The sequence below is a fragment of the Humulus lupulus genome, chromosome 7, assembly GCF_963169125.1.
Source record: "Humulus lupulus chromosome 7, drHumLupu1.1, whole genome shotgun sequence".
NCBI lineage: Eukaryota > Viridiplantae > Streptophyta > Magnoliopsida > Rosales > Cannabaceae > Humulus > Humulus lupulus.
The window spans coordinates 198,503,429-198,575,517 of record NC_084799.1 but is presented as its reverse complement, the minus strand read 5'-3'; the positions used below and the strand labels follow the sequence as shown (position 1 = coordinate 198,575,517).

The 72,089-nt window shown below is 41.9% G+C and overlaps 1 long non-coding RNA gene across 1 annotated transcript; it reads left to right on the top strand.

Annotated features, from left to right (window-relative positions):
- Window positions 1-38,545: 38,545 nt before the first annotated feature.
- LOC133790108 (uncharacterized) lies at window positions 38,546-38,942 on the top strand. Its single transcript, XR_009873899.1, has 3 exons — window positions 38,546-38,614; window positions 38,716-38,764; window positions 38,885-38,942. It is a non-coding gene; the product is annotated as an uncharacterized LOC133790108 (long non-coding RNA).
- The last annotated feature ends 33,147 nt before the right edge of the window (window positions 38,943-72,089 follow it).

Genomic DNA, 72,089 nt, shown 5'->3' with positions numbered 1-72,089 from the left:
GGGACGTACATGTTCCTCCCCGGAGGCCCCGCGAGCGTCCGCGAAAGGATGCTGCCACAAGGAGGCCGACTCAACCTCCGGCACCAGCAGAGCCATCCGCTCCACCTAGGCCCCAGAGGAGTACTCGAACTCGGGCCCCGGCTAACCCGCCTGTAGAAGTGCCTGCAGGAGCTGAAAATAACCGAACCCCTGTAGAGGCTCGGACTCAGGTACCTGGGAGCGCACCGAATGCGACTGACCCGTCTCGGGCAAATTCTGGACCCTCCAGGCCGCGACAAGGGTGGCAGCCACCGTCGCCTATACGGTTCCCTCCGTCACCCATAAGATATCCTTCGCCCCCACACAAAAACGCTCAACCTGTTCGAGATCAGGATCAAGGGCGTGCGGGGGAAAGACAAGGAAATAGAGAGACTTTCCAGGAGCGGAGAGGCGCTCCATCTGAGAGAAGTCAGACGTCTCGGTCTCGCACTGCGGAGACGAGGCGACATGGAAAGAATCCATCGTGAAATAACCGAGCAATGAGTTTCACCGGTGATGAGTCCGAAGAGACCAGGTCCATCAGTAAACACGACCGAGGTCGTAAGAATACTGGAAGTCGCAAGAATCGTCCCGACCTGCGAAATCATCTGAATAAGAGTCGGGGGAATGGAGATTAAACAAATCCAGATCTGAGGGATCGCTTGAATAAACGTAGAGATCCCTTGCGGAGACGCGAGCCTGGAATCACTATCAATGACAGTCAATTCCAGACAGCACTTCCTACTGACCCAGTCCAAGAAAGAATCGATCAGCTCGAAAGAGCCTTTAGGCTTTTAAAGAATGAACGAGGAAATGGTCGATATGAGGACTCTGATGAGGAGCTCGAGCCGTTTGCTCCCCATATTTCTGACACTCAATTTCCTCAAGGGTTTCGAATTCCTCATGTCCCTATGTTTGAAGGAAAGACTGACCCGTGTAGTCACCTGAGCACGTTCAACACTATCATGAGAGCCAGTAACGTGGGTTACAAGCTCAGGTGCATGTTGTTTCCAACATCATTGGCAGGACCTGCCAAAAGTTGGTTCGAAAAGTATAAGAGACACTCAATAACCTCATGGGAGCAGTTGTCTAAAGACTTTAAGAAGTAGTTCAGAGCAATGGTAAGGGTCAGACCAGAAGCGTCCACCTTAACTAACGTCCGGCAGCAACCAGGCGAAACATTGAAGAGTTACTTAACAAGATTTAATCTGGAAGTAGCTCGAGCTCGGGATGTGGATGACAGTGGACACCTCATGGCTATCCGAGCTGGCGTATTACCGGGAAGTGCCCTTTGGGACGACATGCAAGGGAAACCGGTAAGGTCAATAACCGAGTTTAACAGACGAGCGCAGAGGTTTGTCAATGTAGAGGAAGCGAGGTCGACGCTCAAAGCGACCTCCCAGTCCGAAACTACAACGATAAACATCAACTCTGCCTCAACCTCGGCGGACCCAGTGGCACCAAAGCCTGCCTTGGAGAACCCATCCAAGAGGAAAAAGAATGAAAGAAGTAACCCCGAAGCTGAGGGAGGAAAGAAAAAGAAAGGGGAGAGGTATTTCTCCGTGTATAAGGTATACATCGAGCTCAATGAGTCTCGGGAGAACATATATCTGGCTAATGAAAACCAGGTCCCCTTTAGGCGTCCGGACCCGATGAGAAATCAAAAATCCAAGAGGGATTCCAGTAAATATTGTCGGTTCCACAGAGACACCGGACATACAACCGATGAATGTCGACAACTGAAGGACGAGATCGAAGGGTTGATCTCGAGAGGTTACTTCCGGCATTATGTCAAAAACCAGAATACTGGTCAGGCGGCCGTGAGCCAGAGAGTAGCCGCGCCTCCGACCACACAAAACAATAACTCCCGATCTCGGGAAGAAGATAGGCCCCCGCCGATAGATGGAGAGGATGTAATAACCATTTCGGGAGGGCCTCATCTCGCAGGAGGGGGCAGGAATGCCCAAAAGAGGTATGTTAACAAGTTGAAGACAGGGGACGGGTCTCCTTATGAACCCGAACCCAGGGCACCAAAAAGCCAGAGGATTGAAACGCAACCAATAACCTTCACCGAGGAAGACGCCTCCCATGTTCAGTTCCCTCATCATGATCCGCTGGTTATTACTCTTCAGTTGGCCAATAAAAGGGTTCACCGAGTTCTCATAGATAATGGGAGCTCAGTCAACATCCTCTATAAAGCAACCCTCAAGAAGATGGGACTCTCCCTTCGCGACCTGAAAGCATGTGCAACTACTTTGTACGGCTTTTCGGGAGAAGGAACCGCCTGTATGGGATCCATTGAGCTCCCCATAACCTTGGGAGACTATCCAGTCTCGGTGACCAAGATAATGGAGTTTGTAGTAGTAGATTTACAATCTGCCTACAATGTGCTGCTCGGGAGACCCACCCTGGTCGGGCTGGGGGCAGTTTCATCAGTAAGGTATCTGGCCCTTAAGTTCCCGACCCCTAGCGGAGTCGGGACGTTGAAAGGAGACCAATTGGCAGGGAGGGAATGCTATAGCATCTCCGTGAGAGGAAAGAAACAAACGAACGCTCAAGCACTCGTCATCATACAAAACAAAGACAGAATGGTCTTAGAGGTTGACGAAGAGATCGATCTGAGGATTGAGGAGAAGGTTGACCTCAAACCTTTAGAGGAGCTCAAAGAGGTTCAGCTCGAGGAAGCTGATCCCTCGAAGAAGGTGAAGGTCGGAAAACACCTCCAAGACGAGGCCAAATAGCAATTATTCTGTTTTTTGAAGAAAAACCAGGATGTCTTCGCATGGTCGCACTCAGACATGGTGGGGATAAGCCCGAATGTAGCAAGCCACGCACTAAACATAGACAAAAGCTTTCCCCCGAAGCAACAAAAGCGAAGACAACTGGATGAAGACAGAAAGAAGGCGTTAAAAGAAGAGGTTGACAAGTTAAAGGCAAACCAATTCATTAGGGATGCCTTTTACCCTGACTGGGTAGCCAATCCGGTGTTGGTCCCAAAGCCCAATGGGACGTGGAGAACCTGTATTCTACTCAGATCTCAACAAAGCTTGCCCAAAAGACTGTTTTCCGTTACCAAGGATTGACCAGCTCGTAGATGCCACGGCGGGGCATGGCCTGATGTCGTTCATGGATGCCTATTCTGGATATAACCAGATTCCCATGCATGCCCCCGACCAAGAACACATGAGCTTCATCACGGATAAAAGGCTATATTGCTATAATGTCATGCCATTCGGGCTCAAGAATGCTGGAGCCACATACCAGCGACTCGTAACACATGATGTTTTTAGAGCAAATAGGGAACAACATGGAGGTTTATGTTGATGACATGCTTGTAAAGTCTTAACTCAACAAGAACCATGTTGATGACCTCGAAGAGTGTTCGGCGTGCTCAGGAAGTATAACATGAAGCTAAATCCTCAGAAGTGCACTTTTGGGGTATCTTCAGGAAAATTCCTGGGCTTTATTGTGAACTCTCGAGGAATCGAGGCTAACCCCGATAAGATCAAGGCTCTGATTGACATGCCCTCACCTCGAAGGCACAAAGATGTCCAAAGCCTGACTGGTAGGATGGCAGCCCTAAGCAGATTCATCTCGAAATCTACAGATCGTGGTCTTCCATTTTTCAACTTACTGAGAGTAGGTAAGAAATTTGAATGGATAGAGGAATGCGAGCTGGCCTTTCAGGAGCTCAAAAAGAACCTTGCGGAACCACCCATCCTGTCAAAACCTGAAACGGGAGAAATACTGTACCTATACCTTTCAACTACCGAACACGCGATAAGTGCGGTGCTCGTCCGAGAAGAAGAGAGGGTGCAAAGACCCATTTATTACATCAGTAAAAGATTACTGGGGGCAGAGTCAAGGTACCCATTGATGGAGAAACTTGCGCTCAGTCTAATTCATTCATCCCGTAAGCTCCGCCCCTACTTTCAGGCACATCCCATCCATGTACTGACTGATCAACCACTTAGGCAAGTCCTGTCTAAACCAGAAGCTTCAGGTCGACTTCTTAAATGGGCTGTTGAACTCGGACAGTTCGAGATCACCTACCACCCGAGAACGACCATTAAGGCACAGGCATTGGCGGACTTTATAGTGGAATGTACTGGTATAGTCGACGACGAGGTAATAACCACGGCCCATGAGCTGTGGAAACTTTACGTCGACGGCTCGTCAAATGAAAATGGAGCGGGGGCAGGGGTCATTTTAGTTACCCCCGCGGGAAGCAGATTTCATTCTGCCCTAAGATTTGACTTCAAAGCGTCGAATAATGAGGCCGAATACGAGGCTTTACTCGCGGGACTTCGTATAGCTAAGGAGCTCAAAGCTAAAGCTATACATTGCTACAGTGACTCCCAGCTAGTGGTTAATCAAATCTTGGGTGAATACCAGGCTCGCGGCACGAGAATGGCAGCTTATTTGGAGAAGGCAAAGTCAGCATTAGAGTGTTTCGAATTCTATACAATCGAACAGGTTCCCCGCGAGCAGAATTCAAATTCAGATGCCTTAGCTCGACTCGCTACGTTTGCCGAAAATGAAGAGCTGAAAGTCGTACCCATAGAACACCTATCAACGCCTAGCATTAACAAGCCAGAAGAGGAAGATGTGTGTATGATCGAAACAGAGCCGACCTGGATGACCCCGATAGTTGATTATCTCGAAAATGGAGTTCTTCCAAAAGATCAGAACCAAGCTCGAAAGTTGATGTATCAACTTCCCCGTTACACAATCATGAATGGAAGGCTGTACCGAAGGGGATATTCCATGCCATTACTCAGGTGCGTAACCCCTCCCGAAGCTAAGAAAGTCATTGAAGAAATTCATGAAGGGTTCTACGGAGATCACACTGGGGGGCACAGCCTGTCCAAGAAGATCATACGCCAGGGATATTTCTGGCCAACCATTAAAGCGGATTCTTTCGAATATGTGAAGAAATGCGACAAATTCCAGAGATTCGCCACGATACCTCGAGCCCCACCATCAGAGCTGACCATGTTGACATCCCCATGGCCTTTCGCGGTATGGTGCATCGACCTCATAGGCTCTCTCCCGATTGGCAAAGGCGGAGTGAAATATGCTGTAGTCGCCGTGGATTACTTCACAAAATGGACGGAGGCTGAACCGTTGGCAACTATAACCTCAAAGAAGATCCTTGATTTCGTTGTAAAGAGCATCGTGTGCAGATACGGAGTGCCGAGGAAGATCGTATCCGACAACGGAACCCAGTTCGATTGCGACCTATTCACCAATTTTTGTGAAAAGAACGGTATAATAGAGAGTTTTTCATCAGTGGCTCACCCTCAAGCGAATGGCTAGGTCGAAGCTGTGAACAAAACTCTCAAGAGTTCTCTAAAGAAAAAGTTGGAGGAAGCAAAGGGACGGTGGCCCGAAGAATTGCCCCAAGTCCTTTGGGGATACAGGACAACGGCTCGAACCTCGACAGGACATACCCCGTTCTCTCTAGCATACGGCTTCGAGGCAATCTTGCCCATAGAAGTCGAAATCCCAACGATCCGAACTCAGATTTACGACCAAAGTTCAAACCATACTCAGCTCGAGGAAACCTTAGACTTGATTGAAGAAAAAAGAGAAGAGGCCCAGCTGAGAAACGCTGCCTACCAGCAACGAACTACCAGATATTTCAACAAGAGGGTTCGAGATCGAAAATTCGGAATGGGAGATTTGGTATTGAGACGCGTATTCTTAGCAACCCGAGATCCAGCAGCTGGAGTGCTCAGGCCGAACTGGGAAGGACCTTACCAGATAGAGTCAGTCATCCGACCTGGTGTGTACAAACTTGCGAGATTGGACGGGAGCCTAGTACCGCGAGCATGGAATGGCGAACACCTTAGACCTTACTATCAGTAGTGTAGGAAAATTGTTGCCTATAACCATGAGTTTCTATTTGTATTAGCTTTTTTTTTTTTAATGTCATCAAATAAAAGATCCATTTCGTTCAAATATGTTATTTCTTTTTATTTTTGCAATCTCTCTTAATTTAATAACCTATGGTCACACTCATAGGATATTAAGGGGGCATCATTGGTACATATACCATCAGCTTAAAAAATAAAATAACATATACAAAAAAAAATATAAAGTATTTGGATGTAACCAAATACGCGAGCCTAGATAGTTCAGACATAACCGAATTATCAAAAACATATAAAGTATTTGGATGTAACCAAATACGCGAGCCTAGATAGTTCGGATATAACCGAATTATCAAAAACATATGAAGTATTTGGATGTAACCAAATACGCGAGCTTAGATAGTTCGGACATAACCGAATTATCAAAAATATATAAAGTACTTGGATATAACCAAATACGCGAGCTGAGATAGTTCGGACATAACCGAATTATCAAAAACCGAAAACGTTTGGAGTTAACCAGATGTGCAAACTTAACAGGTTTGGAACAAACCAGCCAAAAGAAAAAAACTAATCGATGGTAAGAAGGAACCTAAACCTATTTCTAAATCGAGGCTGGAATATCTTAAAGAAAATAGTTTCGAACTCTTAACCTTGGAGCAAAAACCGAGGGTGAGAAAAAGTGACTAAGCAAAAAAGATATAACCAAATCATCCACATTACATACCATATAAGTACTTTTGGGTTCATGGTTGAAGTAATATCCGACTTTGAAGAATAACGAGGTCGGAAGCAGATAATTTGAACAAACTGTGCATAAATGCATTGAGCTTTGAACCTAAATCCACAATATGTTTGTATGACTAAATAAACATAACTGATTCATCAATATAAAATGTGCCAAATATTTCGAGCTAAGAAATGTAAAGAATATATAAGTAATATTTAAAGAAATTGTATCAGCCCCGAGGGCATAAATTAAAATAATTACAGAAATAAGGGGACGCAGCCCCAATAAATGGTTTCCCCAAGATCAGAGTCAAGGAAGAGGAGTCTCCTTGGCCTTCTCAGCATCTGCAGCACCGGATTCCTCAGGACGAATAGCATGGCTATCATCCTAGGCACCCACTGAAATGGCGTCCCGAGCAGCCTTTTCCTTCTCGAGCTGATCAGCCTTCTCCTTCTCGAGCTGCTCAGCCTCTTCCTTCTCGAGCCGAGCATTCCACCTTTCAAGAAGCAGAGCCTCGTGAGGACCTAAGAAGCTGGTGTCCAGATCTTCATTGTAGGCCCACATTCGGTACATAGCAGAGTCAACCGCTTGATCCTTCTTCTCTTTGTACTCAGCAAGGAGGCGAGCTTTTTCATCCTCTATGATGTTGAAGGTAGCAGCCTTTTCCTCTTCAAGCTTCTTGTTGGTCTCCTGAAGCTGGGTGATCTCCTTCTTATGCTCCTCGAGCTCAGATTTCAGCTTCCCGAGCTCGGTGGCCATGTCCTCACGTTCCTTGGCTCCTGCCTCAAGCTTCGCATTCGCTGCCTTCAGATCATCGCATGCTTTGAGCTGGAGATCCTTTGCCTCCTGAGCATGAGACTTGCTCGAGTGGTTCTCATTGTTCAGCTTATAGTTGAGCTGGGCAGTGAAGGCAAGAGCCTGAAAAAGGAAGAAACCACCATTAGCTCCAGGTCAGTGTGATTATAAGCAGAAAAGGAAGGACTATAGAAGGATACTCACCGCGGTAGAATGCTCGATACTCTTCTCGTAGAGAACAGTGCAGTCTCGGGTGTCATTTAGGCACTGCCATTGGGGAGCTTCGAGACTGCCATAGCTCTGGCCGATCCGGGACATAACATCCGAGACCAGGAAGATCCGTGGGACCCAGCGGCATTATCGACCACATATGCATCCATGTGGGTGGAAACTGATAGCTTCTGAGCTCGAGAAGCAGAAGGCCTTCTAGAAGGCGGACCTAAGGATGACTGACCTACCACAGGAGGTTGGGACTCAGCCATAATGGAGGGACCAACCAGCGAAGTCGGCGCCACAGCAGAGGCGACGACCTGCGAGGACGGTGCCGTTGTGGAAGCGTCGGCCTAGGAAGTCGCCGCAGTGATGGAGCTCGAAACCGGCGGAGCAAGGGGAGGTGTTTTCTTGGACCTCTTGGGGCCCTTGCCCAGCTGGTCAGTCTTAAATGACCCCGCTCTGGGACGCTTGCTCCTCTTGGCGCCAGCACCATCGATGATGTTGTTGAGGTCGGAGTCCATCTTGCCTGCACAAGTCACAACACAGAGTGAGCCAGTAAAAGAGAAGCATACAAGTTGTTTCAGTATCACAGACATATAAAGTGATGATAGAAGAAACCTAACTGGAACTCTCCCCCGAGCTCGAGCTTGGGGACCATGAAATTCCCCCGTCTTCAGAGGAGGCGGGGGGAGTGCCTTCCCTATATGTGGGCGATAACCTCGAAAGGTCCCTATAATCGTTGGTCCCATACTAAACAACTATCCCGTTCCACACCTCGTCCGTAGTATACATGGTGTCGTATTTCCCGAGCCCACTATCAAACCTATGGGCACAGTCATCTACCCAACTCCATATGTAGAAGTGGTATCTATCCTGTGGGCACGAGACTAACCTATTGGGCCTGTGTTTTAGTAAGGTGGGGGACCACATTCTCGAAGTAGGGAGGACTTTACCTTCATCCGAATCCGAGCTCGAGGCTTCATCATTAGCCTCATTCCCAGACGGCGGACTCCTCTGGCAAACTGGAAGTGGTGGCCTCGTTTCTCTCCTCGGAGGGAGGGCGCCTGTGGGCAGGGGCACCTGCTCCCAGTGTTCATATTTTATATTGGACCAGTCAAAGGTGGACTGGCCCTCCTCCAAAAGTCCACACTTTCGGAGCTTATCCTCGTGTAAAAGGTATAGGAGAGACATCCTGCCATGGGGGAGTTGGAGCAAGGTCTCTCTATGCTTCTTCATTGTATCATCAGGAGTGGGACGCTGAAAATTGGCTGAAAGATAACATATTTCTACTAAGTACGGATCTAAGAGCTAAAATCTCGAGCACAGAAATAAAGATAACAAGAATACTTACGAATCCGCCTGAACGAGTAGTGTCGAGACGGGGACAGACCGTCTGTCCAGAAGAAGGCCCTCTTGAAATCAGGCGGATGATTAGGAAGATCTCCAAAGACCTTCTTCTCCTTAGGATAGCTCAAGAGGTAATAAATGCCATCCCCTCCCCGAGCTCGGGAGGGGTTACTTTTCAGACAAAAGAGATACAAGAACTCTTGAGGCGAAGGTCCTTTCCACCCCATCTCGTGGTATAAGGACCTCAGGGCAGATAGTACCCTGTAAGAGTTGGTGTTGAGTTGGAACGGGGCAAACCCAATGAAATCCGTGAAGTCCTTGAAAAAAGACTTCAAGGGCAACAGAGCTCCTGCCCTCATATGTTCCTGGCTCCAGGCCGCGTATTTCACACTGGCGTCGCGGCCCCCAGTGGCGAAGCAGCTTCGTTCATGGTCGACTGGAGGTCGACACTTCAAGGAGCCTGACAGGCTAAGGCCGTGGAAAGCCAGGATGTCAGTTATCTGACTAGTTGTGGTAACCGAGCTCCAGTAGTGCTCGGCCTCGAACATTTCTCTCCTCGGTTGCGAGGAAGAAGGTTCCCCCATTAGTGAAAATTTGAGCTCTCCTGGATGGTACGCGACAGTAACCTTTAATGCAGGATCGAGAGGAATCGGCCTAGGTCCTGAATAGGATTCCAGATAGAGGGCCTCCCGAAGAACTCTCCTCTTCCCCTCTATGACCTCGTCTATCTGGCGGCGGTAGTGAGCTCGAATGTCCTTTTGCTCGCGCGCAAGCTCTATTCTCTTATCCGACGTTGATTCCGGGCGAACAGCGATTCTGGGCTCGGAGATTTTGGCTCATAAGGGATTGCCAGCAACGATCCCCACCGTCTTTCCAGATTCTGTGACATCTAGCGAGAAAGAAAAAATGGTGAGGGCCATGCATGCAAGAGTTCCGAGCTCGTACTTACGAGCTCAGGGTTAAGGAGCAAAACAAGCTATATATTAAGACCCTTATTAAAGAGTCAGGACGTGCGTTCCACGGGAAAGGAAGGAGAGTGGAAATTTTTTTGAAAATCCCGAAAATCAAGGGAAAAGAGAGTGGCGGTTAACCAGGAAAGGCAGCCTTGGGTTTCGTGCATTTGTCAAGGCCCATGTTTTTTACCCGAAAACTTAGTGTACAAGAAACGTTGCCTAAAAAATTTCAAAACCCAGAAAATAGGAACCTCACTCAAATATGAAAACTGGGTATAAGCCAGTGATGTAAATCCAGTATGGAAGTCTAAAAAGCATAAGAGCCTATCGGATCAAAACCTCCTATCATATTATGCTAAGGATGTAAACTAGTATATACACATACACAACATGAATAAAAACTGACAAAATGGAAAACAAAGATTGCATACTTACACAATAATGGCGATTGCAGAGAGATTGTCGATTGAAGAAGAGGTTGCAAATAAGAACTCATGGACTCGAATAGACCAGGGTTTCTTTGTTTCTTTGGCCGATAAAACATGCACAGAATAGAAACTTTATAAAGAGGTCTCTGGTTTCGTTTTTCTTCTTTTCTTGCTTTTGGTGAACGAAGGTAAAAATGAAGATGAAGAGTGGGGTCTCGTATATATAGATGGAAAAAGGGGGATTAATCCGGGGCGTTGAATGAAATCCTTGCTAGATCGGACGGATGGGAATCAATGACAAGATGGCGCCGAAAAGGTGGCAGACGGATGATCGTGGGCATGTTTCCAAGGTACTCAAGTACCAAAAAATGAGCAATACCCAGCTGACGCGTGTCCATTTTCAAAAGTGTGACAGTACAGTTCTCAAAGAAAGTAGTTCAAAAGTTTCCTTCTCATAGGATTCGAGCAAATACTTTTGAGGGGGCAAGATGTTACACCCAGATTTTGAGCTATGTTAAATATGACCTCGAAATTTGGATTCGCAAACAAGTGGACTCATAAGGTTGGAAATATGCTCCAGGATTAAATATCGAGCCTGCAGGACATAGACGACCTCGAATATGGTGACCTCGGAGTGTTCATGATCTCGAAAAGGTAGCTCCGGAGACGCATCCATCTTCAGGGATGACCCCGGATCAGAGGTCCCGAGCTCGACGCACATACGATCTCGAAAGATGACGGGAAACCTGGGAAGCTAAAGCCTTGGAGATACCTGATAACCACCTTGAATATATATAAGTGATGTCTATACGAAATGTAATCCTCATTTATTATTGTAAATCCCCTAGAATCGTGGGATTTTATTTTGTCAGTTATACATCCCCTGGTCTTCAGGGGACGTTTCCTTTTATATCTGATTATAGGCATTTAAAGCCATTTATTTGATTTACACAAAAAGAGTAACTACCCAAAATATGTGGGATAGTATTCTTCGATCTTCTCTATAAATAGAGAGGCCATGCACCATTGTAAAGGACCGAAATTTTGAACCTTGAGAGGATATTCTGGAGAATTCATTCCTGAAGAATTTCCAAAGATAATCTTGAGCTTAACAACAGAGACTCGTGGACTAGGCAGATTTAACTGCTGAACCACGTAAAAATCGTGTGTTTGTATTGTCTTATTTCAATTGGCCATTATCAGTTATTGTTTATGTGCTCTTCTTTCACTGTTTGACGGAAAACGGCGTCAACAAAGGCAAACTGACCAAGCGTCCATTCTCTGCAAAGGGTGATAGGGCCAAAGAACCACTTGGTCTTGTGCATTCAGATGTTTGTGGACCTTTGAATGTACAAGCCAGGGGTGGTTTTGAGTATTTCGTCACTTTCATTGACGATTACTCTAGATACTCATGTCTTTACCTAATGCATAGGAAATTAGAAACATTTTCAAAGTTTCAGGAATTCCTAGCAATGACTCAAAACCAATTAGGTAAAGCGTTAAATATCTTGCGATTTGATAGGGGTGGAGAATATTTGGATATGCAGTTCCAAGATCATTTAACTGAACTTGGGATTTTATCACAACTTACTACCCCAAGTACTCCGCAACAAAATGGTGTAGCAGAATGCCGAAACAGAACTTTATTGGAAATGGTTAGATGCGTGCTTAGTTACTCAACTCTACCAACTTCGTTCTGGGGACATGCAATTGAAACCGCAAATCACATTCTCAATGTCATGCCATCAAAATCAATCCCCAAAACACCTTTAGAACGCTGGAATGGTCGTGAACCTAGTTTACGCCATTATAGAATCTGGGAGTGTCCCGCTCACGTCCTGAGGAAAAAGGAGAGAAAGCTAGAACCGCAAACTGAAGTTTGCATGTTTGTTGGCTATCCTAAAGGTACTTGGGGTGGACTTTTCTACAGTCATTCAGAAAAGAAAGTGTTTACTTTTACAAATGCTACTTTTCTGGAAAATGACTATGTCCAGAACTTTAAACCTCGCAGCAAAGTAGTTTTAGAGGAGATGGTTAAAGAATTGACTCCAACCAATGTTCCATCGTCATCAACGCGTGTTGATGATGAAATTCCCACTCTTCATGTACAACCGACGCAAATCGATTTAAATGAAGAAAGTACCACTGTTCCTGAGCAAACAGTCATGGAGCCTCGTCGTAGTGGGAGGGTTTCTAGAAACCCAGTTCGCTATGGTTTGGATGGTGAAACCAACATGGTTGTTGGTGACACTAGTGATGATGATCCGTTGTCTTTCAAACTGGCAATGACTAGCCCTGAAAAGGAACTATGGCTCGAAGCCATGAAACAGGAAATCGAGTCCATGTACTCAAATTCTGTTTGGGATCTTGTGGAAGCACCTAGTGACTTTAGGGCCATTGGGTGCAAGTGGATCTACAAGAAGAAACGAGGTGTTGATGGAAATATCGAGACTTATAAAGCTCGATTAGTGGCAAAGGGTTATACCCAAAGAGAAGGCGTGGACTATGAGGAAACTTTTAGTCCGGTAGCCATGCTCAAATCCATTCTCATCCTCCTATCCATAGCAGCCGCTCTCGACTATGAGATATGGAAAATGGACGTCAAGACAGCTTTTCTTAATGGAAAGCTTGATGAGGTCATGCATATGGATCAGCCAGAAGGATTTAAAGTATCTGGACATGAAGGAAAAGTTTGTAAGTTAAATAGGTCCATCTATGGACTTAAGCAAGCTTCTCGTTCCTGGAATCTTAGGTTTGATGAAATAATCAAAACCTATGGCTTTGAACAAAATATTGATGAGCCTTGTGTTTACCAAATGAAGGCAAATCAAATAGTGGTATTCCTGGTTCTTTATGTAGATGATATCTTACTCATTGGAAACAATGTTAAGAAATTATCAGATGTGAAGAATTGGCTGAGCACTCAATTCCAGATGAAGGATTTGAGTGAAGCAAGTTATGTTCTAGGTATCCAAATCATCAGGGATAGAAAGAACAAACTTTTAGCTCTATCTCAAGCAGCTTACATTGATAAAGTGCTTGAACGTTTCTCAATGACAAATTCCAAGAAAGGGCGTCTACCGTCCCGCCATGGAATTCATCTTTCAAAGAAGCAGTCTCCCCAGACTCCTGAAGAGGAAGATGCAATGAGAAAAGTTCCTTACGCATCTGTAGTTGGAAGTCTGATGTATGCCATGTTGTGTACTAGACCAGATATTTTCTATGCAGTGGGAGTAGTGAGCAGGTATCAGTCAAACCCAGGACCGGAACATTGGATAGCAGTTAAGCATATCCTGAAGTATTTGAGACGAACTAGGGATTATATGTTAGTCTACAAGGGTGGTGTTCTGAACCCTGTAGGCTACACCGATTCAGATTTTCAGACTGATGTCGATGACAGAAAGTCTACTTCTGGAATGGTGTTTACTCTTGGGGGTGGAGCTGTGATTTGGAGAAGCGTAAAGCAGTCTGCAATCTCAGATTCCACCATGGAGGCTGAGTACATAGCCGCGTCAGAAGCAGCTAAGGAAATAGTCTGGCTAAAGAAGTTCTATTCCAATACCTGGATCGTCCTCTCAGACTGTCCATCAGTTTGAGAATGAAAGGCCGTGCTGAACTTCAACTGAGTTCCCACAGCCTTCTGCAAGCTACCCCAAAATTTGGAGATAAAGATAGGATCCCGATTTGACACAATAGACTTAGGAACCCCATGGAGACGAACAATCTCCCTCACATACAACTCAGCATATTGATCCACAGTATATGTCGATCTCACTGGAAGAAAATGGGCCGATTTGGTGTATCTATCCACTATTACCCACACCGAGTCATGAAGCCCCACCGTCCTGGGTAAACCTCCCACAAAGTTCATAGTAATGTCCTCTCACTTCCACTCTCGAATACCCAAAGGCTAAAGCAACCCTGCTGGTCACTGATGCTCAGCTTTCAACAGTTGACAGGTTAAGCATCTGGTCACGTACTCAACTACATCCTTCTTCATCCCGGGCCACCAATATAAAGTCCGTAGATCCTGATACATCTTCGTGGTACCCGGATGAAGTGAGTACAGCGTAGTGTGAGACTTATCTAGTATCTCCTGTCTGATTCCCCCATCAGCTGGAACACATATCCGTCCCTGATACCGAAGCAAACCAACCTCAGAAATAGAATAGTCCTTAGCTACTCCCGCTAAGACATTCTCCCTGACTTCCTGTAACTGAGCGTTTGCCAACTATCCTTCTCTGATCCGCTCTAGCAAGGTCGACTGCAGAGTAATATTGGCCAATCGGCCTACCACCAACTCTATCCCAGCTGTGACTATCTCATCAGCTAACTCCCTTGAGATCTAAATAGAACTATATAACTGACTTGGACCTCTCCGGCTCAATGCATCTGCCACCACATTGGCTGTCCCCGGATGGTAAAGAATATCACAATCATAATCCTTTACCAACTCAAGCCAACGCCTCTGCCTCATGTTCCGGTCCTTCTGTGTAAAGCAATACTTCAAACTCTTCTGGTCAATAAATACCTCGCACTTCTTTCCATACTGATAATGTCGCCAAATCTTCAGTGCAAACACCACTGCTGCCAGCTCCAAATCATGAGTAGGATACCGCTGCTCATACTCCTTCAGCTGCCATGATGTGTAAGCTATGACTTTCTCATTCTACATCAACACACAGCCTAAACCCAACCTCGATGCGTCACAGTAAACAACAAACTTCCCTTCCCCCGAAGGAAGACTCAACACAGGCGCCGTAATAAGTCGTCGCTTCAATTCTTGAAAACTGTCTTCACACTCATCTGACCAGATAAACTTCATATTCTTCCGTTTCAATTCTGTCATCGGTGCTGCTATCTTTGAAAAGCCCTCTACAAACCGTCTGTAGTAACCTGCCAAACCAAGGAAACTCCGCACCTCCGAGGCGTTCCTTGGCCTCGGCCAATCCCTAACCGCCTCTACCTTAGATGGATCCACCTTAATTCCATCTGCACCCTCGATATGTCCAAGGAATGTCACTTCAAGTAACCAAAATTCACATTTCTTAAACTTGGCCTACAACTGATGCTCCCTTAACCTCTGAAGAACCTTTCGAAGATGAAGCTCGTGCTCTGTCTATGAACTAGAATACACCAATATGTCGTCGATGAAGACAATAACGAACTGATCCAGAAAATCCTTGAACACCCTGTTCATTAGATCCATAAAGGTTACCGGGGCATTGGTCAAACCAAAAGACATAACCCAGAACTCATAGTGCCCATACCGCGTTTGGAAAGCCATCTTAGGTATGTCCTCATCCTTGATCCTCAGCTGGTGATAACTAGATCGAAGATCAATCTTTGAGAACACTGTCTTACCCTGCAACTGATCAAACAAGTCATCAATCCTTGGCAGGGGATACTTATTCTTGATGGTTAGCTTGTTCAATTCTCGGTAGTCTATACACATCCTCAATGTTCCGTCCTTCTTCTTCACAAATAAGACCGGAGCACCCCATGGCGAGTAACTAGGCCTGATGAACCCCAAATCCAGAAGCTCCTGTAGCTGTATTTTCAATTCTTTCAGTTCCGCTGGTGCCATCCTATACGGTGCCCTAGACACTGGCTCTATCCCTGGCGCCAACTCAATAACAAACTGAATCTCTCTATGCGGCGGAAACCCTAGCAAGTCCTCAGGAAACACATCTAAGAACTCGCAAACCAATCTGGTCTCCTCTGGTCCTACTGGAGATACCCTGGTGGTATCCACCACACTAGCAAGAAAGCCTACACATCCACCCTGTAACAAGTCTCTGGCTCTCAATGCAAATATCCTGGGTACGCGAGGTCCATGCACCGCTCCCACAAAAACAAAGGGATCCTCGCTCTTTGGCTCAAAAGTGACCATCTTCTTCCTGCAGTCAATGGTAGCTCCATATCTAACCAACCAATCCATACCTATGATCATATCAAAATCCTCCATACCCAACTCAATCAAATCTACTGACAACTCCCTACCATCAACAATCACTGGCAGTGCTCTAATCCACCTCCTAGATACTACCAGTTCCCTTGTAGGCAAAATATTTCCAAACCCTGAGGTACTATACTCACTAGGTCTACACAATCTATCAATCACCTTATCAGGCACCAGAGTCTATCAAAACAGTAAAAGAAGTGCTAGCGCTAGAGAGCTGACTTGTCACTACCGAGGGACTAGCCTCGGCCTCCGCCTGCGTCAAAGTAAATACTCGAGCTGGAGTCAAGCTATCCACTTTTCTTGCTTCACCCCTCTTCACTGTCGGGCAGTCTTTCCTGAGGTGTCCCACCACCCCACACACATAACAGGCCTTAGCCCGACACTCGCACGGATGGCATCTCCTACACCTCGTGCACTCAGGATAGGTCCTCCTTGAATCACTTCCTCCCTGACGGCTACCCTGAGTACCCCGACCTCTCCTATCAGGACCAGGAGCGATCGGAGCATCAGGGGTCTTTCTCTATAAATCACTGGGGCCTCTGCCTATACCAGAACCAAAATATGGAGGCACCGCCTTGCGGCCCTCCCTCCTCACTGTACTCTCTCTCCATATCTTATTCTCCGCTTCCTCAGCGGTAAGAGCCTTCTCCACAGCCTGGGCATAAGTTGTTCCTCCAGGAACTATGATAATTCTCACATCTCAGGCAATCATAGCATTCAGCCCTCTAATAAATCTGTCCTGCCTAGCTGCATCAGTAGGCACAAGGTCATGTCCTTCTACCCTCATAAAATCAAGAATGGTAGTAATCATGGTCATCCACTATTCAGGTTTCAGTGGATCAGGTCCTCCCTCAAAGATCGGGGCTGTTGCTTCCGGAACCGCTCATACAACGGTTCCCATTTGTTCCCAACCTCAACTAGCTGCTCAACTGGTACCACTACAGGTGACACAACGGGGGCAACATTCCCAGATGGAGCCTACTACCGCAGAATTCGAATCTACTCAGCTTAGCTCTATAGTCGAGTCTGCATATCTGCCATAAGCTGTTGCCAGTTCTCAGGGACTGGCGGAGGGGTCTGACCCTGGTCATCATCTTGGACACATAATTATCCAAGACTACTACAAAAATTACATGATAAGTCGGTTAAAAACTGACATCTGAATGTTCAAAATTCGGTTGGGAACTGACTTCCCATGCAGTGACTTATGATGTAAAAATGTGGTAGGTCAGTTGGCGCCAAACCGACATCTGGTGTAAGACATGGTACGTCGGTGGAAAACCGACATCTGGTGTAAGACATGGTACGTTGGTTGCAAACCGACCTCTAGTGTAAGACATGGTAGGTCAGTTGTACACCGACCTCTGGTGTAAAACATGATATGTCGGTTCACAGCCGACTTATGGTGTAGACATCTATTGTCAGTTTTAGTAGAACCGACTTATGGTGTTTTTTTCTCTTAAAAAGTATATTATGCCCAAAACAAATCATGTTTTTTTATACAAACAAACTGAACAAAACAAAACATATATCACAATAATATAAAATACTATAATTTGAACTAAGTATCTAAAATAACGAGTCATAAGTTAATTACAAAATGACTCACATAAGCATTGTAAACTATAGTTAGGCAACAAAAGTGTGTATATCTTCAAGAAAGTCTAAGTTAACATTGTAAGTATATCTCATTAAAAGTCTAAGTTAACAAAAGTGAGTGGACCTATGTAGTACTCATCAAATCCATGACTCATTGTGCCTATTCTTCACGTACTTCATTGATCTCATCCTTTGTGTAATAGTTCTTCCCACCACACTAAAACAAATTTCATTGCATGAGTTGAATTAATATATTTAATCTTAAGGTAAAGCTAGAACTTTAATAATGAATATTTTCACTTACATTACTAGTTAGCCATCGCATTGAAAACTCATTTGTAACGCCCTACTTCCTTAGAGCCGTTACTAAGTGAGTTTTTAAAAGAAAATTTGTGCAGTGAACTCGCTAACCGAGGATTTTAAAACAAAAGTGTGACTAAGCAAAAGTTAAGGTTGTAATCTTTGAAAATGCGTTGCTTCATTGAAAACTTCTAGTATCAAACATTTGGGATCCCAAAATAAGGTTTGAAAACTGTTTACAACCTAAAATAAGTTTACAATTGCTTAATTAGTAAAATCTCGGATTATTACAGCCATTTCTCAAATAAACCCCCAACCAAAGCAGTCGGGCAGGCAAAACATGTACGCGTCGCTTCACACTCTCCGTACTCATGGCTGGTTGACTCAATCTATGCCCTTACCTGCAACACAGAGCACCCGTGAGCCGAAGCCCAACAAGAAAACTCAAGCAGTTCATAACATATGCAAATTATACAGTTAATCATATCAAATAGTCCGCAGATAAACAGGTCAACCATTTGACTTAAGCAACCCGGCCATGCCGCCCCAGAAGCCTTACCAAAGCCTGGGGTCTCGGTCCTCACCGTAAGGATATCACATGTATCCATGGGGTCCCACCCTGACTACAAGCACTCCATGTGCTATGTGTTACTTCCGGCCCCACTGCCGTTCTTGGCCTTTCGCCGTTCTCGGCTCCTCGCCGTATCATTCAACTATAATCACGGATAGTCTAACTCAAATAACATTTGAACATATATCAATTCAATCAAGTCTGCACCCTAACATGTAATGCAATATGGGGCCGTGCCCTGCAATCATTTCAACATGCAATATAGGGTCGAGCCCTGCAATCACATCATCGGCCCATGCCCTGTCTTACGGGTGATATAGTTTTCTTACCTGTCAATTTGGTAGCTTTCAACGCTTGACTCCTTGAGCACGATCCCACTCGAGCCTTAGCGTACACCTAAACACAGCCATTGGTCAAAGTCAACACCGAACCCCAAGTCCGAAAACCTAGCCTCGGGACCAATCCCGAGCCCCCCCGGGAAGTCCTAGATCCACAAAACAAGGTGGCGGAGTCGAACCCCGAACCCTAGGTCAAAATCCCTCACAAATAGCCCAAAAACCCCATTTTTGGCGCAGGGTAGTGCTACAGTGCTCAAAAGAGAGCGCTATAGCGCTACAAGCAGAATCAGCCCCACCCCAGAAAGAAGGCCTAGCGCTACAGTGCCCAAAGACTAGCGCTGTAGCGCTAGTTGCAGGCAGGCAAACCCCAACTTCTTTTTCTGCGATTTCTTTGAGCCAATCTCAACCCAAACTTCCCCAAATCTTTACCAAACTCAAAATCAAGCTTATAAACACTCTCCACTCATCCCAAGCATCCCCAAATCTCAAAACCCAAGCTCATGCATCCCAAATCTCAAGATTCACCATAGATGAACCCTAAACCCAGAAATTCAGTCAAACCACAATGTTAAAGGCTTAGAATTCATACCGTTGATGCAATTTCGACCTTGATTCATTCCCTAGACCTCCATAGCTTGCTCTTCCTCAAAGCTTGCCCAGAAATTCCCTAAAATTCCCATAAACTCAGCTCAAAACACAGCTCAAACCAGCCAAACCCTTAAAACTGAAAACTCTAAAACTTACCTCAAAAGTTGATGTGTTCTTGCTAATCCTTGCCAAATCTTCAAGTATAACCTTAAGATCCTTGATGCTCAGCCTATCCTAGCTCTCCTCTGAGCTTTGCTCCAAGAAAAATGGAGAGAAATGGTGCAAAAATGCACAAATCGCCCCTTTGGAAAACCCCTCTGTTTTCTCTCTTTTCTTTCTTTCCTTTTTCTTTCTTTTCTTTCTTTTTCTCCACAGCCATCACACTTTCTCTATAAATCCCACTAAGTGTATAAAGCCTCAATAATAAATCTCTAAAAAGCCAATTGACCAAAATGCCCTCCCTATTAATTCTAAACTCTTTTGTCCAAGTAGGGCCATTTTAGTCATTTTACCCAATTCCCGCTAATCCTCAAGTGTCTCTAATATTTTCCCGTTGCTTTCCAATACCTGATAAATCACCAAATATGTAGTCCTTACTATCAAAATTAACCTCAATATATTCTCTAAATTCCTACTTATACCCCCAGGCTTAACCCAAGCCGGGTATAAATTCTTCCTTGACTTTCCGCTAATCCGCTCACTGGGATCGTCTCGAGTCACAAGTCACAGATACATCCACATACCAATGTGGTCTCAACCATTATCACATAATAATACAGTTATGCCCCAAAATGGCCAAAATTATAATTATGCCCTTCTAACACAATCAGGGCCTACATGCATACTAATACACATAGTCAAGGATCTCAAATATTCAAATAGTCATATAACACGCTTTAAATCATAATCATGCATAAAACTCATTAAAATCAAACATAAAGTCCATCATGCCCTCCAGGCACACTAATCAAGGCCCTTAAGCCTTAATAGTAATTTTGGGTCGTTACAACTATCCCCTCCTCATAAAAATTTCGTCCTTGAAATTTACCCAAACACATCAGTCAGTAAACCCGCAACTCTAACCATGAATTTCCAAGGTCCACCGCCTTTACTTAACTTTTCAACAAGAGTAACAATCTTGCCCCACAAGATCTTGTTTACACCGCAACCCTGCTGAAACTTCAGCGTCTGTTTAAATTACAATGATTACCTCGCTGCCTCAATCCCATTTCCAGAGATACTCCTAAGTCATCACCCCTACCAGGTGGGATCAACTTGTAGGCCCCGCTGCCTAACCCTTGGTACAACTTCAGAATCTATGCTGAAACACGAGTCAGAACTCTCCCTTCTTTCTCTGAACACCATACAAATCCTCATCTGTTAATACGTAGGGATACAAATCTTTCCTTCCGGAACACTATTTTCCCAAAATTTAGCAATTTACCAGCTCTTCATTCCTTTAAATAGGCAGACACTCGTGCCTTAAGAGTTTCAACAACCTCTTTTGACTTTCATTCTGAATCAATGCCAAACCGTAGTGTTCACTACCTTTCACCCCTCACCATGACCTGTGTCGTGTTACATTAACAAGACGCCAGCATTTTCCACCACGACTAACTTATCAGGGATTACACTTCCCTTAATACCTCAAGTATTCGCATACTCAGCGCTTAATTCTTTAAGATATCTGATAAGCTTTCCGACTGCCATTTCCTTTGCAATCAACTGGTAATTCCAGATTTCCACTCTGTTCCTTTCGTTCTCTAGATCCATTCCAAAATTTAAAATACTATAGGGTCTCAATTCAGTATCATCGACGTTCTACCCTGAAACCAGTTCTCTTGACCCAACTACATTAACTCCATCAACTGAGTCAAAACCTGTTATGCCCAAACACCTTACTTAAGGTCTAACGTGGCCTAATCCCATGACACACCACCACATCACTCAACCCCTCGGGGTCCAAAGGAAAACTCTAGATTCTGCCACCCGCTCCACCCTCCCGGTACTACGTACCCTAGGAGGTGGAATGATATCCATTCAGAATTCTCATTCATAAACCCAATTCAAATGGGATCCTTCACTCGATCTTGGTATCCTAACTTGTACCACCTTGACAGGGTCCTTCCCTGCTTCAACCAAAGTCAACACTTCGGATTCCATAGCTCAGTGACACTCAACAGCTAATCATACCTACTGACGTTATGCCAACCTCAGTCGTTGCCTTGTCCACTCCATTACAATCTATGGCGTTAATCCCTGACTGACACACGCCTCACAGTTAGGAGTTCCGCCTCCAATTAAATTACCCCTCGCTCAATCGAAGATTTCAAACACTGATCATCCGTCTGTTACTTTTCACCACATCTGGGTCTCAACGTTATCTTTCTTACTAATACCCAATACTCAAGCACCTTATGATATGCATAACTGTCAACTTAACGCTCCAAGTATATCAACCATGTTCATTCCTTCATCTCCCGCAAGGTTCGATCCATCCTCGCGTCAATTTAATCCTAGGCGTGCCCAAATCGTGATACACTCCCCCATTTCTATATCCTTACCATAGATCAGGTCCTTTATGCCATCACTCTATACTTAACCATAACACACACATATTCCAGCATCACCAGACACCAATCAATTCTTACCTTGTCTTCTGAATTTCTTTCTTATTTGACACCACTCAGTCCGTCTAACCTCAAGTTTTACTGTTCTCCTCATCTCTGATGTAGTTGTCCCCGGAGATACTTATGCAATAGGTGACGCGCTTACCAATCTTGTTATGCTTTCCATTCTTCAGATATTCATCATTAGCTTCTTTGTGGCTTCAGATAAATTCTCCTCATACCCGTCCTTTCTTCTTGTAGCTCTATTCTGTGTACTCCTGACGACACCCAAACTAACACTCCGTAGAACCTTACCTGTGACTCTGCCTTCTGGGTACAAACGTCTTCAGCATAATCATTTGCTCATCATTTCCGTCTGGGAGTAATCCACAAGCACTGCTCGTGAGCTTGAAGGGGACTTGTCCATACCGTTCATGCATTCTTTGCCTAAAGAACTTACTTGTGCTGCTGTAGCTTGAACCATTCTAGAATCTTTGTTACCAACTCCTCACACCCTACCCGGTGTAAAATAGACAAATTCACGAAATGTCTCTTTCCTTGGTTTCCAGCTGGTAATAACCAGGTCATAGATCAACTCTTGGAGACATCACTCCATCTTGTATCCAACATTGTACTTTTCGTTCTAACCCGACGATGCTAACAATCCCTGCAGTATAACACTCTGGCAACTCCAGGGCCAAATTCCTTCGATTGCTTCAATAGATTTTCTGTCAGCCAAAACCATCTTTTACAACATTCCTTATACCAATACTATCTGTAGTCCGACTACCCCCAAATCTTTCTTCACATACTCACATAATTTTCCCACTGGCCAGCTCAGTTCCCACTCAGTCTCAATTACATACCCCAGATGATATCCTCAACAATCCATCTGCCAGAGTTTCTAATTCCTTCTCAACAAGTATTACTATCTTCAGCCTCTCATATAACACCCATGAGGCAAACTCTCCGTGTCTAACTCCCTCTCGAAACATTCTCAACACCGAGTTCTTCCAGTTCGTTACATGACCAAAGCATAACCCAGTCAGTTAAATACTCATCCTCGAGGAATCAGCCTCGAACTTTGAATGTATCGATGCGTTCTAGTTCTCCATTCTCTCACCATGGGAAATCCACCCTAACATGTCGAGTCATTCTATGTAGAAATCATGCCCTCTCCTGACCTCCTCTCAGGTGGCATCCTTTCCCTCATGTGCATACCAAATAACCTCCCTGGTTCCTGTCACCATCTTGATAACTACTTTTTCAATCAGATTTCTATCCAATCTCAATTTAGGTGCCCAAGCACTGGCTGGGGTCCTTCTACCTCAACAATTGAGAATTCGTCCTTGCTGCGTTCTACCAATAAAAGTACCATCTTATCAATCAGACTTTTCCCCCATCTTGGCAAAACCAGAAGCCACAGAACTATCCGGGGTTCTTTTAACTCAATTATCACGAATCTATCTTTACTAACTCCATCAAAGGAAGCACTGCCATTGCGGCTCTATCATTCATGCTCTATACATCAACCATCAGTTCCTCGAACAACATGGCCCTCTCCGCCATCCACATACAGACGATAAATACACTCATCCGAGAGGCACAAATACCTTAGACTATTCCAGATTTCAAATCCTTAAATGGGCCGCCATTAATTCCAGATACATCCATCAGTATAAATTTCCAAAATGAATTACCCAATTCACCAAACCCATTGATTTACACTGTTGCCACTATATCATTCCAAACCAATCTTACAAGGTCTCCGCTCTCCACAGTTCAGATCATGCCTTTATAACCTCTACTATCAATTCAATCATCTAGGTTCTTTCCAACCCAGTAAGCCAGTACCCCAGCCCGAGTGCCATTCCAGACATCTCTCTACCTCAACATTTAACACAACCCTCTAATCAGGATCTCTCATCCTCTTAACCAAGGGTGGAATTAACTTTGCCCATCTATTGATAAATTCCTCGTCAGCCCGAACTCTCCTCAAAACCAGAGGATAACACCCTTTAAGCCTTTCATATAATACCCTTATCTGTCCATACTCTCACAGTAGACCAACACTGGTAACCATTACTGTTAAAGCCTATAAATCAGCTATTTTCCCAGAGAAATCCACTGTTTTTCTGTTCCATCTTAACTAACAAACTCCACAGCTAACTCACACACTAGTGACCCTCTGCTGCTGCTTTCAGGGATAAATGGAGATCTCAACTCCAACTTATATCTAAAATCCCCCTTTCTACACAATATCAGGTCCACATAACCCATCTAGGAACAAACAATTCGAGTTCATCTGTCAAAACTGACTAAACTCCTGAGCTCTGTGGTTCATACTCTGAACCAAACCACAACTAGATCCAAATAACCACAGTTATCATGAACACACAAAGCATATATAGGCCAAATCCACAATGATATACATTTGGCTACCAGATTTTAACATCACCAAGTATACCCAGGTCTCAACATGCTTCATACAAGCAAATAAACGGATATCAAATACGAATTCAATTTAAACAATCAACAAAGTAAACTCAATATGCGAACCATTATCCCAAAGTTCATCCATATGCATAATAATATTATTCAGCACACTTTAATCTCAACATACAATAGTCAAGGGCCCAGCCCCAACAGTATCTCATGCATATGTCAACTTATTCCTCATGCTCCATATAATTAAGCAGGCAAACAGGGCATTCAAACATATCAATCATTCATACCAACCAACCCTGAGTCGAGCTTGTCACTGATAGCGAGCGTACATGTTCGGTCGATCTCCAGAACCAATAAACCTTGGCTCGCTCTGATACCAAGTTGTAACACCCTACTTCCTTAGAGCCGTTACTAAGTGAGTTTTTAAAAGAAAATTTGTGCAGTGAACTCGCTAACCGAGGATTTTAAAACAAAAGTGTGACTAAGCAAAAGTTAAGGCTGTAATCTTTGAAAATGCGTTGCTTCATTGAAAACTTCTAGTATCAAACATTTGGGATCCCAAAATAAGGTTTGAAAACTGTTTACAACCTAAAATAAGTTTACAATTGCTTAATTAGTAAAATCTCGGATTATTACAACCATTTCTCAAATAAACCCCCAACTAAAGCAGTCGGTCAGGCCAAACATGTACGCGTCGCTTCACACTCTCCGTACTCATGGCTGGTTGACTCAATCTATGCCCTTACCTGCAACACAAAGCACCCGTGAGCCGAAGCCCAACAAGAAAACCCAAGCAGTTCATAACATATGAAAATTATACAGTTAATCATATCAAATAGTCCGCAGATAAACAGGTCAACCATTTGACTTAAGCAACCCGGCCATGCCGCCCCAGAAGCCTTACCAAAGCCTGGGGTCTCGGTCCTCACCGTAAGGATATCACATGTATCCATGGGGTCCCACCGTGAATACAAGCACTCCACGTGCTATGTGGTACTTCCGGCCCCACTGCCGTTCTCGGCCTTTCGCCGTTCTCGGCTCCTCGCCGTATCATTCAACTATAATCACGGATAGTCTAACTCAAATAACATTTGAACATATATCAATTCAATCAAGTCTGCACCCTAACATGTAATGCAATATGGGGCCGTGCCCTGCAATCATTTCAGCATGCAATATAGGTCCGAGCCCTGCAATCAAATCATGGGCCCATGCCTTCTCTTACGGGTGCTATAGTTTTCTTACCTATCAATTTGGTAGCTTTCAACACTTGACTCTTTGAGCACGATCCCACTCGAGCCTTAGCGCACACCTAAACACAGCCATTGGTCAAAGTCCACACCGAACCCCAAGTCTGAAAACCTAGCCTCGGGACCAATCCCGAGCCCCCCCGGGAAGTCCTAGATCCACAAAACAAGGTGGCGGAGTCGAACCCCGAACCCTAGGTCAAAATCCCTCACAAATAGCCCAAAAACCCCATTCTGGGCGCAGGGTAGCGCTACAGTGCTCAAAAGAGAGCGCTCTAGCGCTACAAGCAGTATCAGCACCACCCCAGAAAGAAGGCCTAGCACTACAGCGCCCAAAGACTAGCGTCGTATCGCTAGTTGCAGGCAGGCAAACCCCAACTTCTTTTTCTGTGATTTCTTTGAGCCAATCTCAACCCAAACTTCCCCAAATCTTTACCAAACTCAAAATCAAGCTTATAAACACTCTCCACTCATCCCAAGCATCCCCAAATCTCAAAACCCAAGCTCATGCATCCCAAATCTCAAGATTCACCATAGATGAACCCTAAACCCAGAAATTCAGTCAAACCACAAAGTTAAAGGCTTAGAATTCATACCGTTGATGCAATTTCGACCTTGATTCATTCCCTAGACCTCCATAGCTTGCTCTTCCTCAAAGCTTGCCCAGAAATTCCCTAAAATTCCCATCAACTCAGCTCAAAACACAGCTCAAACCAGCCAAACCCTTAAAACTGAAAACTCTAAAAACTTACCTCAAAAGTTGATGTGTTCTTGCTAATCCTTGCCAAATCTTCAAGTATAACCTTAAGATCCTTGATGCTCAGCCTATCCTATCTCTCCTCTGGGCTTTGCTCCAAGAAAAATGGAGAGAAATGGTGCAAAAATGCACAAACCGCCCCTTTGGAAAACCCCTCTGTTTTCTCTCTTTTCTTTCTTTCCTTTTTCTTTCTTTTCTTTCTTTTTCTCCACAGCCATCACACTTTCTCTATAAATCCCACTAAGTGTATAAAGCCTCAATAATAAATCTCTAAAAAGCCAATTGACCAAAATGCCCTCCCTATTAATTCTAAACTCTTTTGTCCAAGTAGGGCCATTTTAGTCATTTTACCTAATTCCCGCTAATCCTCAAGTGTCTCTAATATTTTCCGGTTGCTCTCCAATACCTGACAAATCACCAAATATGTAGTCCTTACTATCAAAATTAACCTCAATATATTCTCTAAATTCCTACTTATACCCCCAAGGCTTAACCCAAGCCGGGTATAAATTCTTCCTTGACTTTCCGCTAATCCGCTCACTGGGATCGTCTCGAGTCACAAGTCACAGATACATCCACATACCAATGTGGTCTCAACCATCATCACATAATAATACAGTTATGCCCCAAAATGGCCAAAATTACAATTATGCCCTTCTAACACAATCAGGGCCTACATGCATACTAATACACATAGTCATGGATCTCAAATATTCAAATAGTCATATAACACGCTTTAAATCATAATCATGCATAAAACTCATTAAAATCAAACATAAAGTCCATCATGCCCTCCAGGCACACTAATCAAGGCCCTTAAGCCTTAATAGCAATTTTGGGTCGTTACATCATTTGTCACGAAGTCTTTCATCATCCTCATAACATAGAACCCACATTGTACTGATTGTAATGGTTGATGAGGACACTTAACTCTTCTCCATGCGACTTCCTTTGTTTTTGCATTATTTGTGCGTAAATGTTGAAAGACACTAAATAATAATAACATAAACATTTAGATGTTGTTAATTTTAAATGAATTAAAGAGTATGCAGTTAATTGGTTAGATTTTTACCGAGAAATGAGAGATTTTTTTTTTGGTAAATCAGAGAAAGTGTATATAAGACCAAACATATTTACAACCTAATAGCACCTCAAAAAAGGCCTGAATTTTGATGTTCTAATTACAATTGATTCAGCCAATTCAGATCGCTAGTTGAGAGACCTTTGCCTGTAATGCCTTTTATCCTATATCTGACCACATTTTTAATATTTTGTACAAGTAAAACTGCCTGTTTACATTTAAGTTGCCATAACACTTCATTCCTATTTAGCCAGAGCTGATAGCACATAGCAGCCAGAGTGACTGTGAGCACACCTTTCTTGAACTTGCTGTGTCTTCTATGCCTTATATTGCTCATCAATCCATGGATCGAAGTAGCTGGTGTCCTCCATTTTAGCCAAGTCTTTACTTCTATTAATACTCTACTGCTGTACGTGCATTCAAATAGAAGATGTTGTATGTTCTCTACTTCAGTTTCACACACTACACATTCCACCTCTTGACATATATGAAACTTCTGGAACCTCTCTCTAACTGGCAGTCTTCCACACATGATTATCCAAAACAGAAATGTAACGACCCAAATTCACTAATAGGGCTTAAGGGCCTTGATTAGTGTGCCAGGAGGGCATGATGTGAATTATGTGTGATTATTATGATTTAGATGCATGATTATGATTTAAGCATGTTATATGATTACTTGAGTACTTGAGATGCATGACTATGTGTGTTAGTGTGCATAATCGTAATTTTAGCCATTATGGGCATAACTGCTTTGATATATGTGATAATTGTTGAGACCACATTATTATGTGGATATATCTGTGATCTGTGACTCGAGACGATCCTAGTGAGCAAAGTAGCGTAAAAGTCATAGCGGGGATTTATACCCGGCTCGGGGTGAGCTCAGGGGTGTAAATGGGAATTTAGTGGATAAGCTGGAGATTATTATGATATTGAGGAAGGCTATTGGTGATTAGAAAGGTATTGGGAACTAAGCAGGAAATAATAGGGACACTCGAGGAAGTAGCGGGAATTGGGTAAAATGACTAAAATACCCTTAAGAGGACTAAAGGATTAGAGTTAACTGTGAGGGCAAAAAGGTCATTTGACTTTAAGGAAGGGTATTACTGAGGTTTTAAGATAGTGGAATTTATAGAATATCAAAAGGGTCTGAAAAGAAGGGAAAAGAAGGAGGGAAAACAGAGAGAGTTTCTTTGTGTCGGTTTACACTTTCCTTCACCTGTTTCTTGTGAATTTCTGGGGTAAAGCTTAGAGAAGAGCTGGGATAACCAAACATCAAGGACTTTGATCTAAGACTAAGGAATTGACAGAGGTTTAGCAGGGTATCACCAATACTTGAGGTAAGATTCTAGAGTTCATCCATTTCTGTTTCTGGTTTTTAAGCTGTGGTACTTGTGTTGAATTGAATGGAACTTTAGGGAATTCAGGCTTAGGGCTGAGGAGCAGCAAGCCAAGGGAGCCTAGGGTTAGCTTGTGGGAAAAATTCTATCAAAGGTATGAATTCTAAACTCTAGTTCTGATGTTCAGCTGGTTTATGTTGGGTTCTGATGTTTGGAGGTGGCTATGGTGAATTTTGAGTTAGTGATTGCATGTGCTTGGAGTTTAGAGGTTTAGGGTGCTTGGGATGAGTGGAGTGTGGTCATGAGGTTGTTTTTAAGTTTGGGTAAGAGTTGGAAGAGGTTTGGTTGAGGTTGGCTCGAGAGAAATCGCACAAGGGGAATTTTGGTGTTGGGCTGCCTGTGACTAGCGCTACAGCGCTAGCCTTTGGGCGCTGTAGCGCTAGGCCCATATGCTGGAAGGGTTTTGGTCCTGTTTGTAGCGCTATAGCGCCCTCCCAAGAGCGCTGTAGCGCTACCCTGCCTTCTGAAGGGGATTTTAGGGTAATTTGCAAGGGTTTTTTACCTAAGGTTTGGGGTTTGGTTCCACCACCTTGTTTGGTGGAACTAGGACATCCCGGGGGCTCGGGATTAGCCCCGGGGCTAGGTTTTGAACTTGAGGGTTTTGATGTTGACTTTGGCTATGATTGTATTTAGGTAAGCGCTAGGGCTCGAGTGGGATCGTGCTCAAGGTGTCGTGGCATCGAAAACCAGTGAACTGAAAGGTAAGAACACTGCACCCGAGTGTATGATTGTGATGGGACTAAGTGCTCCCGAGAATTGTTTGTGTCATCATTGGTATTACGCCAAGGGACACGTGTAAGTGGTCTAAGAGTACCGTTCATGAATTTAGCGCATGGGACGCAAATTGGTCACTGGGAGCCAGAAACAAAAGGATAACAGAGGGAGCAGCTTGTGAGCGCTAGCCCTGGTTATCGTCTGTGCATTGAGTTATATGAGTTGAAATGCTTAGAATATGAAATACTTGACTATTGATATGCTTGAGTTTATGAGATGCTATATGAGAAATTGACTTGACAGCTAAATGTGCATGCTCTATTATTGATGTGTGTTCTTGCTGGGCCTTGGCTCACGGGTGCTACGTGGTGCAGGTAAAGGCAAGGGCAAGTTGGACCAGGCCTGAGGTGGAGAGCTCCGAGGTGAAATGTACATAGCCAGCCGTTCGATCACCATGATCGAGGAGTGTGTCAGGACAGAGAACACCTAACTGCTCATTTTTCCTTAGTATGGCTGTTAATGTATTTAGACTTTGTAACTTTTGTAAATGGCTTTTAAACTGTCATTTTTGGGATCCCATGTACATAAACAATGTTTAGTAATGAAAATGTATCTTTTGAGACCAAAATGTTTTTAACCCTAGTTCCTCTACTATTTCAATAACACGTTTTTACTTTAATGACTTGATTAGCGAGTCTAGCACTTTATAAACACACAGTGTAGCGGTCTTGGCTATCCAGGGCGTTACAAGAAATCTATGTTTTGGTACTGCTGTGTTATCCCAAACCAGATGATGTCATGTGACCTTACTCTGTATAGGACATAAAAAACGATAGCCTTTTTTTATCTGGTATGCTTCAGATTGAAATTTTAGAGTGTCCACCAGCTGTTTGAAGCTATTTTTGACATTTACAATTTGCTTCCAGTACCAGCTACTTGCTGATGGAGCTTCATAACTCCACCAGTCAGCTGAACCCAAGTATACATGGTGAACCCACTTGATCCAAAGATTATCCTGTTTTGTTGCCATAGCCCATATATATTTCCCTATCGCTGCTTTATTCCACTCTAGTACATTTCTAAATCCTAAACCGCCCTCCTTTTTTGATTTACAAAGTGTTTCTCAGCCCACCAAGCCAGGGCCCAAGAACTTGGACTCCGCTTTCCATAAAAAAGCTCGGCAAATAGCATTTATTTTCTGCATCACTCCTTTGGGCAAAATCAAAATCTGAGACCAGTATGAACTGATTGTGAGCAAAACTGAATTAATCAAAACAACTCTACCTACATATGAAAGATTTCTAGAGCTCCAAGTTCTAATTCGAAGGATCATTTTCTCCACGAACATTTCACACTCTTCGGCTGATATTTTTTTTGAACTAATTGGGATGCCAAGATATCTAACTGGTAACTTACTTCTCCCAAAACCAGAAATATCCATTATTCTTTGAACTTCCATGGTACTCATTCCACAGCAATAGATAGCCGATTTGGCTTCATTAGGTTGCAAACCAGAAGTCTGAGAAAATAACTTGAGTCCTTGTAATAACAGGTAGATTGATTTGAAATCACCATGGCAAAATAATAGGACATCATCCACAAAACATAAGTGATGTAACTTGAGCGGGGCACACCTTTCATGATATTGAAATTCTGGTTTGTTACCTATTTTCCTCAAGATACGCGTGAGATATTCCATTCCTAACACGAAAAGTAGAGGTGACATGGGGTCTCCTTGCCTGAGTCCTCTTTGTGCTGGAAAATATCCCTGCATTGAGCCATTTAGCAGTATAGAAAATTTGGGAGTTCAAACACATATCATGATAAGAATAACTAAATGCTCAGGAAACCTTAGAGCACTTAACATCTCCTCTATAAAATCCCATTCCACCATGTCATAAGCCTTCCTCAGATCTAGCTGAATCATACAGCTAGGCCTAGATTTTTTCCTCCCATAATTCCTGACTAAATCCTGGCAGACCATAATATTTTGAGCAATGTGTCTCCCTTTGATGAATCCTCCATGATTCTCAGCTATCAAACCAGGTAAACTATTCTGCAACCTTGAGCAAATCAACTTGGTAGCAACTTTATAAACCACATTACAACATGCAATGGGTCTAAAATCACTAACCCTAGTTGGGCAATTTGTTTTTGGAATCAAGGTCAGGCTTGTAGTGTTTACCTCTTTTAACAACTGCCCAGAGTGAAGTAAACTTAACACTGCTGCACTCACATCCTTTCCTATTATTTCCCAATTATCCTAGAAGAAACAACTTGGGTAACCATCTGGTCCAGGGGCTTTAATACTTGGAATATCAAACATGGCTTTTTTTACTTCTTCACTTGTATATTCAGACACCAGCAACTTAGCCTCTGCCTCTGTTAACACAGGCTCAGCTCTAATGATATTTAGTCGTACTCTCCTCCTGCCTTCCAACTTTGAGACCAGAAGCTGCGGATAGTAGATTAGGAAAGCTTTAGCTACCTCTCAAGGATTTTCCACCCAATTTCCATTCATATCTTGTATTGTATAGACTCTATTCCTTATTCTCCTTGCTCTTATGCTTGAATGAGAAAGCTGGGTATTTTCGTCTCCTTTTTGTAACCAGTCCAATTTTGATTTCTGATGCAAAAAGGATATGAAGCTTTTTTGAATGTGCGAGTATTACTGCCTTGCCAATTCCTCTTGTTTTATCAGCTGTTCATTCAAAGGGTCATCCTATAGATTCTATTGCCGCCTCAGTAACTTTTGAAAGGCTAAGGTATTAGCAACTGAAATATTACCAAACTCCTTCTTGTTTATATCCCTGAGAACACTTTTGAGCCTTTTCAATTTCTGAACCAGTTTAAACATAGCAGAACTAGTACACGACTGATCCCAACTAGCTTGTACCTTTTGTTTGTAGTCTGAAGCAAATTGCCACATACGAAAAAATTTGAAAGGCCGTACACCCCCTCGTACTTCTTGATATACTGTTAGTATAGCAGGAGAATGGTCTAAATTTCCTTCAGGTAAGAAAATTACCTCCGCCAATTCATACTTGATGAACCATTCTTGATTAGCCATTACTCGATCCAGCTTGGAGTATATTCTACTATTTTTGTCTTGCTTGTTATTCCAAGTGAAAAAACAGCCCAAGTATTTCACATCTGCAAGTTTGCATTCTTCTATGCACTCTTTAAAGGCCAAAGTCCCAGCTCCCTGTGTTCTGTTCCCCACTCGTTCTTCTGTAGTTAGGATATCATTAAAATCTCCTAGAACCACCCATGGTTGTCTAATTCTACTTGCTAATTCTTTAAGATCTCTCCATAGTAAGGTCCGACCATTTGCATCATTAAAGGCATAAACAAACGTAAGAAAGAATCCTTCCTGTCTTCCACCCGCCTTGACCTCCACATGTATCACTTGACTTGTACACTTCCTAATATCCACCTGAAGCATAGCTGGATTCCAGCTTATTATTATTCGGCCTCCCTTGTGCCAAGCATTATTCGAAGAAAAACACCACCCTGCGAACAATCTTAGGTATACGTCACCAAGTTTCTGGGTTTTCACCCTTGTTTCCAAGAGCCCAACCAATCTGATCTTCTTGTTTGAGATTAGATGTTTAATCTCATTTTGCTTGTTTGGATTGTTGAGACCTTGGACATTCCATGCCATAATTCTATCCATTGCCAAGAGGTGGCTCTCCCCCACCTCTATTCTCATCTTCATTTCCATCAATAGGCCCCGGCTTCCTCAAAATCTGGAAATTATTTCCAATAGGAAGAGAAATTTCTTCTTGAATCCGAACTTTCCCTCCTTTCCGAACTTCCTGAAATCCATCATCATCTTGTACCTTATCTGAACTTTCCCTGGTATTCTTCTCTAAGTTCTGTTTCACCACCCAAGTTTTCTTCTGTGTCGACTGTTTCCTGCACATCCCTGTCTCATGACCCAAGCCTTGACAATTCCTGCACAGAGTTGGCTTCCATTCATATTCCACAAACACTGACACTTTCTCATCCCTTTCATTTATGAAATGAATGAGCTCAGGGAACTCCTGTTTTAAGTGCACCTCCACCATGACTCTCGGATAGTTAAGCCGTTCTTTCCTTAGAGTGATCTGATCCACCATGATCGGATTCCCTATTTGGCTGAGTATCTTGAACAAAGCTTTCTCCCCCCAGTATTTGAGATCTAAGCCTTTGAGTTGTATCCATATAGGTGCCTTCTCTACGTTCTCTTTTTTAAAATCTACAGATGCAATCCAAGGTTTCATGATGATGGGTTTCTTATTGAAGAACATGAACCCCCTTGATATGACCCGATCTCTCATCTCCACATTCTGAAAACGAACAATGAAAATGTCGTGGCTGATTAGCCCAACCTTATCAACCTGCTCCTTCCACATTCTTTTGAAAAAACCTTCAAAAACCCCTAGCGGAGGGTTAGCCCCTAAAACGTAACAGACCATTGCAGAGCTCCAATAAGCAATCTCATCTTCGATATCTTCCATCTCAATCTTGATGGATCCCCCCCTGACCTTCCAGTAGTCATGTCCCCAAATTTTTCATTCAAATTCCTATGAACACTGGAACTGAGAATGGGTGGAGTTATCATTCCCTTACCTGACTTGATCTTTTGCTCACATAGTTGCGATTAGTGCACATAAGCTGAAATTGCCTCAGTCACAAACACTGAGAAATGAGAGATTTGATTTCATTTGGTGGAAAATTGTGAAGAGAATCCAGTAAATAGCACAATTGGTGATCAAAATCAATTATTATAAGCATCCAATGCTTTCTAACAAAAGCACAAAAATATTTCATTAGTAATATTATATATATTCACTAACAAAATACTAAAAGTAAAAAACTTACCCCTTATGATATGGCAACAACTACATCTGACCCAGATTTGAATCAATCATACGCTTTGATACCCATTCAACTCGTTCTTCTTCATTGGATCCAACATTTGATAACCAAATTGGCTCAACAAAACGAAAAAAGTGACTGATCTCTCTTTTAACTAATTGGAAGTATAAAATCCTACATAAAAAATATATCTCTGTTAAATTTATAGAATAAGTTATGAACAAACTTATAATTATTTTAAAAATCTTTGATACCTGATATATAACGATACACATGATGCTCCAATCTCTTCCATTAAGAAAACATGGATTATATCTTCTTGTGAGATATATAAATCATTCTCATGGCCGAATATCTCAAAATCCATCGGAATTTTGATCATGAAACTTGGCTCCACATACTTCACGGTAGTTAATAGACACTTGAGAAAGCGAGGAACCCCACTAGGAATCTTGAAGAGTATCGGTGCACTAGCTTTAATTGACACTACTTCATTTTGACTAGGAAGTCTTTGGGAAGGATGAGACTTCTCTTGTGTCATTGGGGCATTAGGTATTGGTGAACCATTCCTTTTTTGCTTCTTTGTCTTCTTAGGTAGCTTCAACATGAAAGTAACACATGTTAGTCATGAAAAATAATTCAATCACTAAATATAGTTTCTTGTCAATGTCTTACCAAATCTGAATCGTAAGGAATGATCAGATGAGATGGCCACTCAACATAGTGGCCGACAGCATGACATAATAAAGAAATCTCATCTCCAATAGGAAAAATAAGTTTAGCCTCATCATTGCAGCACTCATCCACTTGCACACGATAGTTACCCTTTCTTAAGTCAACACAATGAATTTTTCGGCTTGTTGCCATTATTCGTCCAATAGCAACAGTATCACCATTTTCTGTCAATAATCTACACTTCTGATTATCCTACAAGCTCAAGACGAGGAAAAAATAATATTTATGTTATAATAGATATTTTCTAAAATAATAATATGAATAGGTGAAGAAGAAAATACCTTTGAAGAAACTAAAGACTCATTTACCACCTCCATTGGCGTAGGGGTCTCACTTATTCGTGAAACTATCGTAGGCAAACTCACTTCACTTCCTTTTAATGATGAAATTTGGTTTGCTAATTCTGTAAACTTTGTCAAAAATAACTCTCGTTCTTCTCTTTCTCGTTTTTGTTCTACTTCAAATTGTTCAGCTTGACTACGTAGTCTTTGCTCTAACTTTGTAAAGTCATCTAAGTATTTTTGCGATTGATGTTGTTGAAATTGAAATTGATATTGTTGAAGTCCACTAAAACCTCCTGGTGGCTTCAAAAAGTAGTCTCTTTGTGTAACTCCACGACTTTGGCATCTTACTCTACCAGGATGCTCCTTTGTTCCTAACACTTGTGTCAATATATCGTTTGTCCAAACTTCTACAAGTGTCCCCTCATTTCTCTTATCTAGAAGGTCATCCTGCAATATTTAATTTCATAAATTTAGTAATACAATATAATGAAGGATAAAAAAAATATCCAAGTTCATATAGTTTACAACATACAATGGCATCTCCTATAAGCTTGTCACGTTCATTTACATAATTTCCTGATGCATCTTTCCTTGCCTCCTTCCAAAGTATAGATTGATTTATTGGCTCATCTGTGCCTAGTTTAGTTTGCTATAACAAAATAAAACTCAATTAGTTATATATTAAACCACTACAAAAATTAAAATCAATAGTAAAAACTCACTTACAAGGTCAATTTCTATTTCTGTATAACTGTGTCGTGATGAACGATGAGGATACTCCAAAGCAGCACGCCGCTCTGTTTGTTTTTTACTAAATTCCTAATTCAATTGGAATAATTTAACTTTTCAATAAATTAATATATGAATAAAAAAAATTGAAACTTAGTATTGTACACTTACTTGAAATTCTTTACGTTTTCTTTTGGTGACAAAGTTTTTCCATTCCTCCTCAGGAATGTTATATCTTTTTGGAGGCACATCTAATGCAGTGGGATTTGCTTCCAATAAATCTTGGTTGATAAGGTAAGGAGCTACAAATCTTCTAGTAAAAAATGTTTTGAATGTCCTCCACTTGATGCCTACTGAACTCATCACTTCCAAAGAAATTCAAACTCCTCTAACATTTTTATAATAATATTTATAAAATAAAAATAAGAGAACATCCATACCTCTTGCAATTAACAATAATCAAGCAAATTAATTCACTTAGCAATGATCCTTGCTAATATTTCCACCCAAAACCTACAAAATAAAATTAATCTATAAGCCCCATTTGAAGTTTCTGAGTCAATAAAGCGAAATTGACACCATTTGTTTTATTTATTTGTTTATATATTTATTATTCTTTAGATTCTATTTCTAACTTATATAATTTATGATTGTACGTAGTTCAATATTTCTGGGGTTGAAAAGTTATGGGAGGCCTTGAATGAAAATGACAAAAGATATTGTTTTATAAGAGTAAAATAGTCAAAGGACAAATAATTATTCTTACTTATTAGACCTGCAACGACACCTACTTCGTTCCCAAAAATAGCTTTTAAAACTCGAATATAATTATGGAAATAAACATATATTGGAAATAACTTCGTAAATAAATAAACAAAATAAGTCAATAACCCTTGGAACTCTGAGAATAATAATAGGAAAATAAAATAAAATAAAATTGTAAGAAAAAATGAAAATTATGCTTAACTAATCACACGTGAAGAAAACTTTTTTCTCAAAAAATGAAAAAAAGTAAATAAAATTGAGGAATATTCTTGAAGAGGCAGTGTATATACTACTAGCTAGCTTAGTGTGTTTAATTAAATTAAGAGGACAATTGATTAATAAAATATGAATATGTTTAATAAAATATCATTATAGTTTGCTAAGAATGTGTTTTAATTGGGACAATGTTTTTATTCTATGAATCAAAACCAAAATGTGCTTTCTTATATAATTAATGGAAGACTTAAGTTAGATTTAGATAAAAGTTAGAAGACATGTGGATCCAAATCCATTTGTTTTATATATGTCATTGTATATATTTATAACAGGGACAGAGACAGAGATATAAAGATATATATAGCTAGCTTTAATGATTTAAGTTTGTAGCAAAATATGGTACTATTGTCTAATTTTGTGGGTACTTACAAATTTGCCAGCATAACAGGCTCCAATATCACAGGTCTTGCTGCTATATGACACTGGTGTACAAGAAGAAAATTAAAATAAGTACCAATTCAAATTTTAATCTGGAGGAGAAAGCAAGATAAAATAGAATACAAAATTACATATGGTTGTCACAATCAAAATACAAAGACTACATATAAAAGAACCTTTCTAAATGTATATATTGCAGCTAACTCTCCATCTGTTAAACATATACAAATATTTTCAACTGGTGTCCAATTAATGACCCCCTAAGCACATAAAAGCAAAGACCACTGTGATCCTTTTTAATATATACTGAATCCTTTTTAATTTAATAGACCACATGCATTAATAGTATTAATAACTGATTAATTAATCTTTATTTGTAAGGAATCTAAGTTTTGGGCATTCTCATTTAATGTTTGCAAAGCATTTACAACTTTGAATCAGTAGTTCAAATAACTGATTTCATACTTGCTAATTGAAGTTGGGTATATGGTTGTGGGAATTACTCTAAATTGTACATTCTTTATTTTTGCTTGCAGCACTTATTTGTAGCGCAAGTTGATAATGTGGAGACATCTGCATGTATTATAACTCCTCAACAAGTAAAGTAAGAATCAATTTACTATTTTTCCTGGAGAAATCAGGGGAGTTGTTTGATACGAATCTATTACTCTTTGTTCTGATGATGTTTTCTTTTGACATCTGTAGCTTCATTGTGAACGGAAGGGGAGTAAAGAAGAGAACTAATGTGTATATGGTTTGTCTCTTTCAATTTTATTTATGGATCACTTAGTTTATATGGCAACATCTGGTGCATCTCTGATTGTTTAGAGGTTTAATATAGTAGCTCTTTAATCTCTCATATTTTGTTTCCTAGGATGCCGGCCCACAGATGCCAACTAATGTGACTCCGTTGATGAAATATGGAACAAATCTACTTCAAGCTGTGGGCCAGGTCAATGGTAAGCTTGTACAACAATCTTTTAGTTTTAAGATATTTGCGACCTTTATCGTTCCATGACAGTCTGCAACTAATTTTCAGGTCACTACGTTATTGTTGTTGTCTTTATGAGAGAGACAAAATTATGTGACATTCCCGTCTTGTCAGATTATGTTCAGGCACTTCCAGATGGATTCGATTCAGGTGTGCTAAAAGGAACAAAGATAGGAAATATTTTTATTGGCTGTTTATATCAAATTTATATTTATATCTTTCTCCTCACTACTTGATCTTCTATGGCATCTGTCAATAAATCTTGATAGAAACTAGACCAGATGTGAAATCTAGAGATTAATCTTCATTGATATCAAGAACTGAGTTGCAATATTCCAAGTATCCGAGACCTTGGATATCTGCCAAAAAGAGTTTTACTCCCAAAATACACAATAATCAGATCCCTAACTCAGAGTATTAACTACCCCAACTAATTAAAATTACCACTCAGCCTATAGGGAAAATACAACTCAACAAAAGCTTCTGATTAACATGCATTTGAGGCCTAACAATACCCACGCCCCAAACTTTTACCTTGTCCTCAAGGCAATAATCTAAAAATTGGTCTTGGAATAGCTAATAGTCTTCCAATTCTTCTTGGGTTGCTGTGGTACACTATGCAGTAGCTGAATCAGTGGGAAAATATATGAATCCAAAATCAACACGTATCAGTGGGATCCACCCCACACCAGTATTGCTAGTGAATAGATACACTACTAAATTTTTAGAGTTAAAGAGTAGTAGTACATAATTTCAAGATATATTTTTTTATTCATTTTTAAATGTTCTGGCATGAGAAGCATCCCCGCAACTGATTCGAAGAACAGTCACACATTGAAGTTTTCTTATATATATATATATATGGATTTTCATTTGAAGTTTTCTTCGTCCCTTATCTATATAACTCAGGTTTCAAAAAGTTACCTGTGATATATATCTTTGAAATATAATACCTCCCCGCCTGTTTCCCTTGTTCCTCCTCCTCCAATCCACACACCTCCTCGTCTAACCTCAGCCCCACCATCTACCATTTCTACTCCATCTCTCTCTGCCGTCTCTGCCTCCACAACTCCAATTTTTGCAACATCTAGATCCTCTCTCCATCAAGCTAGATCGTCAAAATTACTCATATCGGTGCTCTATGTTTCTCACAACAGCTTCTGCGTTTGACCTTGATGGTCATATTCTCGGCACCAAAGTGTGCCCCAGTCAATATATGTTTCTCACAATGTCGATATAATACAGAAAAACTTCTTTCATTATTACTCTAAACAACTAATTACAGTACAAATACGAACATCAATTTCGATATATATATATATATGAATAAATATGGAGTGATAGAAAAAGTGACCGACCTGACCGGAGACTGCTGGTGAACAACGTAGTGAGAGATGCTGCCACGACTGGAGACCGCTGGTGAACAACGGAAGGGGCTGTTGCCGAACGGTATGCTGGTGAAGCTGAGTGACCGGAGTTGAGGAGGGAGAGTCACTGCAGTTTGGGTTGCTGGTGGAATGAAGAAGACGAGAAGAAATTTTTTTCGCGGGGGTGTACAGTGAAGAAGAAGAGCGCGGGATACTTAATTTTATTTGTGCTTTTTTTTTTTCCACCCTAATTTTAACATGGTATGCCTCCAATACCAACCGACATATGATGTAGCATCATAAGTCATTTCTAAAACCGACTTATGCTATTAAAATTAAAAATATATAATTTTAACATGGTAAGTAAGTGCATTAGCAATGATATGTCTATTCTAGTACCGACTTATGATGCTAAAATTAACAAATATATAAGTTTAATATGTTGATATTTTGTTTTAAAATTATTAATCTCCAACTGTTATACCCAAATTTCGAGCCATAGTAAATATGACCTCGAAAGCTGAGTTCGCATTAAATGGTCTCGTGAGGGCTAGGGTATGCTCTAGGATAAAACGAGACTACAAAATATGATATATGATCTCGAATGTGGTGACCTCGAAATGATCTCGATCTCGAAAGGTAACTCCGAGAACACCTACATCCTCAGGAACTTCGGAGCATGGGTCTTGAGCTCGATGTACTATCTCGAAAGCAATGTTAGCTCGGGAGATGTCAGTGGCTCGCACAATGACGTGAAACCTGAGATGCTGAGGCCTTGGAGATGCGCTATGACCACCTTGAGTATCTACAAATATTGTAAACATGAGATGTAATCCTCATTTATTGATGTAAATCCCCAAGAATCGTGGAATATTATTTAGTCAGTTATGCGTTCCCTGGTCTTCAGGGATGTTTCCTTTTTTATCTGATTAAAGGCATTTAAAGCCATTTATTTGTATTCACAAAAGAGTAACTACCCAAAATATGTGGGATAGTACTCTGCATCCTTCTCTATAAATAGAGAAGCCATGCACCATTGTAAAGGACCGAAATTCTGATCCTTGAGAGAAAACTCTGGAGAATTCATGCTAAAGAATTGTTCAGAGATAATCTTGAGATTAATAATAGAGACTCGTGGACTAGGCAGATTTAACTGCTGAACCACGTAAAAAACCGTGTGTTTGATTCGTTTGTTTCTTTTGGCCATTGTCTTTAATTGTTTACGTGCTCTCTTCTTTTATCTATTGACGAAAAACGGCGTCAACGGTTTGGTGCTTTCATTGAGAGCCTTAAGCATCCATTCCTGAGAGATTCATGACTGCAAACAATCAGAACACTCCAGAAGAAAATTACCCAAGGCGCCCTGGAAAACAACCAATAGAGAACCCGGATGCAGATGAAAGAAGTGGGTCCTCTGATTCCCGGGGACCACCTCCACAACCAAGGGATGAGGACATGTATTACAATCCTGAGCGTTATGTCCCTATTGTAGAATTGGAGAATCGGCAACTGAAACAGCTGCTGGCAGAGGCCAATAAGCGGAATGAGGAGTTAACTAGGATGGCCGCAGAGGCGCAGGTGGCTCAGCCCCCGCCTCCGCGCGAAAACCAAGTCCCTCCTCCGAGGGATGTGCATGTTCCTCCCCGAAGGCCCCGTGGACGTCCACGGAAAGATGCTGCCACAAGGAGGCCGACTCAACCTCCGGCACCAGCAGAGCCATCTGCTCCTTCTAGACCCCAGAGGAGTACCCGAGCTCGAGTCCCGCCTAATCCACCTGTGGAAGTGCCTGCAGGAACTGAGAATAACTGAGCTCCTGCCGAGGCTCGGACTCAGGTTCCTGGTAGTGCACCGAACGCAACTGACCCATCTCGGGAAAATTCTGGACCCTCTAGGCCGAGGCAAGGGCGGCCACCACCGTCGCCTATACGATTCCCTCCGTCTCCCATAAGATATCCTTCACCTCCTCGTAGAAACGCTCAACCTGATCGAAATCAGGATCAAGGGCGTACAGGGGAAAGACAAGGAAACAGGGAGACATTCCGGGAGCGGAGAGGCGCACCATCTGAGAGAAGTCAGACGTCTCGATCTCGCACTGCGGAGACAAGGCGACGTAGAAAGGATCCACCACGAAATGATCGATCAATGAGTTTCACCAGTGATGAGTCCGGAGAGACTAGGTCCGTCAGTAAACACGACCGAGGTCGTAAAAATATTGGAAATCGCAAGAGTCATCCTGACCTGCGAAATCATCTGAATCAGAGCAGGGGGAAGGGAGATCAGACAAATCAGGATCTAAGGAATCATCTGAATGGGCGTAGAAATCCCTCACGGAGACGCGAGCCTGGGATCACGATTAATGACTATCAATTCCAGACACCACATAAGGACCCAGTTCAAGAAAGGTTGGATCAGCTCGAAAAAGCCTTTAGGCTTTTGAAGAATGAGCGAGGAAATGGTCGATACGAGGACTCTGATGAGGAGCTCGAGCCATTTGCTCCTAATATTTCTAACACTCAGTTTCCTCAAGGGTTTCGGATTCCTCATGTCCCAGCATTTGAAGGAAAGACCGACCCATGTAGCCACCTGAGTACATTCAACACTATTATGAGAGCCAGTAATGTAGGTTACGAGCTCAGATGCATGTTGTTTCCGACATCATTAGCCGGACCTGCCAAAAGTTGGTTAGAGAAGTACAAGAGACACTCTATAACCTCGTGGGATCAATTGTCTAGAGACTTCAAGAAGCAGTTCCGGGCTATGATGGGAGTCAGACCCGAAGCATCCACTTTGACTAACGTCCGACAACAACCGGGCGAAACACTGAAAAGCTACCTGACAAGATTTAATCTAGAGGTCGCCCGAGCTCGAGATGTGGATGACAGTGGGCACTTGATGGCCATCCGAGCTGGTGTGTTACCTGGGAGTGCCCTGTGGGATGACATGCAAGGGAAACTGGTGAGGTCAATAACCGAGTTTAACAAACGGGCGCAGAGATTTGTCAATGTAGAGGAGGCGAGGTCAACGCTAAAAGCGACCTCGCAAACCGAAACTACAATGATAAACATTAACTCCGCCTCAACCTCGGCTGACCCAGCAGCTTCACAGCCTACCTCAGAGAATCCCTCTAAGAGGAAAAAGAGCGAGGTAAATAACCCCGAGGCTGAAGGAGGAAAGAAAAAGAAAGGAGAAAGGTATTATTCCGTATACAAAGTACACATCGAGCTCAACGAGTCTCGGGAAAATATATACCTGGCTAATGAAAACCAGGTCCCCTTCAGGCGTCCGGACCCAATGAGGAATCAAAAATCCAAGAGGGATTCAAGTAAGTATTGCCGGTTTCATAGGGACACCGGACACACAACTGATGAGTGCCGACAGCTGAAGGACGAGATCGAAGGGTTGATCTCGAGGGGTTATTTCCGGCAGTATGTCAAAAACCAGAGTACTGGACATACTACTGCAAGCCAGAGAGTAGCCGCACTTCCGGCAACACAGAATAATAACTCCCGATCTCGGGAAGAAGACACACCTCCGCCGATAGATGGAGAGGACGTAATAACCATCTCGGGAGGTCCTCATCTCGCAGGAGGGGGCAGAAATGCTCAAAAGCGATACGTGAACGAGCTGAAGACAGGGGACGGGTCTCCTTATGAACCCGAACCAAGGGCACCAAAAAGCCAAAGAGTTGAAACCCAACCTATAACCTTCACCGAGGAAGATGCTTCTCATGTCCAGTTCCCTCATCATGATCCATTGGTCATCACCCTGCAGCTGGCCAACAGAAGAGTGCGCCGAGTTCTCATAGACAATGGGAGCTCAGTTAACATTCTTTATAAAGCAACACTAGATAAAATGGGACTCTCCCTTCGTGACCTGCAGGCTTGTGCAACCACTTTGTACGGCTTTTTTGGAGAAGGAACCGCCTGTATGGGGTCCATTGAACTCCCTGTGACCTTGGGGGGACTATCCAGTCTCGGTGACCAAGATGATGGAGTTCGTGGTAGTAGAGTTACCATCTGCCTACAATGTACTGCTCGGGAGACCCGCCCTGGTCGGGCTGGGGGCAGTTTCATCTGTGAGGCATCTAGCCCTTAAGTTCCCAACTCCGAGCGGGGTCGGAACGTTGAAAGGAGATCAATTGGCAGGAAGGGAGTGTTACAGCATCTCCCTGAGGGGAAAGAAACAAACGAGCGCTCAAGCACTCATTATCATACAAAATAAGGATGGAACGGTTTTAGAAATTGACGAGGAAATCGATCCAAGGATCGAGGAGAAAGTTGACCTCGAACCATTGGAAGAGCTCGAAGAAGTTCAGCTCGACGATACTGAACCATCGAAGAAGGTAAAGGTCGGAAAACACCTCCAAGACAAGGCAAAATAGCAATTAATTTGCTTCCTCAAGAAAAACCAGGATGTCTTCGCATGGTCACACTCAAACATGGTGGGAATAAGCCCAAATGTTGCGAGCCACGCATTGAATATAGACAAAAGCTTTCCCCCGAAGCAACAAAAGCGAAGACAGTTGGACGAGGATAGAAAGAAAGCACTAAAGGAGGAAGTTGACAGGCTGAAAGCAAATAATTTCATAAGGGACGCTTTTTACCCTGATTGGGTAGCCAATCCAGTGTTGGTCCCGAAGCCCAATGGGACGTGGAGAACGTGCATTGACTACTCGGATCTCAACAAGGCCTGCCCAAAAGACTGTTTTCCACTGCCGAGAATTGACCAGCTCGTAGACGCCACAGCGGGACATGGTCTGATGTCATTCATGGATGCCTATTCTGGATATAACCAGATTCCCATGCACGCCCCCGACCAAGAGCATACGAGCTTCATCACAGATAAAGGGCTCTACTGCTACAATGTCATGCCATTCGGACTCAAGAATGTCGAAGCCACGTACCAGTGGCTCGTAAACATGATGTTCTCAGAGCAAATAGGGAACAACATGGAAGTTTATGTTGATGACATGCTTGTAAAGTCTCAACTTAACAAAAACCATGTTGATGACCTCGAAGAGTGCTTTGGCGTGCTCAGAAAGTACAACATGAAGTTGAATCCTCAGAAGTGCACTTTTGGGGTGTCTTCAGGGAAATTTCTGGGTTTCATTGTCAACTCTCGTGGAATCGAGGCTAATCCCGATAAAATAAAGGCCCTAATCGATATGCCTTCACCTCGGAAGTATAAAGATGTTCAAAGCTTGACTGGCAGGATGGCAGCTCTGAGCAGGTTCATTTCGAAGTCAACGGACCGCGGTCTCCCATTCTTTAACTTATTGAAAGGAAGTAAGAAGTTCGAATGGACAGATGAGTGCGAACTAGCCTTTCAGGAGCTCAAAAGGCACTTAGCCGAACCACCCATCCTATCGAAGCCTGAGAAGGGAGAAGTACTATTCCTATACCTCTCAACAACTGAACACGCGATAAGCGCGGTGCTAGTTCGAGAAGAAGAGAGAATATAGAAACCCGTCTACTACATCAGTAAAAGATTACTGGGGGCAGAGTCAAGATATCCACTGATGGAGAAGCTGGCCCTCAGCCTAATCCACTCATCTCGCAAGCTCCGCCCTTACTTTCAAGCACATCCTATCCATGTACTAACATATCAACCACTAAGGCAAGTCTTGTCCAAACCAGAGGCATCTGGTCGACTCCTTAAATGGGCTGTTGAGCTCGGACAGTTCGAGATCACCTACCATCCGAGAAAGACCATTAAGGCACAAGCGTTGGCGGATTTTATAGTGGAGTGCACCGGTACAGCCGACGACGAGGTAACAACCACGGCCCACGAGCTGTGGAAACTTTACGTCGACGGGTCGTCAAATGAAAATGGAGCGGGGGCAGGAGTTATTCTGATCACCCCTGCAGGGAGAAAATTTCACTCTGCTTTAAGGTTCGGCTTTAAAGCATCTAATAATGAAGCTGAGTATGAGGCTTTACTTGCGGGACTGCGAATAGCAAAAGAGCTCAAGGCCAAAGCTATACATTGTTACAGCGACTCCCAGCTCGTGGTAAATCAAATCTTGGGAGAGTACCAGGCTCGTGGCACAAAAATGGCAGCTTATCTGGAGAAGGCAAAATCCGCATTGGAGTTTTTCGAGTTTTATGCGATCGAACAGGTTCCCCGAGAACAAAACTCAAATGCAGATGCCTTAGCTCGGCTCGCCACTTCCACCAAAAATGAGGAGCTGAATGTTGTACCCGTAGAACACCTGTCAGCACCCAGCATTACTGAGCCAGACGAGGAAGATGTGTGTATGATCGAGACAGAACCGACCTGGATGAGCCCGATAGTTGATTATCTCGAAAATGGAATTCTTCCAAAAGATCGAAATCAGGCTCGGAAATTAATGTATCAACTTCCTCGTTACACCATACTGGACGGAATGCTATACAGAAGAGGGTATTCCATGCCGTTGCTCAGATGTGTAACTCCTCCCGAGGCAAAGAAGATTATTGAAGAAATTCATGAAGGGTTCTGCGGAGACCATACCGGGGGGCATAGCCTGTCCAAGAAGATTATACGCCAAGGATATTTCTGGCCAACCATTAAAGCGGACTCTTTCGAGTACGTAAAAAAGTGCGACAAATGTCAGAGATTCGCCACGATACCGCGAGCTCCACCTTCCGAACTGACCGTGTTGACATCCCCATGGCCTTTTGCGGTATGGGGCATCGACCTCATAGGCTCACTCCCAACTGGGAAAGGAGGAGTAAAGTATGCTGTGGTCACGGTTGATTACTTCACAAAATGGACGGAGGCTGAACCATTGGCGACCATAACTTCAAAAAAGATCCTAGATTTCGTGGTAAAGAACATCGTATGCCGATATGGAGTGCCAAGAAAGATCGTGTCTGACAACGGAACCCAATTTGATTGCGACTTATTTACCAACTTTTGTAACAAGAACGGCATAATAAAGAGCTTTTCGTCAGTGGCTCACCCTCAGGCGAATGGTCAGGTCGAAGCCGTTAACAAAACTCTCAAGAGTTCTCTAAAGAAAAAGTTGGAGGAGGCAAAGGGACGATGGCCCGAGGAGTTACCCCAAGTCCTTTGGGGATATAGAACTACAGCTCGGACATCGATGGGACATACCCCGTTCTCTCTAGCGTATGGCTGCGAGGCAATGTTGCCCATCGAGGTCGAAATCCCAACAATTCGAACTCAAATTTACAATCAGGATTCAAACCACGCTCAGCTCGAAGAAACCCTAGACTTGATCGAAGAAAAAAGGGAAGAGGCTCAGCTAAGAAATGCTGCTTACCAGCAACGAACCACAAGATATTTCAATAAAAGGGTTCGAGATCGAAAGTTCGGAGTGGGAGATCTGATATTGAGACGCGTATTCTTAGCAACCCGAGATCAATCGGCTGGAGTGCTCGGGCCAAACTGGGAAGGACCGTACCAGATAGAATCAGTCATCCAACCTGGCGTATACAAACTGGCGAGATTAGATGGGAGCCTGATACCACGAGCATGGAATGGCGAACACCTTAGACCTTATTATCAATAGTATAGGAAAAGTGTTGCCTGTAACCATGATTTTCTATCTATATTAGTTTGTTTTTGAATTTCATCAAATAAAAGGTCTACTTTGTTTCACATGTAATTTATTTTTATTTTTGCAATCTCTCTTAATTTAATAACCTATGGTCACACTCATAGGATATTAAGGGGGCATCATTGGTATACATACCACCAGCTTAAAAAATAAAAAATATATAAAGTATTTGGACATAACCAAGTACGCGATCTTAGATAGTTCGGACATAACCGAATTATCAAAAATATAAAGTATTTGGACATAACCAAGTACGCGATCTTAGATAGTTCGGACATAATCGAATTATCAAAAATATAAAGTATTTGGATATAACCAAGTACGCGATCTTAGATAGTTCAGACATAACCGAATTATCAAAAACAAAGTATTTGGACATGACCAAATACGCGAGCTTAGATAGTTCGGACATAACCGAACCATCAAAAAACCTAAATATTTGGAGTTAACCAGATGTACAAACAACAGATTTGGAACAAACCAGCCAAATTATCGATCAATGATAAATGGGAGCCTAGACCTATTGCGGAATACGTCGAAATCGAGGCTGGTATATCTTAGAAAAATAGTTTCGAACTCATAACCTCGGAGCCAAGATACTGAGGATGAGGAAAAGTGACTAAAAGAGATATAACCAAATCATTCATATTACATGCCATATAAGTACTTTTCAGTTCATGGTTAAAGTAATGTCCGACCTTGATAAATAACGAGGTTGGAAGCGGATAATTCGAATAAACTATGCATGAATGCATCGAATTTCGAGCCTAAATCTAAACTATGTTTGTATGAATTAAATAAACATAACTCATCAGTGCAAGAAAAATGCAAAATATTTCGAGCCAAGAAATGTAAAGCATATAAAAGGAAAAGTTAAAGAAATTGTGTCAGCCCCGTGAACACAAATTTAAATAGTTACAAGAATGAGGGGACGCAGCCCCGATAACTGATCTCTCCGAGATCGGATTTAAGGAAGAAGAGTATCCTTGGCCTTCTCAGCATCAGTATCACCAGATCCTCCAGGACGAATAGCATGGCTATCCTTGGCCTTCTCAGAATCAATATCACCAGACCCTCCAGGACGAATAGCATGGCTATCCTGCTGGGCCGCCTCTCGAGCAGCTAAACTTGCCTCGAGACGGGCATTCCACCGTTCAACATATGTGGCTTCGAGAGGACCCAGGAAGTCGGTGTCGAGGTCGGCATTGTCGGCCCAAAGCTTGTACATGGCCTGGTCGACCGCTTTCTCCTTCTGCTCCTTAGACTCGTTTAGGAGGCGGACCTTCTCGCTCTCCATGAGGTCGAGGGTAGCAGATTTCTCCTCTTCGAGCTTGGCATTGGCCTTCTCGAGCTCAGCATTTGACTTTTCCAGCTCCTCGAGACGGGTCTTCAGTTTTTCAATTTCAGACTTCGAGTCTTTGAGCTCGTCAATCAACTTAAGCTCGAGATCCTTCGACTTCTGAGCCAAAGACAAGCTCGTCTGCACCTCGTTGGTCAGTTTATAGTTGAGCTGTGCTGAAACAACAAGGGCCTGAAACACAAACAAATCAGAATTGCGAATTGAGGCATAAATACTTAAAATAAAGTTGAGAAGGCTACCGCGGCGGAGAGTTCGATACTCTTCTCATAAAGAGTATTGCAGTCCGAGGCCTTGCGCACAAGATCCCAGTGGTCGGTGCCAAACCAGAAAAGCTCTGACCTACCCGAGAAAGGACGTCCGAGCTGAGTACAGCCCCTTCTGTCCCGGCGGCACCATCGAGCACATACTCCTCAGTGTGGGTTCGAGCCTTTGGCAGCTGAACCGTTGAGGTAGAAGGTTTCTTAGGGGGCCGAATAACTGTTAACCGGGTTTCAGCGGGAGGCTGCGAGATGGATGCAGTCGGGCCCGACCCGTCAATCTGGGCAGTCGGTTCCTTGGAGGTGTTCGCGATGGTCTGGGCCGTGGGAGTCGTCTCGCGATGTTTAGGTACCTTGGATGGTCGGTCGGACCTCTTTGGTATCCTCGGGCGTTTACTCTTCTGTGCGCCAGCTCCCCCATCGCTAAAAAGCACGGCGTCGAGGTCGGGATTCATGGCACCTGCACAATGACAGTGAGTTAAACAATAATAATAACTTTGAAAAAAGATGGAAACCAGATGAAGAAAAAACCTAACTGAGAATCTCCCCCGAGCTCGAGCTTGGGGACCAGGAAATCCCCCCGTCTTTAGAAGAGGCGGGGGGAATGCCTTCCCTATAAGTTGGTGATAACCTCGAGAGGTCCCTATAAACATTGGTCCCATACTGCACAACTATCCCATTCCACACCTCGTCCGTGGTGTACTTAGTGTCGTATTTCCCGAGCCCACTATCAAACCTATGGACACAGTCATCTACCCAACTCCATATGTAGAAGTGGTATCTATCCTGTGGGCACGAGACTAATATATTGGGCCTGTGTTTTAATAAAGTGGGGGACCACATTCGCGAAGTAGGAAGGGTTTTACCTCCATCTGAGTCCGAACTCGAGGCTTCGTCATTGGCCTCATTCCCTGACCGCGGACTTCTCGAGCGAGTTGGGAGGGATGCCCTCCTTTCTCTCCTCGAAGGAAGGATGCCTGTGGGCAGTGGCACTACCTCCCAGCGTTCATATTTATTACTGGACCAGTTAGAGGTTGACTGGCCCTGTCCCAATAACCCACAAGCTCGTAGCTTGTCCTCATGTAGCAGAAATGAGAGAGATCTCCTGCCGTAAGGGAGTCGGAGCAAGCTCTCTCTGTGCCCCTTCATTGTCTCGTCAGGGGTGGGACGCTGAAAGTTAGCTGAAAGGCGAGATACACTTCAACTAAACATGGATTTAAGGGCTAAAATTCTGAGCTCAAAAATAGAAAGTAACGAGAATACTTACGAATCCGCCTAAATGAACGATGTCGAGACGGGAACAGACCGTCTGTCCAGAAAAAAGCCTTCTTGAAGTCAGGGGGGTGGTTCGGAAGATCTTCAAAGATCTTCGTCTCTTTGGGGTAGCTCGAAAGATAGTAAAAACCATCTCCTCCCCGAGCTCGGGAGGGATTACTCTTCAAACAAAAGAGATATAAAATTTCTTGGGGAGTAGGCCCTGTCCACCCCAGCTCGTGGAACAAGGACCTCAGGGCAGACAACACCCTGTAGGAATTGGTGTTGAGCTGGAATGGAGCCAACCCAACGAAATCAATGAAGTCTCTGAAAAAGGACTTCAAGGGCAGCAAAGCTCCTGCCCTCATATGTTCCTGGCTCCAGGCCACGTATTTTATACTGGAATCGCAGCCCCCAGGGGCAAAACAGCTCCGTTCATGCCTGGTCAGAGCTCGACACTTCAGTGTGCCCAACGAACTAAGGCCATGGAGGGCCAGGATATCAGTTATTTGGTCGGTGGCGGTTACCAAGCTCTGGTAGAACTCGGCTTCGAACATCTCCCTCCTAGGCTGCGAAGACGAAGGCTCCGCCATTAAGGAAAACTGGAGTTCCCCCGGGTGGTATGCTACCGTGACTTTTAATGCAGGGTCGAGGGGAACTGGCCTAGGTCCTGGGTTGGGCTCCGGATAGATGGCTTCTCGAAGAACCCTTCTCTTCTTTTCAATAACCTCGTCTATCTGGCGACGATAGTGGGCTCGAATGTCTTCTTGCTCGCGTGCGATCTCGTATTCTTTAATTCGACGCTGATTCCGGGCAAAGATTGATTCCGGGCTCGGAGATTTGGGCTCGTAAGGAATTACTCGTAATGACTCCCACCGTCTTTCCGGATTCTGTGACATCTAACGAGAAAGAAAAAATGGTGAGGGCCATGCATGCAAGAATCACGAGCTCGACAGGATGAACTCGGAGATTTAAGGACAAGAAACTAAGAATTAAGACCCTTACTAAAGAGTCAGAGCGTGTGTTCCACAAGAAAGAAAAGGAGTGTGGATGATTGTTTTTGGAAATCCCGAAATTCCAGGAAAAGAGAGGTGGCGGTTAGCCATGAAAGGGAATTTTTGGGTTTCGTGTAATTGTCAAGAACAAGGGTTTTTACCCGAAAACTTAGTGTACAAGAAACATGGCCTAAAATTTTCAAAACCCAGAAAAGTTGAAACTTCATTCAAACGGCAAAACTGGGTACAGACCAGAGACGAACATCCAGAATGAAAATCTAGAAGGAATAAAAGCCCATTGGTTCAAAACTTCCTATCGTATCATTCTAAGAACGTAAACTAGCATACACGTCAAAAACAGTATAAAAAAAAGAAAGGAACAAAAAAAAAATGGCGTACTTACACAGTGATGGTGATTGCAACGAAATCGTCGATTGGAGGAGAGGTTGCAAGAAAGAACTCACTGACTCGAACAGACCAGGATTTCTTTGTTTCTTGGGTCGAGAAAACATACGCGGGATAAAAGCTTTTTAGGAGTCTCTGGTTCTCTGGTTGTTTTTCTTTTCTTGTTTATGATGAACAAACGTGAAGAAGAAGAGGAAGAGAGGGGTCTTGCATATATAGGTGGGAAAATGGAATTAATCAGGAGCGTCGAGTGAAATTCTCACTAGATCGAACGAATGGGGATTAATGACAAGAAGGCGCCGAAAAGTTGTCAGACGGACGATCGTGGGCGTGTTCCCAAGGTACTCAAGTACCTAAAATGAGCAATACCCAGCTGACGCATGTCCATTTTCAAGAGTGTGATGGTACGGTTCCCAGAAAAAGTAGTTCAAAAGTTTCCTTCTCTTAGGATTCGAACAAATACTTTTGAGGGGGCAAGATGTTATACCCAAATTTCGAGCCATAGTAAATATGACCTCGAAAGCTGAGTTCGCATTAAATGGTCTCGTGAGGGCTAGGGTATGCTCTAGGATAAAACGAGACTACAAAATATGATATATGATCTCGAATGTGGTGACCTCGAAATGATCTCGATCTCGAAAGGTAACTCCGAGAACACCTACTTCCTCAGGAACTTCGGAGCATGGGTCTTGAGCTCGATGTACTATCTCGAAAGCAATGTTAGCTCGGGAGATGTCAGTGGCTCGCACAATGACGTGAAACCTGAGATGCTGAGGCCTTGGAGATGCGCTATGACCACCTTGAGTATCTACAAATATTGTAAACATGAGATGTAATCCTCATTTATTGATGTAAATCCCCAAGAATCGTGGAATATTATTTAGTCAGTTATGCGTTCCCTGGTCTTCAGGGATGTTTCCTTTTTTATCTGATTAAAGGCATTTAAAGCCATTTATTTGTATTCACAAAAGAGTAACTACCCAAAATATGTGGGATAGTACTCTGCATCCTTCTCTATAAATAGAGAAGCCATGCACCATTGTAAAGGACCGAAATTCTGATCCTTGAGAGAAAACTCTGGAGAATTCATGCTAAAGAATTGTTCAGAGATAATCTTGAGATTAATAACAGAGACTCGTGGACTAGGCAGATTTAACTGCTGAACCACGTAAAAAACCGTGTGTTTGATTCGTTTGTTTCTTTTGGCCATTGTCTTTAATTGTTTACGTGCTCTCTTCTTTTATCTGTTGACGAAAAACGGCGTCAACACCAACTTATTTAGTTTATTTTTTTCAAATATTTATAAATATGTCATTTATAAATTAAAATATTTTCTTATTAAAAACTAAATTAAATTTTTTTAATTCCGAATAATTAATTAATTAATATTTCAAAAATTATAATATATGTAATATTATTAAGTATATATTGTTTATACTTATTGCATTCACAAATCAATTATATATATGTACTGTTTAATAAAGTAATATATTTTAAAATTCAAATAATACAAAAACAAATTAGACTATCTTTAACAATATATTTTTATAATGATATGATAGGTCAGTCCATAGAACCGACTTACCATGTCACATGAAAAGTCAGTTCTCACATAACCGACCTTCCTTGTCATTTAAAGTTTTTTAAAATATTTATAAAGTTTTTTTTATTTTAAATTATAAATACTATTCAATTAATATATTTTTTCATTATAAGATATAATTATTTTTTTATATTATAAATAATTGATTAATTTGATTCATATATTTATATTTCCAAACATTATAATGTAGATTGACAAATATAAATTTTTTACATTTATTTCATACACTACTAAATAAATTATTGTATTTAAAAATTCAAATAATTTAAAATAAATAAAAAAGTGATATGATATGTCAGTTCATATAGTACCGACATACCATGTTAGAAATGCAGGACATAGTAAGTCGGTCCACACAGAACTGACCTCCCATGATTAACATGGCAGGTCAGTTTTGCAGGAACCGACTTACTATGACATCTTCAAGCATGAGAGGTCGGTTCAATGTGAACCGACCTACCATATCAACATGGTAGGTTGGTTCCTGCATAACCGACCTCCCATGCTTACCTTTGTTATACATGATAAGTCGGTTCTGTGTAAACCGACTTATGAACATGTGGTAAGTAAGTTTAAGCAGAACCGACCTCTCATGGCCGATGACTGATGTCCAGATTGTAGTAGTCAATCTGCAATCAACGACTCGGCAATCAGGCTATGATGACAGGATAATAATCCTTTCATAATCCATCACTGGAACTCCAATCATTCACAAGCAATTTAAATACAGCAATTTATCCAGATATTCATCCACATGCACAGCAGTGCTGATAAGCACGCCTCAATAACATCATGCAATAGTCAAGGGCCAGGCCCTATCAGTATCTCATGCTCCCTATTCTTCAAACAAATATCAACATTCATATCTCACTCAAATCATTTATGCACATAATCATATATACACAATTTACCAAACCCTGAGTCGAGCTTGTCTTTCGCAGTGAATGTACATGTCCAGGCAGTCTTCAGGACCCATAAACCTAGGACGCTTTGATACCAAGTTGTAACGCCCTGGATAGCCAAGATCGTTACACTGTGTGTTTATAAAAGTGCTAGACTTTCTAAACAAGTCATTTAATTAAGAACGTATTATAGGAACTATAATGGAACTAGGGTTAAAAGATTTTGGTCTTAAAAGTCTTCTTATAAGGAAACATTTCCAGTTTACACGGGATCCCAAAAATATTAAGATTAAAACCATTTACAAAAGATTCAAGAATTAAATACAGTAGTAGCCATATTAAGGAAAAACAGACATTTAGGCAATCTCTGTACTGGTCCACTCCTTGGCCATGGCGACCAAACAGCTGGCTATGTACATTCAACCCCGCAGCTCTCCATCTCAGGGTTGGTCCAACTTGCCTTTGCCTTTACATGCACCACGTAGCACCCGTGAGCCAAGGCCCAACAAGAAAACATAACAACAGAGCATAAGCAATCAACAGCCAATTCAATATCTCATATTGCATAAACATGATCACAACCACATAAACATTCAGAATGACCAAGTATCCAGTATACTAACCATATCAACACATATCATATATCAATTTGCAAATGATAACTAGGGTTAGCGCCCTCAGGCCGCACCCTCTGTTATCCCACTGACTCCGGCCCACTTAAACCGAGCTCAGTGAATAATAAGCTGTCCTTGGCTACCAGTGCAAGCCACGCCCTGTGCGCAAATATTGAATACGACACCCTCAGGCTGCTATCACATGTCCCATGGCGTAATACCATCATTGACATTATACAAATTTTGAGAGCTCTTAGTCCCATCACAAACATATAGCTGGGTGCAGTTTTCTTACCTTTAGATTCGCTAGCTTTGATCACTTGACTCCTGGAGCATGATCCCTCTCGAGCCCTAGCGCTCACCTAATCACAACCATAGATCAAATTCACCATCAACCCTCAAGTCCATAACCTAGCCTCGGGACCAATCCAGAGTCCTCAGGAAGTCCTAATTCCACCAAACAAGGTGGTTGAATCGAACCCCGAACCCTTGGTAAAAAACCCTTGCAAATAACCCTAAAATCCCTTTCTGAAGACAAGGTAGTGCTACAACACTCATTGGAGGGCGATACAGTGCTACAAGTAGAACGAAATCACCCTCGGCATGCATGGCCTAGTGCTACAGCGCCCAAAGGCTAGAGCTGTAGTGCTAGTCACAGACAACCAACACCACAATTTCCCTTCCAGCGATTTCCCCGAGCCAAACTCAACCAAAACTTCTCTAAACGTTCACCAAACTTAAAAACAAGCTTATTAACACACTCCACTCATCCCAAGCATCCCAAATACTCAAAACCCAATCACATGCATCCCTAATCTCAAAATTCACCATGGTTGCTCCTAGACTTCAGAAACTCAGCAAAAACACTCAAAACTTCAGAGTGAAAGCTTAGAATTTCATACCTTTAGTGGGAATTCGACTTTAAGTCAACCTCTACACTTCCTTAGCTTGCTCTTCCTCAACCTTTGGCTTGAATTCCCTATAGTTCCCATCAATTCAGCTTAGACACCATAGTTCAAACAATCAAAACTAGAAACTAAAGAATTTCAAAGTCTTACCTCAAGTGATGGTGTGTGTTGTTGGGGTTTTATGCCCTAATTAAAACCCAAATTCTTTGTAATCTCATTTTATTATCAATAAAAGAATAGAAATCATTTTTTGACTAGGTCAATCACTTTGCTCACATGTTTTATTTTCATGATTATTTGTTTAATATAAACTTCTATTAAATCCCGAGCATATAGATAATCTTATTTATAGTGACGTAATCACAGTGGAATATAAATATGATTATATGTTCAAAATAAGTTAGTCCTAAGATTAGTCAGTGCACCGGATTTACACTGACTTGCCAATCTACGATATGATCTACTTACACATTACAGTGTTATGTTCTTTCCAGAACATTAGCAAAGTAGATAAGATCGGATGTATTTGTTACATCGGACAGGACCGATATTGACAGTTGATAAGATAAGTAAACATGTCGTTATTATCTATTCTAGTCATATCATATAGTTTACCATAGGTCAATTCAATCTCAATTCTGAGTGGTTAGTATTCTAACTGATTGTATTATTTGAGTTCTTTGACTTGTTCGTTACCAGCTTACCCTACGGACTAGCCCATACTTACATCTTGGGAACTCGGTAGTATAATTGAGTGGGAGTGTTAATCATAGATATGAACATCTATAGCTTCTGATGAAGAAGTGAAACGATGGTTTCCTTTTAGTTTGGTTCAAGGTGTTAAATGATAGAGATCTCATTTAGTAATTAAATTAGTTTACTGAAATATCATTTACAAGAAACTAAGTGTTTTAAGGATAAAATACAATGTGGGGTAAAACGGTATTTTAGTCCTATCTCATTGTAGACCGTCTATAGAGGATTGAGTGACAATTATGGTTGTAACAATGGATAATTAATAGCGTATCTATATTTGTTATAGAGCGTTCTATGAATTCAAGAGTGCAATTCCAAGTCTACATTGGAGTCACGAGGAATTAATAAGTTAGTAAATTTATTTGTTAGATTTATGATAACTTATTGGAGCTTGATTTCATAGGCCCATGGTCCCCATTGTACCTTGGATAAAATCATCTAGATAGTATCAATTAATTGATTTAATCATCAATTAGAATTATCAAAGTTGACCAGGTCAATTTTGGATAGTTTCACAGAGTTGTGTAATTTTGAGAAGAAAAGAGAATTTATGGCAGATTTATTAATTAACATAAATTGGTATCTAAATTAATAAATAAATTTAAATCAAGGTTCAAATTATAAATAATTAATTTGATAAAGGATTTAAGTAATTATTTAATTAATTAAATCAATAGAAAATAATACAGGCCTTGATTTTAAGTCCAATGGGCTTATAATCAAATGAGAAATTTCACGGGCCTATAGCCCATGATAATTTCGACCTAGGGCTTCAAAATGACTATTATTTTATTGATTTATTAATTTAATTAAATGGCCTAATTGAGTCTATAAAAGGAGTGCTTAGAGAGAAGTCAAAAGAGAGGTTTGATAAGTCACAAGTCAGATTTTCTGATAGTTTTAGATGCTCTCTAAACACAAGTCCTTTTCTAAGCCACTTTGTTATTTTCTCTTCTTCTCTCTATATCTATCTCATGTGTTGAGAATTGCCCACACTAGTCTAGGTGGTTCTAAGGATACATTGGAAGATCGTGAAGAAAATAGAAGATCGGTTCAGTTTCTTGATAATACTCTGCGACAGAAAGGTTACAAGAGTTAGAGAAACTGAAGGAAGGACTCCTAATTCCGCTGCGTATACTGTAAGTATTATAATATTTGTTTCTCTTTGAATTCAATTTTCGAAACATTTGTTTAGGCTATCTCGTATTAATTTGTTTAATATTAGATATACATGAAAATAAATAAAGATCCTGTATAAGCTATTCCGACATGTGTAATGACCCAAAATTACTAATAAGGCTTAAGGACCTTGATTAGTGTGCTGGGAGGGCATAATTGGAGGTTATGTGAATCAATAGTGTGAGAAGGCATGTTTATGAGTATTGGGTGAGCATGCGGGTCTGTTCGACTGGTAAGGGCTTAATCATAATTTTGGTCCGTTAGGGCATAAACGTAATTGTGTGCGATAAATTGTTGAGACCACATTATTATGTGGATAGTTAGATATATATATGTGAAATATGTGAGAACCACATTATTATGTGGATAAATATGCAGCCGGTGACTTGGGGCGATCCTAGGGAGCTAGATAGCAGGAAAGTCACAACGGGGCTTAATGCTTGACTTTGAGCAAGTCAGGGATACTTCAGGTATCGTGTAGTGATTTGGAATATCGGGTGATGAAAATAAATATATAGAGATATATTTGAGGTTAGAATGTTTAGGCGGGAGTACTGGGGAATTTTACTATTTTGCCCTCGGGGGCGTTTCCGGTACCCCAAGCTTTGGGATTAGTCTAACAACCTAAGGATATACTTGGAAAGACTTAGAAAATACTAGATAGAAAATGTAAACCGACCTTTCAGCCTTCTCTCCCTTCTCTCTCTTTCCTCTCCCTCTTAAGGAAGAAAAACTCTGATTTTGTAAAGGGAAACCAGCTAATTTCTTGGAATTGAAGGGGATAAGCTAGATGATTAGCTCAAGAACTAATCAAGGACTGAATTAGAGCCAAGGTAAGCATTGATTTTTGTTCTGTGGTTAGGAACTTTAAGAAAAATGGCTAAGTTTTGAATATTTGTGGTTTTGGCATATAGGGTGGAATTTGAGGATGGAACTTTGAAGCTAGGTCAGGGAAACTTGTGGAGAGGTGATACTGCAGCTAAGGTAAGTTTCAATTTAGAGTTTAATGGTTGAATTCTAGAAATACCATGGCTGGTTTTGAGTTTGTGGGTTTGAAATCTCATAAATTGGAATTGGGATTTTGGTGAGTGTTAGGCTGGATTTCTAGTTGGATTGCGTTGTTTAAATTATTCTAATGATGTTGTTATTAATTGGTTTTGAGTTGGGGGCTTTGGGATGGCTTAAGATGAGGTTTAGAGATTGAAAATGGTGGATTTTTCTGGGTTCGAAGGGTCGGGCCGCGGGATGGTTCTTGGTGAGCCACGGCCCTTCGAGGTTGTCGCATGCTGAGGAAGGAGGGCGGGCCGCGGCATGGTCCAAGCAATGCCGCGGCCCTTACCTGTTTTTGTGCCCATGGAGGGTTCTGTTAGGGGCCATGCCACGGCATGGATGGCCCATGCCACGACGCTTAAGGGATTTTGGGATTTTGAGAATTTAGGCTTGGGAATTTAACCTAGGGTGCTCGGGGTTGAGTCTTTTACTATATTTGGTGAAGTTAAATGTTTCGAGGACTAGAACTTGGTTTAGAAGCTCATTTAAGATTGTTAATGGTATCCTTTATCTTAGTTGTGACTAGGTGCTAAGCTAGGGCTCGAGGATCGGATCGCGCTCAAGGAGCATCGCTTATAACTACCTCATTTGAAAGCCAGAGGTAAGAAAGTTGCACCTGATTATGTGGCTAGGTTGGGACTAAGTGTTCCCTATGTTTGTATGCATTGTTATGTTAATGTGATTAACCATGTGGACACGATGGGACTAAGAGCTCCCTACACTTGTATATCATGTCATGAGATGGTATTATTATGCCATGGGACATGCGATAACCGGCCTAAGAGTGTCGGAGTCAATGTTTGCGCACAGGGCGCGGCTCGGCCACTGGTAGCTGAGGCAGCTTATCTATCACTGAGCTCGGTTAAGCTGGCCGGAGTCAGTGAGTATTACACTGGGGGCGGCCCAAGAGAGCCGAAGACAGTGTATTAAATAGAGGGTGCGACTTAGGGCGCTGACCCTGAATATCATTTGATTATGATCGTGACTATTGTATTATGAACGTGATTTGTTGGCTGTTTGGATGACAAACTGTTAATCTGTTGTGTGATATCACTGATTGGATAAATGTTATGAAATGCTGAATTCCTAGTTGTGCATTGTGAAATATTTGATAAATGATGTTGATCTTGCTATGTTATCATGCTTTCTTGCTGGGCCTCGGCTCACGGGTGCTACGTGGTGCAGGTAAAGGCAAGGGTAGGCTGAATCAACCATGAGTTGGAGAGCTCTGGGGGCGAGGTGTACATTTTCAACTGCTCGGCCACCATGGTCGAGGAATTGTACAGGGACGGAAACCTAAAATGTAGATTTTTCCATTAGAGTGGCTTGAATTATTTGTAACTCTTGGAATTTGTTGTAACTAAGACTTGTAAATCCTGTTTTGAGTTTCCATGTATTAAACTATCATTTTTAATGAAAATAGCCTGTTTGTGACCAAAATCTTTTATTCCTAATCTGTTGATGACATTGAATTCACACTTTACTTAAATGACTTGATTAGCAAGTCTTGCACTATTTTAAACACATAGTGTAACGGTCTTGGTTATCCAGGGCGTTACAGTGTGTTCTTGCTAAACCCCTGCCAATTCTTCAAGCCTAACTCAGAAACCTTATGGCTCAGCTTGACCTAGCTCTCCTCAGAATTTTTCTCTAAGAATCCTCAAGAAAATGGTGGGAAAATGCCCAAACCGACCTTGCCTTCCTTCCCTTCTTTCTCTTTCTTTTCTTCCCTTCTTTTTCCGTATTTTCAGACTTCTATTGCATTCTACAACCTCCACTGAGCATAAAGCCTCAATAATATCAATCTCTAAAAAGCCAAATGACCTAAATGCCCTCCCCTTTAATTCTAAATCCTTAATCCACTTAGGGGCATTTAGTCATTTTACCCAATTCCCGCTAATTCCTCGAGTGTCTCTAACATTTTTCGCTTATTTCCCGATACCTAATCAATCACCAATTATATTCCTCATTATCAAAATTAAGCTCAATATATTCTCTAAATTCCCATTTATACCCCTAGGCTCGCCCCGAGCCGGGTATAAATCCCCGTCGTGACTTTTTCGCTAATCTGCTCACTAGGATCGTCTCGAGTCACAGATCACAGATATATCCACATAATAATGTGGTCTCAACAATTATCCAGTTATGCCCGCAACAGGCCAAAATTACTATTATGCTCTTCTAACCTAATCAGGGCCTACATGCATACTAACACACCTAGTCATGCATCACAAATATACAAATAACCATATAAGCATACTTTTAACATAATCATGCATCTAACTCATTTAAATCACACATAATTCCCATCGTGATGCATTGTGCATCATCTCGAGTCCTCGGGAAGTCCTAATTCCACCAAACAAGGTGGTGGAATCGAACCCCGAACCCTTGGTCAAAAACCCTTGCAAATAACCCTAAAATCCCTTTCTGAAGACAGGGTAGTGCTACAACACTCATTGGAGGGCGATACAGTGCTACAAGCAGAACCAAATCACCCTCGGCATGCATGGCCTAGCGCCCAAAGGCTAGCGCTAGTCACAGACAGCCCACCACAATTTCCCTTCCTGCGATTTCCCCGAGCCAAACTCAACCAAAACTTCTCTAAACGTTCACCAAACTTAAAAACAAGCTTACTAACACACTCCACTCATCCCAAGCATCCCAAATACTCAAAACCCAATCACATGCATCCCTAATCTCAAAATTCACTATGGTTGCTCCTAGACTTCAGAAACTCATCAAAAACACTAAAACTTCAGAGTTAAAGCTTAGAATTTCATACCTTTAGTGGGAATTCGACTTTAAGTCAACCTCTACACTTCCTTAGATTGCTCTTCCTCAACCTTTGGCTTGAATTCCCTAAAGTTCCCATCAATTCAGCTTAGACACCATAGTTCAAACAATAAAAACCAGAAACTAAAGAATTCCAAAGTCTTACCTCAAGTGATGGTGTGTTCTTGCTAAACCTCTGCCAATTCTTCAAGCCTAACTTAGAAACCTTATGGCTCAGCTTGACCTAGCTCTCCTTTGAATTTTGCTCTAAGAATCCTCAAGAAAATGGTGGAAAAATGCCCAAACCAACCTTGCCTTCCTTCCCTTTTTTCTCTTTCTTTTCTTCCCTTCTTTTTCCTTTTTTTCAGACTTCTATTGCTTTCTACAACCTCCACTGAGCATAAAGCCTCAGTAATATCTATCTCTAAAAAGCCAAATGACCTAAATGCCCTCCCCTTTAATTCTAAATCCTTAATCCACTTAGGGGAATTTAGTCATTTTACCCAATTCCAGCTAATTCCTCGAGTGTCTCTAACATTTTTCGCTTATTTCTCGATACCTAATCAATCACCAATTATATTCCTCATTATCAAAATTAAGCTCAATATAATCTCTAAATTCCCATTTATACCCCCAGGCTCGCCCCGAGCCGGGTATAAATCCACGTCGTGACTTTTTCGCTAATCTGCTCACTAGGATCGTCTCGAGTCACAAATCACAGATATATCCACATAATAATGTGGTCTCAATCTAGTTAATCCTGCAACGGACCAAAATTACGATTATGCCCTTCTAACCTAATCAGGGCCTACATGCATACTAGCACACCTAGTCATGCATCACAAATATACAATGTAACGACCCACTAATCTAGACTACTTGGACCATTAACGAATCTATACATAAAACTTACATTTTTGCGGAAATACCATAATTTTATTGAAAACTTATGGAAACAAAGGTTACTTTCATAAAATAAGTAGGATATGGGTACCCATTGTCTTTAAAACAAAAAAAAAATACTTAAAGTAAAATGTGTTACATAGAAAATGCAGAAAAATACATTTAAAAACCATAAAAAACATAAATAAGACTACATCCTCGAATCGAATAACGCTCAGCCCCTTGACTCCATTCACCATCGATACACATCCTCTAAGCGTCACAAATCTTTCCACCTTTAAAGCTTATTTCCTGCACATAAACAGAAAGGAATGAGCCTAATGCCCAGCAAGGAAAAATCTAACACATAGTCATAAACATAAACATAATTTCATAATAACGTAAAGACATATCATAACACATAATTCACTTATTATAATGGCCATTATTACTTGGGGTCCCATAGACTAAACAAGCTTATGCCCATGAGATTAGTGGGGTCCTACCAGCTAAATAGGCTTATGCCCACAATCTTTTTGGGGTCTTGTTAGTCAAATAGGGCATATGCCCAAGCCTACAACATACACATGCACAACATATTCATAACATACCCATATCATATCATAACACAAAAGATAACATAAACATAAACATATATATTCTAGCCTATTTTCCTTACCAAAGTTACCGGGATTATGGACTGAGTTGGGACTTTTGGAACACTCCTAAAACCATAAGAAAGAGTGAGTCTAAAGAAAGGAGATGAAATGAAAGAGATGGAAAGACTAAACCATAAAAACATACTTACCAACTTATATGCTTAAGAGCTTGGATTCCCTAACCAAAATAAGAATAAGGTTAGGGGACTGAGTAGAAGGTTTTGAGAAAAGAAATAACATAAAATAAAGAAAGGAACTAGAGTTTTGGGTTTACCTCAAAGATTGCAAGATCACTCTAACCTTCACCGAAATACTATAGAACTCACTTCCCAAAGTGTTTGATAAGCTTATGATGTTTAAGCTTATAGTTTTTCCCCAACCAAGTGTTTACACTCTCACACTCACTTAACACTAGCAGCTTCTGAACTTAGAGCAAATGGTGAATAATGGCTGGGTACTAGGTCCTATTTATAGAGTTTGGGAATGAAAATATCTTGATTTTACTTGAATAAAAATAATGGCTTTTTAAGTGAAAATCATTTGAATAATCGTTCAGCAGAGGCTGAAGACTCGTTCACAAGATGCTGGACTGTTGAAGGAGTTTGAATGGCTGAAAGGAAATGAATTCAAAAGAGTTTGAATCCATGCTGAAGGAGGCGATATATCGCCCCCTGTAGGCGATATATCGCCTGGGCCAGTATGCCCGAGGCGACCGTGCATCGTTTCGTGTTTTCCGTATCTACGTGCTGCGGCATATCGCCCCCTATAGCTGCGATATATCGGCACACGCTGAATATTTAAACACGAAAATTACACATTTTTAGCTAAGTTTGAATGGAGTAAACAGCCTTGACTAAGCCCTCAACGTACTCAAAGCTGCTGACTGGCCCTATAACATTCAAACTTTACTCATTATATTTAATCCTCAAAAATCTTAATCCTTAAATACCATTCAAAACATGTGCTTAAAATCCTATTGGTTGATGTCTAAACCTTATAATATAATAATATAATCCTTAATATCAGTCACATTAATCAAACCTTAGGTTATACTTAATATTCTTAAACTATAGGTTAAACTTAGAAAATCTATAAGTACTACTATGAGTGTCCAAATAACTCCCGGTCTGAACCAAAAATCCACAGTTACAAAGATAATGCTATAAATACTATCATCTATCTTAGCTAAGTAAAGTTCTTGGACTCTACAATTCTCCCCTACTAAAAAGAATTTCCTCCTCGAAATTTACTTATCACATAACTCCGGATACCGGCCTTGCATGTCCTCCTCCAACTCCCACATTGCCTCGCATTCAGAACTATTGCTCCATAGGACTTTGACTATAGGAAAGCTCTTAGACCGTAACTACTTCATCCATCTATCTAGGATGCTAATCGGTCGCTCCTCGTAACTTAAGTCTTTTTGGAGCGCTATCGTATCGTACTTGAGGACGTGAGATGGGTCTGACACATATTTGCGTAACATCGAGATGTGGAAGACGTTGTGACTATCGGCTAGTGCTGGCGGTAGGGCTAGTCTATACGCAACTGTTCCCACTTTGTCCAATATCTAAAAGGACCTAAGAATCGGGGACTAAGCTTGCCTTTCTTTCCGAACCGCTTGACACTTTTCATAGGAGATATCTTGATCTCCAACTTGGAATTCCACATCGCGTCGCTTGGTATCCGCATATCTTTTCTGACAGCTTTGAGCAGCCAGCATACGCTGTCTAATAAGCGCTACTGCTTCTTGAGCTTGTCTAACAGCTTCGGGCCCTAGAAGCTTCCTTTCTCCTACCTCGTCCCAGTGCAACGGTGATCGGCACCTTCTTCCATATAGCAACTCATAAGGTGCCATCTCGATCGTCGACTGGTAGCTGTTGTTGTACGAGAACTCGATCAGTGGTAAGTACTTGTTCCACGATCCTCCGAAATCAAGTATACAAGCGCGTAGCATATCCTCTAAGATCTGAATCGTACGCTCAGACTGCCCATCTGTCTGAGGATGGAAAGCTGTACTAAGGCTTAATTTAGTACCCATAGCTTGCTGTAAGCTTCTCCAAAATCTTGACGTAAATACTGATCCTCTATCTGACACTAACGTCTTGGGGATTCCATGCAATCGTACAATCTCTTGGATGTAGATGTCTGCATATTGGTCTGCCGTGCATGAAGTTTTAACAGGCAGGAAATGAGCCTACTTGGTTAGTCTATCTATTACTATCCAAGCGGAATCATGCTGCTTATTCGTCTTTGGCAGATCCGTCACGAAGTCCATGGCTATATCGTCCCACTTCCATTCTGGTATGCTAAGTGGTTGCAATAAACCTGCAGGCCGTTGATGCTCCGCTTTCACTTGCTGGCATACCAAACACTTAGATACATGCTCTGCTATGTCCTTTTTCATCCCTGGCCACCAATAGATTGTCTTGATCATCTTGGTAGACCCTGGATGAACTGAGTATGGGGTGCTGTGAGCTTCTTCTAGGATCATCTTTCGATCACTTGGCACGCATACCCGATCCTTATATCTCAATATACCTTGACTGGACATTGAGAAATCTGTAGTCTTGCCTTCTCTGACTGCATCCATGTGCGTTGCTAGCGAATCGTCATGTCTCTGACCATTCCGTATGTCTTTTAGCAGATTCGATTGGATAGAAAAGTTAGCCAGCTTGCCTACAATCACTTCTATTCTGGCACTAATCAGCTCCTGCTGTAGCGGCTTCTCTATTCTGGCTAAAGCTGCTAAATTTCCATAACTTTTCCTACTAAGTGTATCGGAAACTACGCTCGCCTTCCCCGGGTGGTATAGGAAATCGTAATCCCTTACTAACTCCAACCACCGGCGCTGCCTCAAGTTAAGCTCCCTTTGAGTAAAGAAGTATTTTAGACTCTTGTGGTCCGTATAAATCTCGCACCGTTCTCCGTAAAGATAATGGTGCCAGATTTGCAACGACCACCGCTGCCAACTCCATATCGTGAGTTGGATAGCGCTGTTCATACTCCTTCAACTGACGTGAGGCGTAGGCTATCACTTTGTCGTTTTTGCATCAACACGCTTCCCAATCCTGGCTTTGATGCATCGCATTAGACAACGAACTTATCGTCGGGTGTCGGTACACTAAGTACTGGTGTTGAGCAAGGCTTATCTTTAAGCAACTGGAAGCTTTCTTCACACTTATCGTTCCAGTTAAACTTTTGTTGCTTCCGGGTCAGGTTGATGTGTAGAGTGGCTATCTTAGAAAAAGCCCTCTACAACTTTCTATAGTAACCTGCTAGCCCTAAGAAGCTTCTTATTTCTGACGCGTTCTTTGGTCTAGGCCAATCCTTCACGGCCTCTACCTTCGATGGATCTACTGCAACTCCGTCTTTTGATATGATGTGCCCGAGGAATGCCACTTACGAAAGCCAAAATTCGCATTTCTTGAACTTGACGTAGAGTTGATGCTCCTTCAATCGCGTCCAAATCATCCTCAAATGTTCCTCGTGCTCTACTTCATCCTTGGAGTATATTAAAATGTCGTCGATGAACACAACGACGAATTTATCCAAGTAGTCTTTGAAGACCCTATTCATTAAATCCATAACGCGGCTGGTGCGTTAGTAAGACCAAAAGACATAACCAAGAACTCGTAATGTCCATAACGAGTCCTAAAGGCTGTCTTAGGAATATCTTCTCCCTTTACCTTGAGCTGATGATACCCGGACCGTAAATCGATCTTAGAAAATACAGTCGCGCCTCGGAGTTGATCAAACAAATCATCAATCCGAAGTAGCGGGTATTTGTTCACTTTATTCAGCTCACGGTAGTCTATGCACATGCGCATACTTCCGTCCTTCTTCTTCACGAATAGTACCGGAGCTCCCCATGGTGAATGGCTTGGCCTAATGAAACCCAAGTCTAGGAGTTCTTATAGCTGCGTCTTTAACTTCTTGAGTTTTGTAGGTTCCATCCGGTATGGTGCCTTAGAGATAGGCTCGGTGCCCGGTACTAATTCTATCGTGAAGTCTATTTCTCGCTTTGGCGGCAATCCTGGCAAGTCATCAGGAAATACCTCTGGAAATTCTTGTATAACTCGAACATCTCCATCCTTAAGTGGCGTCTCCCTTTCCACGTTCGGATGCTGGCTAAGAACGCTTGACATCCTTTCTCTATCCTTTGTTGAGCTTTGAGAGATGACACTAACGGGGTGTGTAGTCCTGAAGCTTGTCCCATGAAGCATCGTCTCTGGCCGTCAGGAGTCTCGAACATCACCTTCTTGCGTTTGCTGTCGATCGTTGTGCCATGCCGTGTTAGCCGATCCATGCCTAGTATTACGTCGAAGTCCTTGATCACTAGCTCTATCAGGTCTCCTTCTAGCTCTATGTCCTCAATCTTGATCGGTACGTCTCGTACTATTCGTGATGATAGAACTACTTTGCCCGAAGGCAACTCAGTTACAAACCTAGTTCTAAATCTTTCACTAGGTTTGTCTAGTTTTTCTATCATTCCTAACGAGATATACGAGTATACTGCTACCAATCAAGCGATACTAGAACATATACTATCGAGGATAGGATCTGACCTGTAAATCCTTGTTACTAGCATGGGTTCCTCCTTGGGTCAAGGCAAAGACCTTGGTCTGGAACCATCGTTTAATCCCTCTTCTCCTCACTAACATTCCTCTGAATCCTTTCTACTTCTATTGCCGTTTCTAGAACATTGGCATAGGTAGTGGCTCCCAGGTTTGCTAACTTAACCCCTAATTCCATCTTTGGTCTAAGTCCTCTGACGAACTTGGTCAACCTCGTAAAGTCGGTTGAGACCAACTCTGGTGCAAACTTGACTAATCTGTTGAACTGACAAGCATATTCTTCTACCATTAGCGATGAATGCCGAGGTGTAATACTTCTTGTGGAATGGCTCCACAAATCTTGTCCATATCATGGTGGTGACATCGTTAGTCTGATGAACTAAGTCCCATCATACTCTGGCATCCTTCCTGAGTAATGACGAGACGCAGGACATGCGGTCCGTATTATTGAGGTTCATGTGCGTAAGAATTGGTTTTACATTCCTTAGCCACTCTTCTGCCTCAAAGGGGTCTATAGTCCCTTCGAAGTTTGGAGCGTGCTGCTTGCGGAACCTCTCATACACTGACTCCATATTCGGTACTGGATGTGGCACGTAGTTCGTCACTGGCCATCCCCCATATGAACCAACTTGTTGGGGTGCTTGGGCCATTTGTTGTAGCTGCGGCTGCGGTTGCGGCGGAGGCTGAGGCTGAGTCTGCGCCTGTTGACGTTGTTGCTGCAAAATTCCTCGACTGGTTGTTGCAGTCTGGCGATCTCCACAGTGTTGTCAGCTTGTGGTGTCGGCGCGTTGCGGCTAGTAGTAGTACGCACTCCTCTTCTGCGAACTGGAGGGCATCATTGATCGTTGGAACAACGTTGGAGGCGTTTCTGTTGGTGCGTGCAGATCTTCGGAGCGACATCTTCACCAAAAGTTCTAACAGTCGAGAACTTGTTAGAACTTACCCTAATAGGCTCTAAGGCAAAAACTTATTCTAAAACAAACATATCTCGGACCTATTTATTATGACTTCTTATGAAAAATTATATAGGTCTTTATTTATTATTAGAGTGGGTTTCTATACTTAGAAAAACAAGTCATCTTTATTTTCTAGGTGTGTTTCTAATCATCCTATATGACTTAATTCTCAGGCTCGAAACTTATCTTTGTTCCAAAGTTAATCATATTGAGGGAGGGCTGGGATCAGTAAAATCGTTCCCACTACTAAGGCCCCCTAACTCTCAATAAGGAAACTTGGTTCATTGATTTGTATCCACCCTCACTGAACTTGGTCATTATTCATTTTATTTATTACTTATTATGATTGCGAAAATAAAATCAAACTCATACATGATAAAATAACATGAAATTAATTTGGAAAAAGATTTTCACTTATTACAATCATAAAATAAAGAAATAAACAAAACAAACAATGAAAAACTAGCTATTCTAAAAATCAGGATCTTCTACATCCGATCCTTCATCTAGCATATCATTATCTATCTCCTTATAATCATCATTGTCTTGAGCCTCAAAATTTCCTCGGGGAAGATTCAAGAAGATCCTATGTTGTTGCTCATTAGTGAATTGAAACTCTAAATCATAGGTGAACTTAAGTATGAGAGAATAATATCTTAGGGCTGCTTGAAAGTCATCATCATTATTTATATTCTCCCATATTTCTTCTAAAGTTAAAATTGCTGAAGGAAAATCTTTTAAAAGCCTAATTACTAGGACATATTGTTCTGCAGCTCTCATCATGATTCGCTTAGACTCTTGAAGATGACCTATCTCTTTGTGGAACAAGATCAATCTTCGAGTGATCTTTTCTAGTGCTCCTACAGTGTTTCTTGGCTCCCTTATTCTTTTTAAAGCCTTAATGGCTCGGATATCCTCATTGCTTAAAGCTCCGTTCATTCTTAACTGAAAACATAAACACCAAAGGTGTTAGCTATACACATAAGTAACATAACTAGTAACTTAAACACTTACTTGGCGGTCCGATTCGGAGCTTTGAGCGTGTGTATCGAGGAGAACTTCATGCAAAAGAACCGTTTGCTCTGATACCAACTGTAACGACCCACTAATCTAGACTACTTGGACCATTAACGAATCTATACATAAAACTTACATTTTTGCGGAAATACCATAATTTTATTGAAAACTTATGGAAACAAAGGTTACTTTCATAAAATAAGTAGGATATGGGTACCCATTGTCTTTAAAACAAAAAAAAATACTTAAAGTAAAAAGTGTTACATAGAAAATGCAGAAAAATACATTTAAAAACCATAAAAAACATAAATAAGACTACATCCTCGAATCGAATAACGCTCAGCCCCTTGACTCCATTCACCATCGATACACATCCTCTAAGCGTCACAAATCTTTCCACCTTTAAAGCTTATTTCCTGCACATAAACAGAAAAGAATGCGCCTAATGCCCAGCAAGGAAAAATCTAACACATAGTCATAAACATAAACATAATTTCATAATAACGTAAAGACATATCATAACACATAATTCACTTATTATAATGGCCATTATTACTTGGGGTCCCATAGACTAAACAAGCTTATGCCCATGAGATTAGTGGGGTCCTACCAGCTAAATAGGCTTATGCCCACAATCTTTTTGGGGTCTTGTTAGTCAAATAGGGCATATGCCCAAGCCTACAACATACACATGCACAACATATTCATAACATACCCATATCATATCATAACACAAAAGATAACATAAACATAAACATATATATTCTAGCCTATTTTCCTTACCAAAGTTACCGGGATTATGGACTGAGTTGGGACTTTTGGAACACTCCTAAAACCATAAGAAAGAGTGAGTCTAAAGAAAGGAGATGAAATGAAAGAGATGGAAAGACTAAACCATAAAAACATACTTACCAACTTATATGCTTAAGAGCTTGGATTCCCTAACCAAAATAAGAATAAGGTTAGGGGACTGAGTAGAAGGTTTTGAGAAAAGAAATAACATAAAATACAGAAAGGAACTAGAGTTTTGGGTTTACCTCAAAGATTGCAAGATCACTCTAACCTTCACCGAAATACTATAGAACTCACTTCCCAAAGTGTTTGATAAGCTTATGATGTTTAAGCTTATAGTTTTTCCCCAACCAAGTGTTTACACTCTCACACTCACTTAACACTAGCAGCTTCTGAACTTAGAGCAAATGGTGAATAATGGCTGGGTACTAGGTCCTATTTATAGAGTTTGGGAATGAAAATATCTTGATTTTACTTGAATAAAAATAATGGCTTTTTAAGTGAAAATCATTTGAATAATCGTTCAGCAGAGGCTGAAGACTCGTTCACAAGATGCTGGACTGTTGAAGGAGTTTGAATGGCTGAAAGGAAATGAATTCAAAAGAGTTTGAATCCATGCTGAAGGAGGCGATATATCGCCCCCTGTAGGCGATATATCGCCTGGGCCAGTATGCCCGAGGCGACCGTGCATCGTTTCGTGTTTTCCGTATCTACGTGCTGCGACATATCGCCCCCTATAGCTGCGATATATCGGCACACGCTGAATATTTAAACACGAAAATTACACATTTTTAGCTAAGTTTGAATGGAGTAAACAGCCTTGACTAAGCCCTCAACGTACTCAAAGCTGCTGACTGGCCCTATAACATTCATACTTTACTCCTTATTATATTTAATCCTCAAAAATCTTAATCCTTAATTACCATTCAAAACATGTGCTTAAAATCCTATTGGTTGATGTCTAAACCTTATAATATAATAATATAATCCTTAATATCAGTCACATTAATCAAACCTTAGGTTATACTTAATATTCTTAAACTATAGGTTAAACTTAGAAAATCTATAAGTACTACTATGAGTGTCCAAATAACTCCCGGTCTGAACCAAAAATCCACAGTTACAAAGATAATGCTATAAATACTATCATCTATCTTAGCTAAGTAAAGTTCTTGGACTCTACATACAAATAACCATATAAGAATTCTTTTCACATAAT